Source organism: Phyllobates terribilis, unplaced genomic scaffold (genome assembly GCF_046119375.1).
Source record: "Phyllobates terribilis strain yellow unplaced genomic scaffold, ASM4611937v1 Scaffold_2__4_contigs__length_985480577, whole genome shotgun sequence".
NCBI lineage: Eukaryota > Metazoa > Chordata > Amphibia > Anura > Dendrobatidae > Phyllobates > Phyllobates terribilis.
The window spans coordinates 591114557-591186645 of record NW_027362762.1 but is presented as its reverse complement, the minus strand read 5'-3'; positions in this window follow the sequence as shown (position 1 = coordinate 591186645).

The following is a 72089-nucleotide window of genomic DNA, read 5'->3' as shown; positions in this document are numbered from 1 at the left end:
AAATTTTCAAAAATCCAGAAAATTGGCTGAAAACGACTAAATATCAAGGACTCATTGGGCGAATCGCTCTGGAACTGAAATCGGAACGCTCACTCAGATTTCCCTTATCTGAAAGTCTGATAAACGCCGGACAAATTACTAAGTCCAAAAAAAATTTTTTTTCAACTTTTTTCAATTTTACCCCCGTGGGATATATATTCTAACCACACACATTTGGAACTCTGATGGGGTACCCTCACACATATTATTCCCTCATTTAGTGGATATTTTCACAAAAAAGTGAAATTTTCAAAAATCCAGAAAATTAGCTGAAAACGACTAAATATCAAGGACTCATTGGGCGAATCGCTCTGGATCTGAAATCGGAATGCTCACTGACATTTCCCCTATCTGAAAGTCTGATAAACGCAGGAAAAATGACTAAGTCCAAAAAAAAAAAATTTTTCAACTTTTTTAAATTTTACCCCCGTGGGATATATATTCTACCCACACACATTTGGAACTCTCCTGGGGTACCCTCACACATATTATTCCCTCATTTAGTGGATATTTTCACAAAAAAGTGAAATTTTCAAAAATCCAGAAAATTGGCTGAAAACGACTAAATATCAAGGACTCATTGGGCGAATCGCTCTGGAACTGAAATCGAAACGCTCACTGATATTTCCCCTATCTGAAAGTCTGATAAACGCCGGAAAAATGACTAAGTCCAAAAAAAAATTTTTTTAAACTTTTTTCAATTTTATCCCCGTGGGATATATATTCTACCCACACACATTTGGAACTCTCCTGGGGTACCCTCACACATATTATTCCCTCATTTAGTGGATATTTTCACAATAAAGTGAAATTTTCAAAAATCCAGAAAATTGGCTGAAAACGACTAAATATCAAGGACTCATTGGGCGAATCGCTCTGGAACTGAAATCGGAACGCTCACTCAGATTTCCCTTATCTGAAAGTCTGATAAACGCTGGACAAATTACTAAGTCCAAAAAAAAATTTTTTTCAACTTTTTTCAATTTTACCCCCGTGGGATATATATTCTAACCACACACATTTGGAACTCTGATGGGGTACCCTCACACATATTATTCCCTCATTTAGTGGATATTTTCACAAAAAAGTGAAATTTTCAAAAATCCAGAAAATTAGCTGAAAACGACTAAATATCAAGGACTCATTGGGCGAATCGCTCTGGATCTGAAATCGGAATGCTCACTGACATTTCCCCTATCTGAAAGTCTGATGAACGCCGGAAAAATGACTAAGTCCAAAAAAAAATTTTTTTCAACTTTTTTCAATTTTATCCCCGTGGGATATATATTCTACCCACACACATTTGGAACTCTCCTGGGGTACCCTCACACATATTATTCCCTCATTTAGTGGATATTTTCACAAAAAAGTGAAATTTTCAAAAATCCAGAAAATTGGCTGAAAACGACTAAATATCAAGGACTCATTGGGCGAATCGCTCTGGAACTGAAATCTGAACGCTCACTGACATTTCCCCTATCTGAAAGTCTGATAAACGCCGGAAAAATGACTAAGTCCCAAAAAAATTTTTTTTCAATTTTACCCCCGTGGGATATATATTCTACCCACACACATTTGGAACTCTCCTGGGGTACCCTCACACATATTATTCCCTCATTTAGTGGATATTTTCACAAAAAAGAGAAATTTTCAAAAATCCTGAAAATTGGCTGAAGACGACTAAATATCAAGGACTCGTTGGGGGAATCGCTCTGGAACTGAAATCGGAATGCTCACTCACATTTCCCCTATCTGAAAGTCTGATAAACGCCGGACAAATGACTAAGTCCAAGAAAAAATTTTTTTCAATTTTTTTCAATTTTAGCCCCCGTGGGATATATATTCTACCCACACACATTTGGAACTCTCCTGGGGTACCCTCACACATATTATTCCCTCATTTAGTGGATATTTTCACAAAAAAGTGAAATTTTCAAAAATCCAGAAAATTGGCTGAAAACGACTAAATATCAAGGACTCATTGGGCGAATCGCTCTGGAACTGAAATCTGAACGCTCACTGACATTTCCCCTATCTGAAAGTCTGATAAACGCCGGAAAAATGACTAAGTCCCAAAAAAATTTTTTTTCAATTTTACCCCCGTGGGATATATATTCTACCCACACACATTTGGAACTCTCCTGGGGTACCCTCACACATATTATTCCCTCATTTAGTGGATATTTTCACAAAAAAGAGAAATTTTCAAAAATCCTGAAAATTGGCTGAAGACGACTAAATATCAAGGACTCATTGGGCGAATCGCTCTGGAACTGAAATCGGAATGCTCACTGACAATTTCCCTATCTAAAAGTCTGATGAACGCCGGAAAAATTACTAAGTCCAAAAAAAATTTTTTTCAACTTTATTCAATTTTATCCCCGTGGGATATATATTCTACCCACACACATTTGGAACTCTCCTGGGGTACCCTCACACATATTATTCCCTCATTTAGTGGATATTTTCACAATAAAGTGAAATTTTCAAAAATCCAGAAAATTGGCTGAAAACGACTAAATATCAAGGACTCATTGGGCGAATCGCTCTGGAACTGAAATCGGAACGCTCACTCAGATTTCCCTTATCTGAAAGTCTGATAAACGCCGGACAAATTACTAAGTCCAAAAAAAATTTTTTTTCAACTTTTTTCAATTTTACCCCCGTGGGATATATATTCTAACCACACACATTTGGAACTCTGATGGGGTACCCTCACACATATTATTCCCTCATTTAGTGGATATTTTCACAAAAAAGTGAAATTTTCAAAAATCCAGAAAATTAGCTGAAAACGACTAAATATCAAGGACTCATTGGGCGAATCGCTCTGGATCTGAAATCGGAATGCTCACTGACATTTCCCCTATCTGAAAGTCTGATAAACGCAGGAAAAATGACTAAGTCCAAAAAAAAAAAATTTTTCAACTTTTTTAAATTTTACCCCCGTGGGATATATATTCTACCCACACACATTTGGAACTCTCCTGGGGTACCCTCACACATATTATTCCCTCATTTAGTGGATATTTTCACAAAAAAGTGAAATTTTCAAAAATCCAGAAAATTGGCTGAAAACGACTAAATATCAAGGACTCATTGGGCGAATCGCTCTGGAACTGAAATCGAAACGCTCACTGATATTTCCCCTATCTGAAAGTCTGATAAACGCCGGAAAAATGACTAAGTCCAAAAAAAAATTTTTTTAAACTTTTTTCAATTTTATCCCCGTGGGATATATATTCTACCCACACACATTTGGAACTCTCCTGGGGTACCCTCACACATATTATTCCCTCATTTAGTGGATATTTTCACAATAAAGTGAAATTTTCAAAAATCCAGAAAATTGGCTGAAAACGACTAAATATCAAGGACTCATTGGGCGAATCGCTCTGGAACTGAAATCGGAACGCTCACTCAGATTTCCCTTATCTGAAAGTCTGATAAACGCTGGACAAATTACTAAGTCCAAAAAAAAATTTTTTTCAACTTTTTTCAATTTTACCCCCGTGGGATATATATTCTAACCACACACATTTGGAACTCTGATGGGGTACCCTCACACATATTATTCCCTCATTTAGTGGATATTTTCACAAAAAAGTGAAATTTTCAAAAATCCAGAAAATTAGCTGAAAACGACTAAATATCAAGGACTCATTGGGCGAATCGCTCTTGATCTGAAATCGGAATGCTCACTGACATTTCCCCTATCTGAAAGTCTGATGAACGCCGGAAAAATGACTAAGTCCAAAAAAAAATTTTTTTCAACTTTTTTCAATTTTATCCCCGTGGGATATATATTCTACCCACACACATTTGGAACTCTCCTGGGGTACCCTCACACATATTATTCCCTCATTTAGTGGATATTTTCACAAAAAAGAGAAATTTTCAAAAATCCTGAAAATTGGCTGAAGACGACTAAATATCAAGGACTCGTTGGGGGAATCGCTCTGGAACTGAAATCGGAACGCTCACTCACATTTCCCCTATCTGAAAGTCTGATAAACGCCGGACAAATGACTAAGTCCAAGAAAAAATTTTTTTCAATTTTTTTCAATTTTAGCCCCCGTGGGATATATATTCTACCCACACACATTTGGAACTCTCCTGGGGTACCCTCACACATATTATTCCCTCATTTAGTGGATATTTTCACAAAAAAGTGAAATTTTCAAAAATCCAGAAAATTGGCTGAAAACGACTAAATATCAAGGACTCATTGGGCGAATCGCTCTGGAACTGAAATCTGAACGCTCACTGACATTTCCCCTATCTGAAAGTCTGATAAACGCCGGAAAAATGACTAAGTCCCAAAAAAATTTTTTTTCAATTTTACCCCCGTGGGATATATATTCTACCCACACACATTTGGAACTCTCCTGGGGTACCCTCACACATATTATTCCCTCATTTAGTGGATATTTTCACAAAAAAGAGAAATTTTCAAAAATCCTGAAAATTGGCTGAAGACGACTAAATATCAAGGACTCGTTGGGGGAATCGCTCTGGAACTGAAATCGGAATGCTCACTCACATTTCCCCTATCTGAAAGTCTGATAAACGCCGGACAAATGACTAAGTCCAAGAAAAAATTTTTTTCAATTTTTTTCAATTTTAGCCCCCGTGGGATATATATTCTACCCACACACATTTGGAACTCTCCTGGGGTACCCTCACACATATTATTCCCTCATTTAGTGGATATTTTCACAAAAAAGTGAAATTTTCAAAAATCCAGAAAATTGGCTGAAAACGACTAAATATCAAGGACTCATTGGGCGAATCGCTCTGGAACTGAAATCTGAACGCTCACTGACATTTCCCCTATCTGAAAGTCTGATAAACGCCGGAAAAATGACTAAGTCCCAAAAAAATTTTTTTTCAATTTTACCCCCGTGGGATATATATTCTACCCACACACATTTGGAACTCTCCTGGGGTACCCTCACACATATTATTCCCTCATTTAGTGGATATTTTCACAAAAAAGAGAAATTTTCAAAAATCCTGAAAATTGGCTGAAGACGACTAAATATCAAGGACTCGTTGGGGGAATCGCTCTGGAACTGAAATCGGAATGCTCACTCACATTTCCCCTATCTGAAAGTCTGATAAACGCCGGACAAATGACTAAGTCCAAGAAAAAAATTTTTTCAATTTTTTTCAATTTTAGCCCCCGTGGGATATATATTCTACCCACACACTATGGAGCTCTCCTGGGGTACCCTCACACATATTATTCCCTCATTTAGTGGATATTTTCACAAAAAAGTGAAATTTTCAAAAATCCAGAAAATTAGCTGAAAAAGACTAAATAACAAGGACTCATTGGGCGAATCACTCTGGAACTGAAATCGGAACACTCACTGACATTTCCCCTATCTGAAAGTCTGATAAATGCCGGAAAAATAACTAAGTCCAAAAAAATTTTTTTTCAACTTTTTTTAATTTTACCCCCGCTGGATATATATTCTACCCACACAAATTTGGAACTCTCCTGGGGTACCTTCACACATATTATTCCCTCATTTAGTGGATATTTTCACAAAAAAGTGAAATTTTCAAAAATCCAGAAAATTGTCTGAAAACGACTAAATATCAAGTACTCATTGGGCGAATCACTCTGGAACTGAAATCAGAATGCTCACTGAGATTTCCCCTATCTGAAAGTCTGATAAACGCCGGAAAAATGACTAAGTCCAAAAAAAAATTTTTTACAACTTTTTTCAATTTTACCCCCGTGGTATAGATATTCTTCCCACACACATTTGGAACTCTCCTGGGGTACCCTCACACATATTATTCCCTCATTTAGTGGATATTTTCACAAAAAAAGTGAAATTTTCAAAAATCCAGAAAATTGTCTGAAAACGACTAAATATCAAGTACTCATTGGGCGAATCACTCTGGAACTGAAATCAGAATGCTCACTGACATTTCCCCTATCTGAAAGTCTGATAAACGCCGGAAAAATGACTAAGTCCCAAAAAAAATTTTTTACAACTTTTTTCAATTTTACCCCTGTGGTATAGATATTCTTCCCACACACATTTGGAACTCTCCTGGGGTACCCTCACACATATTATTCCCTCATTTAGTGGATATTTTCACAAAAAAAGTGAAATTTTCAAAAATCCAGAAAATTGTCTGAAAACGACTAAATATCAAGGACTCATTGGGCGAATCACTCTGGAACTGAAATCAGAATGCTCACTGACATTTCCCCTATCTGAAAGTCTGATAAACGCCGGAAAAATAACTAAGTCAAAAAAAAAATTTTTTCAACTTTTTTCAATTTTACCCCAGTGGGATAGATATTCTTCCCACACACATTTGGAACTCTCCTGGGCTACCCTCACACATATTATTCCCTCATTTAGTGGATATTTTCACAAAAAAGTGAATTTTTCAAAAATCCAGAAAATTGGCTGAAAACGACTAAATATAAAGGACTCACTGGGCGAATCACTCTGGAACTGAAATCGGAACGCTCACTGACATTTCCCCTATCTGAAAGTCTGATAAATGCCAGAAAAATAGTCCCCCAAAAATTTTTTTACAACTTTTTTCAATTTTACCCCCGTGGGATATATATTCTTCCCACACACATTTGGAACTCTCCTGGGGTACCTTCACACATATTATTCCCTCATTTAGTGGATATTTTCACAAAAAAGTGAAATTTTCAAAAATCCAGAAAATTAGCTAAAAAAGACTAAATAACAAGGACTCATTGGGCGAATCGCTCTGGAAGTGAAATCGGAACGCTCACTGACATTTCCCCTATCTGAAAGTCTGATAAACATCGGAAAAATGACTAAGTCCAAAAAAAAATTTTTTACAACTTTTTTCAATTTTACCCCCGTGGTATAGATATTCTTCCCACACACATTTGGAACTCTCCTGGGGTACCCTCACACATATTATTCCCTCATTTAGTGGATATTTTCACAAAAAGTGAAATTTTAAAAAATCCAGAAAATTAGCTGAAAAAGACTAAATAACAAGGACTCATTGGGCGAATCGCTCTGGAACTGAAATCAGAACGCTCACTGACATTTCCCCTCTCCGAAAGTCTGATAAATGCCAGAAAAATGACTTAGTCCAAAAAAAAAATTTTTTACAACTTTTTTCAATTTTACCCCCGTGGGATATATATTCTACCCACACACATTTGGAACTCTCCTGAGGTACCCTCACACATATTATTCCCTCATTTAGTGGATATTTTCACAAAAAAGTGAAATTTTCAAAAATCCAGAAAATTAGCTAAAAAAGACTAAATAACAAGGACTCATTGGGCGAATCACTCTGGAAGTGAAATCGGAACGCTCACTGACATTTCCCCTATCTGAAAGTCTGATAAACATCGGAAAAATGACTAAGTCCAAAAAAAATTTTTTTTCAACTTTTTTCAATTTTACCCCCGTGGGATATATATTCTACCCACACACATTTGGAACTCTCCTGGGGTACCCTCACACATATTATTCCCTCATTTAGTGGATATTTTCACAAAAAAGTGAAATTTTCAAAAATCCAGAAAATTGTCTGAAAACGACTAAATATCAAGTACTCAATGGGCGAATCACTCTGGAACTGAAATCAGAATGCTCACTGACATTTCCCCTATCTGAAAGTCTGACAAACGCCGGAAAAATAACTAAGTCAAAAAAAAATTTTTTACAACTTTTTTCAATTTTACCCCCGTGGGATAGATATTCTTCCCACACACATTTGGAACTCTCCTGGGGTACCCTCAAACATATTATTCCCTCATTTAGTGGATATTTTCACAAAAAAAAGTGAAATTTTCAAAAATCCAGAAAATTGTCTGAAAACGACTAAATATCAAGTACTCATTGGGCGAATCACTCTGGAACTGAAATCAGAATGCTCACTGACATTTCCCCTATCTGAAAGTCTGATAAACGCCGGAAAAATAACTAAGTCAAAAAAAAAATTTTTACAACTTTTTTCAATTTTACCCCAGTGGGATAGATATTCTTCCCACACACATTTGGAACTCTCCTGGGCTACCCTCACACATATTATTCCCTCATTTAGTGGATATTTTCACAAAAAAGTGAATTTTTCAAAAATCCAGAAAATTGGCTGAAAACGACTAAATATAAAGGACTCACTGGGCGAATCACTCTGGAACTGAAATCGGAACGCTCACTGACATTTCCCCTATCTGAAAGTCTGATAAATGCCAGAAAAATGACTAAGTCCCAAAAAAATTTTTTTACAACTTTTTTCAATTTTACCCCCGTGGGATATATATTCTTCCCACACAAATTTGGAACTCTCCTGGGGTACCCTCACACATATTATTCCCTCATTTAGTGGATATTTTCACAAAAAAGTGAAATTTTCAAAAATCCAGAAAATTAGCTAAAAAAGACTAAATAACAAGGACTCATTGGGCGAATCGCTCTGGAAGTGAAATCGGAACGCTCACTGACATTTCCCCTATCTGAAAGTCTGATAAACATCGGAAAAATGACTAAGTCCAAAAAAAATTTTTTTTCAACTTTTTTCAATTTTACCCCCGTGGGATATATATTCTACCCACACACATTTGGAACTCTCCTGGGGTACCCTCACACATATTATTCCCTCATTTAGTGGATATTTTCACAAAAAAGTGAAATTTTCAAAAATCCAGAAAATTGTCTGAAAACGACTAAATATCAAGTACTCATTGGGCGAATCACTCTGGAACTGAAATTGGAATGCTCACTGACATTTCCCCTATCTGAAAGTCTGATAAACGCCGGAAAAATAACTAAGTCAAAAAAAAAATTTTTTACAACTTTTTTCAATTTTACCCCCGTGGGATCTATATTCTACCCACACACATTTGGAACTCTCCTGAGGTACCCTCACACATATTATTCCCTCATTTAGTGGATATTTTCACAAAAAAGTGAAATTTTAAAAAATCCAGAAAATTAGCTGAAAAAGACTAAATAACAAGGACTCATTGGGCGAATCGCTCTGGAACTGAAATCGGAACGCTCACTGACATTTCCCCTATCTGAAAGTCTGATAAATGCCAGAAAAATGACTAAGTCCCCAAAAAATTTTTTTACAACTTTTTTCAATTTTACCCCCGTGGGATATATATTCTTCCCACACACATTTGGAACTCTCCTGGGGTACCCTCACACATATTATTCCCTCATTTAGTGGATATTTTCACAAAAAAGTGAAATTTTCAAAAATCCAGAAAATTGGCTGAAAACGACTAAATATAAAGGACTCACTGGGCGAATCCACTGGAACTGAAATCGGAACGCTCACTGACATTTCCCCTATCTGAAAGTCTGATAAATGCCAGAAAAATAGTCCCCAAAAAATTTTTTAAAACTTTTTTCAATTTTACCCCCGTGGGATATATATTCTACCCACACACATTTGGAACTCTCCTGGGGTACCCTCACACATATTATTCCCTCATTTAGTGGATATTTTCACAAAAAAGTGAAATTTTCAAAAATCCAGAAAATTGTCTGAAAACGACTAAATATCAAGTACTCATTGGGCGAATCACTCTGGAACTGAAATCAGAATGCTCACTGACATTTCCCCTATCTGAAAGTCTGATAAATGCCAGAAAAATAGTCCCCAAAAAATTTTTTTACAACTTTTTTCAATTTTACCCCCGTGGGATATATATTCTTCCCACACACATTTGGAACTCTCCTGGGGTACCCTCACACATATTATTCCCTCATTTAGTGGATATTTTCACAAAAAGTGAAATTTTCAAAAATCCAGAAAATTAGCTGAAAAAGACTAAATAACAAGGACTCATTGGGCGAATCGCTCTGGAACTGAAATCAGAATGCTCACTGTCATTTCCCCTCTCCGAAAGTCTGATAAATGCCAGAAAAATGACTTAGTCCAAAAAAAAAATTTTTTACAACTTTTTTCAATTTTACCCCCGTGGGATATATATTCTACCCACACACATTTGGAACTCTCCTGAGGTACCCTCACACATATTATCCCCTCATTTAGTGGATATTTTCACAAAAAAGTGAAATTTTCAAAAATCCAGAAAATTAGCTAAAAAAGACTAAATAACAAGGACTCATTGGGCGAATCACTCTGGAAGTGAAATCGGAACGCTCACTGACATTTCCCCTATCTGAAAGTCTGATAAACATCGGAAAAATGACTAAGTCCAAAAAAAATTTTTTTTCAACTTTTTTCAATTTTACCCCCGTGGGATATATATTCTACCCACACACATTTGGAACTCTCCTGGGGTACCCTCACACATATTATTCCCTCATTTAGTGGATATTTTCACAAAAAAGTGAAATTTTCAAAAATCCAGAAAATTGTCTGAAAACGACTAAATATCAAGTACTCAATGGGCGAATCACTCTGGAACTGAAATCAGAATGCTCACTGACATTTCCCCTATCTGAAAGTCTGATAAACGCCGGAAAAATAACTAAGTCAAAAAAAAATTTTTTACAACTTTTTTCAATTTTTCCCCCGTGGGATAGATATTCTTCCCACACACATTTGGAACTCTCCTGGGGTACCCTCAAACATATTATTCCCTCATTTAGTGGATATTTTCACAAAAAAAAGTGAAATTTTCAAAAATCCAGAAAATTGTCTGAAAACGACTAAATATCAAGTACTCAATGGGCGAATCACTCTGGAACTGAAATCAGAATGCTCACTGACATTTCCCCTATCTGAAAGTCTGATAAACGCCGGAAAAATAACTAAGTCAAAAAAAAAATTTTTTACAACTTTTTTCAATTTTACCCCAGTGGGATAGATATTCTTCCCACACACATTTGGAACTCTCCTGGGGTACCCTCACACATATTATTCCCTCATTTAGTGGATATTTTCACAAAAAAGTGAAATTTTCAAAAATCCAGAAAATTGGCTGAAAACGACTAAATATAAAGGACTCACTGGGCGAATCGCTCTGGAACTGAAATCGGAACGCTCACTGACATTTCCCCTATCTGAAAGTCTGATAAATGCCAGAAAAATGACTAAGTCCCAAAAAAATTTTTTTACAACTTTTTTCAATTTTACCCCCGTGGGATATATATTCTTCCCACACAAATTTGGAACTCTCCTGGGGTACCCTCACACATATTATTCCCTCATTTAGTGGATATTTTCACAAAAAAGTGAAATTTTCAAAAATCCAGAAAATTAGCTAAAAAAGACTAAATAACAAGGACTCATTGGGCGAATCGCTCTGGAAGTGAAATCGGAACGCTCACTGACATTTCCCCTATCTGAAAGTCTGATAAACATCGGAAAAATGACTAAGTCCAAAAAAAATTTTTTTTCAACTTTTTTCAATTTTACCCCCGTGGGATATATATTCTACCCACACACATTTGGAACTCTCCTGGGGTACCCTCACACATATTATTCCCTCATTTAGTGGATATTTTCACAAAAAAGTGAAATTTTCAAAAATCCAGAAAATTGTCTGAAAACGACTAAATATCAAGTACTCATTGGGCGAATCACTCTGGAACTGAAATTGGAATGCTCACTGACATTTCCCCTATCTGAAAGTCTGATAAACGCCGGAAAAATAAATAAGTCAAAAAAAAAATTTTTTACAACTTTTTTCAATTTTACCCCCGTGGGATAGATATTCTTCCCACACACATTTGGAACTCTCCTGAGGTACCCTCAAACATATTATTCCCTCATTTAGTGGATATTTTCACAAAAAAAGTGAAATTTTCAAAAATCCAGAAAATTGTCTGAAAACGACTAAATATCAAGTACTCATTGGGCGAATCACTCTGGAACTGAAATCAGAATGCTCACTGACATTTCCCCTATCTGAAAGTCTGATAAACGCCGGAAAAATAAGTCAAAAAAAAATTTTTTTACAACTTTTTTCAATTTTACCCCTGTGGGATCTATATTCTACCCACACACATTTGGAACTCTCCTGAGGTACCCTCACACATATTATTCCCTCATTTAGTGGATATTTTCACAAAAAAGTGAAATTTTCAAAAATCCAGAAAATTAGCTAAAAAAGACTAAATAACAAGGACTCATTGGGCGAATCACTCTGGAAGTTAAATCGGAACGCTCACTGACATTTCCCCTATCTGAAAGTCTGATAAACATCGGAAAAATGACTAAGTCCAAAAAAAATTTTTTTTCAACTGTTTTCAATTTTACCCCCGTGGGATATATATTCTACCCACACACATTTGGAACTCTCCTGGGGTACCCTCACACATATTATTCCCTCATTTAGTGGATATTTTCACAAAAAAGTGAAATTTTCAAAAATCCAGAAAATTGTCTGAAAACGACTAAATATCAAGTACTCATTGGGCGAATCACTCTGGAACTGAAATTAGAACGCTCACTGACATTTCCCCTATCTGAAAGTCTGATAAACGCCGGAAAAATAACTAAGTCAAAAAAAAAATTTTTTACAACTTTTTTCAATTTTACCCCCGTGGGATAGATATTCTTCCCACACACATTTGGAACTCTCCTGGGGTACCTTCACACATATTATTCCCTCATTTAGTGGATATTTTCACAAAAAAGTGAAATTTTCAAAAATCCAGAAAATTGGCTGAAAACGACTAAATATCAAGGACTCACTGGGCGAAACGCTCTGGAACTGAAATCGGAACGCTCACTGACATTTCCCCTATCTGAAAGTCTGATAAATGCCAGAAAAATGACTAAGTCCCCAAAAAATTTTTTTACAACTTTTTTCAATTTTACCCCCGTGGGATATATATTCTTCCCACACACATTTGGAACTCTCCTGGGGTACCCTCACACATATTATTCCCTCATTTAGTGGATATTTTCACAAAAAAGTGACATTTTCAAAAATCCAGAAAATTAGCTAAAAAAGACTAAATAACAAGGACTCATTGGGCGAATCGCTCTGGAAGTGAAATCGGAACGCTCACTGACATTTCCCCTATCTGAAAGTCTGATAAACATCGGAAAAATGACTAAGTCCAAAAAAAATATTTTTTCAACTTTTTTCAATTTTACCCCCGTGGGATATATATTCTACCCACACACATTTGGAACTCTCCTGGGGTACCCTCACACATATTATTCCCTCATTTAGTGGATATTTTCACAAAAAAGTGAAATTTTCAAAAATCCAGAAAATTGGCTGAAAACGACTAAATATCAAGTACTCATTGGGCGAATCGCTCTGGAACTGAAATCAGAATGCTCACTGACATTTCCCCTATCTGAAAGTCTGATAAACGCCGGAAAAATGACTAAGTCCAAAAAAAAATTTTTTTCAACTTTTTTCAATTTTACCCCCGTGGGATATATATTCTACCCACACACATTTGGAACTCTCCTGGGGTACCCTCACACATATTATTCCCTCATTTAGTGGATATTTTCACAAAAAAGTGAAATTTTCAAAAATCCAGAAAATTGGCTGAAAACGACTAAATATAAAGGACTCACTGGGCGAATCGCTCTGGAACTGAAATCGGAACGCTCACTGACATTTCCCCTATCTGAAAGTCTGATAAATGCCAGAAAAATAGTCCCCAAAAAATTTTTTTACAACTTTTTTCAATTTTACCCCCGTGGGATCTATATTCTACCCACACACATTTGGAACTCTCCTGAGGTACCCTCACACATATTATTCCCTCATTTAGTGGATATTTTCACAAAAAAGTGAAATTTTCAAAAATCCAGAAAATTGTCTGAAAACGACTAAATATCAAGTACTCATTGGGCGAATCACTCTGGAACTGAAATCAGAATGCTCACTGACATTTCCCCTATCTGAAAGTCTGATAAATGCCAGAAAAATAGTCCCCAAAAAATTTTTTTACAACTTTTTTCAATTTTACCCCCGTGGGATATATATTCTTCCCACACACATTTGGAACTCTCCTGGGGTACCCTCACACATATTATTCCCTCATTTAGTGGATATTTTCACAAAAAAGTGAAATTTTCAAAAATCCAGAAAATTGTCTGAAAACGACTAAATATCAAGTACTCATTGGGCGAATCACTCTGGAACTGAAATCAGAATGCTCACTGACATTTCCCCTATCTGAAAGTCTGATAAACGCCGGAAAAATGACTAAGTCCAAAAAAAAATTTTTTACAACTTTTTTCAATTTTACCCCCGTGGTATAGATATTCTTCCCACACACATTTGGAACTCTCCTGGGGTACCCTCACACATATTATTCCCTCATTTAGTGGATATTTTCACAAAAAGTGAAATTTTAAAAAATCCAGAAAATTAGCTGAAAAAGACTAAATAACAAGGACTCATTGGGCGAATCGCTCTGGAACTGAAATCAGAATGCTCACTGACATTTCCCCTCTCCGAAAGTCTGATAAATGCCAGAAAAATGACTTAGTCCAAAAAAAAAATTTTTTACAACTTTTTTCAATTTTACCCCCGTGGGATATATATTCTACCCACACACATTTGGAACTCTCCTGAGGTACCCTCACACATATTATCCCCTCATTTAGTGGATATTTTCACAAAAAAGTGAAATTTTCAAAAATCCAGAAAATTAGCTAAAAAAGACTAAATAACAAGGACTCATTGGGCGAATCACTCTGGAAGTGAAATCGGAACGCTCACTGACATTTCCCCTATCTGAAAGTCTGATAAACATCGGAAAAATGACTAAGTCCAAAAAAAATTTTTTTTCAACTTTTTTCAATTTTACCCCCGTGGGATATATATTCTACCCACACACATTTGGAACTCTCCTGGGGTACCCTCACACATATTATTCCCTCATTTAGTGGATATTTTCACAAAAAAGTGAAATTTTCAAAAATCCAGAAAATTGTCTGAAAACGACTAAATATCAAGTACTCAATGGGCGAATCACTCTGGAACTGAAATCAGAATGCTCACTGACATTTCCCCTATCTGAAAGTCTGATAAACGCCGGAAAAATAACTAAGTCAAAAAAAAATTTTTTACAACTTTTTTCAATTTTTCCCCCGTGGGATAGATATTCTTCCCACACACATTTGGAACTCTCCTGGGGTACCCTCAAACATATTATTCCCTCATTTAGTGGATATTTTCACAAAAAAAAGTGAAATTTTCAAAAATCCAGAAAATTGTCTGAAAACGACTAAATATCAAGTACTCATTGGGCGAATCACTCTGGAACTGAAATCAGAATGCTCACTGACATTTCCCCTATCTGAAAGTCTGATAAACGCCGGAAAAATAACTAAGTAAAAAAAAAAATTTTTTACAACTTTTTTCAATTTTACCCCAGTGGGATAGATATTCTTCCCACACACATTTGGAACTCTCCTGGGGTACCCTCACACATATTATTCCCTCATTTAGTGGATATTTTCACAAAAAAGTGAAATTTTCAAAAATCCAGAAAATTGGCTGAAAACGACTAAATATAAAGGACTCACTGGGCGAATCGCTCTGGAACTGAAATCGGAACGCTCACTGACATTTCCCCTATCTGAAAGTCTGATAAATGCCAGAAAAATGACTAAGTCCCAAAAAAATTTTTTTACAACTTTTTTCAATTTTACCCCCGTGGGATATATATTCTTCCCACACAAATTTGGAACTCTCCTGGGGTACCCTCACACATATTATTCCCTCATTTAGTGGATATTTTCACAAAAAAGTGAAATTTTCAAAAATCCAGAAAATTGTCTGAAAACGACTAAATATCAAGTACTCATTGGGCGAATCACTCTGGAACTGAAATCAGAATGCTCACTGACATTTCCCCTATCTGAAAGTCTGATAAACGCCGGAAAAATAACTAAGTCAAAAAAAAAATTTTTTACAACTTTTTTCAATTTTACCCCCGTGGGATAGATATTCTTCCCACACACATTTGGAACTCTCCTGGGGTACCCTCAAACATATTATTCCCTCATTTAGTGGATATTTTCACAAAAAAAGTGAAATTTTCAAAAATCCAAAAAATTGTCTGAAAACGAATAAATATCAAGTACTCATTGGGCGAATCACTCTGGAACTGAAATCAGAATGCTCACTGACATTTCCCCTATCTGAAAGTCTGATAAACGCCGGAAAAATAAGTCAAAAAAAAAATTTTTTACAACTTTTTTCAATTTTACCCCCGTGGGATCTATATTCTACCCACACACATTTGGAACTCTCCTGAGGTACCCTCACACATATTATTCCCTCATTTAGTGGATATTTTCACAAAAAAGTGAAATTTTCAAAAATCCAGAAAATTAGCTAAAAAAGACTAAATAACAAGGACTCATTGGGCGAATCACTCTGGAAGTGAAATCGGAACGCTCACTGACATTTCCCCTATCTGAAAGTCTGATAAACATCGGAAAAATGACTAAGTCCAAAAAAAATTTTTTTTCAACTGTTTTCAATTTTACCCCCGTGGGATAGATATTCTTCCCACACACATTTGGAACTCTCCTGGGGTACCCTCAAACATATTATTCCCTCATTTAGTGGATATTTTCACAAAAAAGTGAAATTTTTAAAAATCCAGAAAATTAGCTGAAAAAGACTAAATAACAAGGACTCATTGGGCGAATCGCTCTGGAACTGAAATCGGAACACTCACTGACATTTCCCCTATCTGAAAGTCTGATAAATGCCGGAAAAATGACTAAGTCCAAAAAAAATTTTTTTCAACTTTGTTTTATTTTACCCCCGCTGGATATATATTCTACCCACACACATTTGGAACTCTCCTGGGGTACCTTCACACATATTATTCCCTCATTTAGTGGATATTTTCACAAAAAAGTGAAATTTTCAAAAATCCAGAAAATTGGCTGAAAACGACTAAATATCAAGGACTCACTGGGCGAAACGCTCTGGAACTGAAATCGGAACGCTCACTGACATTTCCCCTATCTGAAAGTCTGATAAATGCCAGAAAAATGACTAAGTCCCCAAAAAATTTTTTTACAACTTTTTTCAATTTTACCCCCGTGGGATATATATTCTTCCCACACACATTTGGAACTCTCCTGGGGTACCCTCACACATATTATTCCCTCATTTAGTGGATATTTTCACAAAAAAGTGAAATTTTCAAAAATCCAGAAAATTAGCTAAAAAAGACTAAATAACAATGACTCATTGGGCGAATCGCTCTGGAAGTGAAATCGGAATGCTCACTGACATTTCCCCTATCTGAAAGTCTGATAAACATCGGAAAAATGACTAAGTCCAAAAAAAATATTTTTTCAACTTTTTTCAATTTTACCCCCGTGGGATATATATTCTACCCACACACATTTGGAACTCTCCTGGGGTACCCTCACACATATTATTCCCTCATTTAGTGGATATTTTCACAAAAATTGAAATTTTCAAAAATCCAGAAAATTGGCTGAAAACGACTAAATATCAAGTACTCATTGGGCGAATCGCTCTGGAACTGAAATCAGAATGCTCACTGACATTTCCCCTATCTGAAAGTCTGATAAACGCCGGAAAAATGACTAAGTCCAAAAAAAAATTTTTTTCAACTTTTTTCAATTTTACCCCCGTGGGATATATATTCTACCCACACACATTTGGAACTCTCCTGGGGTACCCTCACACATATTATTCCCTCATTTAGTGGATATTTTCACAAAAAAGTGAAATGTTCAAAAATCCAGAAAATTGGCTGAAAACGACTAAATATAAAGGACTCACTGGGCGAATCGCTCTGGAACTGAAATCGGAACGCTCACTGACATTTCCCCTATCTGAAAGTCTGATAAATGCCAGAAAAATGACTAAGTCCCAAAAAAATTTTTTTACAACTTTTTTCAATTTTACCCCCGTGGGATATATATTCTTCCCACACAAATTTGGAACTCTCCTGGGGTACCCTCACACATATTATTCCCTCATTTAGTGGATATTTTCACAAAAAAGTGAAATTTTCAAAAATCCAGAAAATTAGCTAAAAAAGACTAAATAACAAGGACTCATTGGGCGAATCGCTCTGGAAGTGAAATCGGAACGCTCACTGACATTTCCCCTATCTGAAAGTCTGATAAACATCGGAAAAATGACTAAGTCCAAAAAAAATTTTTTTTCAACTTTTTTCAATTTTACCCCCGTGGGATATATATTCTACCCACACACATTTGGAACTCTCCTGGGGTACCCTCACACATATTATTCCCTCATTTAGTGGATATTTTCACAAAAAAGTGAAATTTTCAAAAATCCAGAAAATTGTCTGAAAACGACTAAATATCAAGTACTCATTGGGCGAATCACTCTGGAACTGAAATTGGAATGCTCACTGACATTTCCCCTATCTGAAAGTCTGATAAACGCCGGAAAAATAACTAAGTCAAAAAAAAAATTTTTTACAACTTTTTTCAATTTTACCCCCGTGGGATAGATATTCTTCCCACACACATTTGGAACTCTCCTGGGGTACCCTCAAACATATTATTCCCTCATTTAGTGGATATTTTCACAAAAAAAGTGAAATTTTCAAAAATCCAGAAAATTGTCTGAAAACGACTAAATATCAAGTACTCATTGGGCGAATCACTCTGGAACTGAAATCAGAATGCTCACTGACATTTCCCCTATCTGAAAGTCTGATAAACGCCGGAAAAATAAGTCAAAAAAAAATTTTTTTACAACTTTTTTCAATTTTACCCCTGTGGGATCTATATTCTACCCACACACATTTGGAACTCTCCTGAGGTACCCTCACACATATTATTCCCTCATTTAGTGGATATTTTCACAAAAAAGTGAAATTTTCAAAAATCCAGAAAATTAGCTAAAAAAGACTAAATAACAAGGACTCATTGGGCGAATCACTCTGGAAGTTAAATCGGAACGCTCACTGACATTTCCCCTATCTGAAAGTCTGATAAACATCGGAAAAATGACTAAGTCCAAAAAAAATTTTTTTTCAACTGTTTTCAATTTTACCCCCGTGGGATATATATTCTACCCACACACATTTGGAACTCTCCTGGGGTACCCTCACACATATTATTCCCTCATTTAGTGGATATTTTCACAAAAAAGTGAAATTTTCAAAAATCCAGAAAATTGTCTGAAAACGACTAAATATCAAGTACTCATTGGGCGAATCACTCTGGAACTGAAATTGGAATGCTCACTGACATTTCCCCTATCTGAAAGTCTGATAAACGCCGGAAAAATAACTAAGTCAAAAAAAAAATTTTTTACAACTTTTTTCAATTTTACCCCCGTGGGATAGATATTCTTCCCACACACATTTGGAACTCTCCTGGGGTACCCTCAAACATATTATTCCCTCATTTAGTGGATATTTTCACAAAAAAAGTGAAATTTTCAAAAATCCAGAAAATTGTCTGAAAACGAATAAATATCAAGTACTCATTGGGCGAATCACTCTGGAACTGAAATCAGAATGCTCACTGACATTTCCCCTATCTGAAAGTCTGATAAACGCCGGAAAAATAAGTCAAAAAAAAAATTTTTTACAACTTTTTTCAATTTTACCCCCGTGGGATAGATATTCTTCCCACACACATTTGGAACTCTCCTGGGGTACCCTCAAACATATTATTCCCTCATTTAGTGGATATTTTCACAAAAAAGTGAAATTTTTAAAAATCCAGAAAATTAGCTGAAAAAGACTAAATAACAAGGACTCATTGGGCGAATCGCTCTGGAACTGAAATCGGAACACTCACTGACATTTCCCCTATCTGAAAGTCTGATAAATGCCGGAAAAATGACTAAGTCCAAAAAAAATTTTTTTCAACTTTTTTTTATTTTACCCCCGCTGGATATATATTCTACCCACACACATTTGGAACTCTCCTGGGGTACCTTCACACATATTATTCCCTCATTTAGTGGATATTTTCACAAAAAAGTGAAATTTTCAAAAATCCAGAAAATTGGCTGAAAACACTAAATATCAAGGACTCACTGGGCGAAACGCTCTGGAACTGAAATCGGAACGCTCACTGACATTTCCCCTATCTGAAAGTCTGATAAATGCCAGAAAAATGACTAAGTCCCCAAAAAATTTTTTTACAACTTTTTTCAATTTTACCCCCGTGGGATATATATTCTTCCCACACACATTTGGAACTCTCCTGGGGTACCCTCACACATATTATTCCCTCATTTAGTGGATATTTTCACAAAAAAGTGAAATTTTCAAAAATCCAGAAAATTAGCTAAAAAAGACTAAATAACAAGGACTCATTGGGCGAATCGCTCTGGAAGTGAAATCGGAACGCTCACTGACATTTCCCCTATCTGAAAGTCTGATAAACATCGGAAAAATGACTAAGTCCAAAAAAAATATTTTTTCAACTTTTTTCAATTTTACCCCCGTGGGATATATATTCTACCCACACACATTTGGAACTCTCCTGGGGTACCCTCACACATATTATTCCCTCATTTAGTGGATATTTTCACAAAAAAGTGAAATTTTCAAAAATCCAGAAAATTGGCTGAAAACGACTAAATATCAAGTACTCATTGGGCGAATCGCTCTGGAACTGAAATCAGAATGCTCACTGACATTTCCCCTATCTGAAAGTCTGATAAACGCCGGAAAAATGACTAAGTCCAAAAAAAAATTTTTTTCAACTTTTTTCAATTTTACCCCCGTGGGATATATATTCTACCCACACACATTTGGAACTCTCCTGGGGTACCCTCACACATATTATTCCCTCATTTAGTGGATATTTTCACAAAAAAGTGAAATTTTCAAAAATCCAGAAAATTAGCTAAAAAAGACTAAATAACAAGGACTCATTGGGCGAATCGCTCCGGAAGTGAAATCGGAACGCTCACTGACATTTCCCCTATCTGAAAGTCTGATAAACATCGGAAAAATGACTAAGTCCAAAAAAAATTTTTTTTCAACTTTTTTCAATTTTACCCCCGTGGGATATATATTCTACCCACACACATTTGGAACTCTCCTGGGGTACCCTCACACATATTATTCCCTCATTTAGTGGATATTTTCACAAAAAGTGAAATTTTAAAAAATCCAGAAAATTAGCTGAAAAAGACTAAATAACAAGGACTCATTGGGCGAATCGCTCTGGAACTGAAATCAGAACGCTCACTGACATTTCCCCTCTCCGAAAGTCTGATAAATGCCGGAAAAATGACTAAGTCCAAAAAAAAAATTTTTTTCAACTTTTTTCAATTTTACCCCCGTGGGATATATATTCTACCCACACACATTTGGAACTCTCCTGGGGTACCCTCACACATATTATTCCCTCATTTAGTGGATATTTTCACAAAAAAAGTGAAATTTTCAAAAATCCAGAAAATTGTCTGAAAACGACTAAATATCAAGTACTCATTGGGCGAATCACTCTGGAACTGAAATCAGAATGCTCACTGACATTTCCCCTATCTGAAAGTCTGATAAACGCCGGAAAAATAACTAAGTCAAAAAAAAAATTTTTTACAACTTTTTTCAATTTTACCCCCGTGGGATAGATATTCTTCCCACACACATTTGGAACTCTCCTGGGGTACCCTCACACATATTATTCCCTCATTTAGTGGATATTTTCACAAAAAAGTGAAATTTTCAAAAATCCAGAAAATTAGCTGAAAAAGACTAAATATCAAGTACTCATTGGGCGAATCACTCTGGAACTGAAATCAGAACGCTCACTGACATTTCCCCTCTCCGAAAGTCTGATAAATGCCAGAAAAATGACTTAGTCCAAAAAAAAAAATTTTTACAACTTTTTTCAATTTTACCCCCGTGGGATAGATATTCTTCCCACACACATTTGGAACTCTCCTGGGGTACCCTCACACATATTATTCCCTCATTTAGTGGATATTTTCACAAAAAAGTGAAATTTTCAAAAATCCAGAAAATTGTCTGAAAACGACTAAATATCAAGTATTCATTGGGCGAATCACTCTGGAACTGAAATTAGAATGCTCACTGACATTTCCCCTATCTGAAAGTCTGATAAACGCCAGAAAAATAACTAAGTCAAAAAAAATATTTTTTACAACTTTTTTCAATTTTACCCCCGTGGGATAGATATTCTTCCCACACACATTTGGAACTCTCCTGGGGTACCCTCAAACATATTATTCCCTCATTTAGTGGATATTTTCACAAAAAAGTGAAATTTTAAAAAATCCAGAAAATTAGCTGAAAAAGACTAAATAACAAGGACTCATTGGGCGAATCGCTCTGGAACTGAAATCGGAACACTCACTGACATTTCCCCTATCTGAAAGTCTGATAAATGCCGGAAAAATGACTAAGTCCAAAAAAAATTTTTTTCAACTTTTTTTTATTTTACCCCCGCTGGGTATATATTCTACCCACACACATTTGGAACTCTCCTGGGGTACCCTCACACATATTATTCCCTCATTTAGTGGATATTTTCACAAAAAAGTGAAATTTTCAAAAATCCAGAAAATTGGCTGAAAACGACTAAATATCAAGTACTCATTGGGCGAATCGCTCTGGAACTGAAATCAGAATGCTCACTGACATTTCCCCTATCTGAAAGTCTGATAAACGCCGGAAAAATGACTAAGTCCAAAAAAAAATTTTTTTCAACTTTTTTCAATTTTACCCCCGTGGGATATATATTCTACCCACACACATTTGGAACTCTCCTGGGGTACCCTCAAACATATTATTCCCTCATTTAGTGGATATTTTCACAAAAAATTGAAATTTTCAAAAATCCAGAAAATTAGCTAAAAAAGACTAAACAACAAGGACTCATTGGGCGAATCACTCTGGAAGTGAAATCGGAACGCTCACTGACATTTCCCCTATCTGAAAGTCTGATAAACATCGGAAAAATGACTAAGTCCAAAAAAAAATTTTTTTCAACTTTTTTCAATTTTACCCCCGTGGGATATATATTCTACCCACACACATTTGGAACTCTCCTGGGGTACTCTCACACATATTATTCCCTCATTTAGTGGATATTTTCACAAAAAAGTGAAATTTTCAAAAATCCAGAAAATTGGCTGAAAACGACTAAATATCAAGTACTCATTGGGCGAATCACTCTGGAACTGAAATCGGAATGCTCACTGACATTTCCCCTATCTGAAAGTCTGATAAACGCCGGAAAAATGACTAAGTCCAAAAAAAAAATTTTTTTCAACTTTTTTCAATTTTACCCCCGTGGGATATATATTCTACCCACACACATTTGGAACTCTCCTGGGGTACCCTCACACATATTATTCCCTCATTTAGTGGATATTTTCACAAAAAAAGTGAAATTTTCAAAAATCCAGAAAATTGTCTGAAAACGACTAAATATCAAGTACTCATTGGGCGAATCACTCTGGAACTGAAATCAGAATGCTCACTGACATTTCCCCTATCTGAAAGTCTGATAAACGCCGGAAAAATAACTAAGTCAAAAAAAAAATTTTTTTCAACTTTTTTCAATTTTACCCCCGTGGGATAGATATTCTTCCCACACACATTTGGAACTCTCCTGGGGTACCCTCACACATATTATTCCCTCATTTAGTGGATATTTTCACAAAAAAGTGAAATTTTAAAAAATCCAGAAAATTAGCTGAAAAAGACTAAATAACAAGGACTCATTGGGCGAATCGCTCTGGAACTGAAATCGGAACACTCACTGACATTTCCCCTATCTGAAAGTCTGATAAATGCCAGAAAAATGACTAAGTCCCAAAAAAATTTTTTACAACTTTTTTCAATTTTACCCCCGTGGGATATATATTCTACCCACACACATTTGGAACTCTCCTGGGGTACCCTCACACATATTATTCCCTCATTTAGTGGATATTTTCACAAAAAAGTGAAATTTTCAAAAATCCAGAAAATTGTCTGAAAACGACTAAATATCAAGTACTCATTGGGCGAATCACTCTGGAACTGAAATCAGAACGCTCACTGACATTTCCCCTCTCCGAAAGTCTGATAAATGCCAGAAAAATGACTTAGTCCAAAAAAAAAAATTTTTACAACTTTTTTCAATTTTACCCCCGTGGGATATATATTCTACCCACACACATTTGGAACTCTCCTGAGGTACCCTCACACATATTATTCCCTCATTTAGTGGATATTTTCACAAAAAAGTGAAATTTTCAAAAATCCAGAAAATTATCTAAAAAAGACTAAATAACAAGGACTCATTGGGCGAATCACTCTGGAAGTGAAATCGGAACGCTCACTGACATTTCCCCTATCTGAAAGTCTGATAAACATCGGAAAAATAACTAAGTCCAAAAAAAATTTTTTTTCAACTTTTTTCAATTTTACCCCCGTGGGATATATATTCTACCCACACACATTTGGAACTCTCCTGGGGTACTCTCACACATATTATTCCCTCATTTAGTGGATATTTTCACAAAAAAGTGAAATTTTCAAAAATCCAGAAAATTGTCTGAAAACGACTAAATATCAAGTACTCATTGGGCGAATCACTCTGGAACTGAAATCAGAATGCTCACTGACATTTCCCCTATCTGAAAGTCTGATAAACGCCGGAAAAATAACTAAGTCAAAAAAAAAATTTTTTACAACTTTTTTCAATTTTACCCCCGTGGGATAGATATTCTTCCCACACACATTTGGAACTCTCCTGGGGTACCCTCAAACATATTATTCCCTCATTTAGTGGATATTTTCACAAAAAAAGTGAAATTTTCAAAAATCCAGAAAATTGTCTGAAAACGACTAAATATCAAGTACTCATTGGGCGAATCACTCTGGAACTGAAATCAGAATGCTCACTGACATTTCCCCTACCTGAAAGTCTGATAAACGCCGGAAAAATAACTAAGTAAAAAAAAAAATTTTTTACAACTTTTTTCAATTTTACCCCAGTGGGATAGATTTTCTTCCCACAAACATTTGGAACTCTCCTGGGGTACCCTCACACATATTATTCCCTCATTTACTGGATATTTTCACAAAAGAGTGAAATTTATAAAAATCCAGAAAATTGGCTGAAAACGACTAAATATCAAGGACTCACTGGGCGAATCGCTCTGGAACTGAAATCGGAACGCTCACTGACATTTCCCCTATCTGAAAGTCTGATAAATGCCAGAAAAATGACTAAGTCCCAAAAAATTTTTTTACAACTTTTTTCAATTTTACCCCCGTGGGATATATATTCTACCCACACACATTTGGAACTCTCCTGGGGTACCCTCACACATATTATTCCCTCATTTAGTGGATATTTTCACAAAAAAGTGAAATTTTCAAAAATCCAGAAAATTGTCTGAAAACGACTAAATATCAAGTACTCATTGGGCGAATCACTCTGGAACTGAAATCAGAACGCTCACTGACATTTCCCCTCTCCGAAAGTCTGATAAATGCCAGAAAAATGACTTAGTCCAAAAAAAAAAATTTTTACAACTTTTTTCAATTTTACCCCCGTGGGATATATATTCTACCCACACACATTTGGAACTCTCCTGAGGTACCCTCACACATATTATTCCCTCATTTAGTGGATATTTTCACAAAAAAGTGAAATTTTCAAAAATCCAGAAAATTATCTAAAAAAGACTAAATAACAAGGACTCATTGGGCGAATCACTCTGGAAGTGAAATCGGAACGCTCACTGACATTTCCCCTATCTGAAAGTCTGATAAACATCGGAAAAATAACGAAGTCCAAAAAAAATTTTTTTTCAACTTTTTTCAATTTTACCCCCGTGGGATATATATTCTACCCACACACATTTGGAACTCTCCTGGGGTACTCTCACACATATTATTCCCTCATTTAGTGGATATTTTCACAAAAAAGTGAAATTTTCAAAAATCCAGAAAATTGTCTGAAAACGACTAAATATCAAGTACTCATTGGGCGAATCACTCTGGAACTGAAATCAGAATGCTCACTGACATTTCCCCTATCTGAAAGTCTGATAAACGCCGGAAAAATAACTAAGTCAAAAAAAAAATTTTTTACAACTTTTTTCAATTTTACCCCCGTGGGATAGATATTCTTCCCACACACATTTGGAACTCTCCTGGGGTACCCTCAAACATATTATTCCCTCATTTAGTGGATATTTTCACAAAAAAAGTGAAATTTTCAAAAATCCAGAAAATTGTCTGAAAACGACTAAATATCAAGTACTCATTGGGCGAATCACTCTGGAACTGAAATCAGAATGCTCACTGACATTTCCCCTATCTGAAAGTCTGATAAACGCCGGAAAAATAACTAAGTAAAAAAAAAAATTTTTTACAACTTTTTTCAATTTTACCCCAGTGGGATAGATATTCTTCCCACAAACATTTGGAACTCTCCTGGGGTACCCTCACACATATTATTCCCTCATTTACTGGATATTTTCACAAAAGAGTGAAATTTATAAAAATCCAGAAAATTGGCTGAAAACGACTAAATATCAAGGACTCACTGGGCGAATCGCTCTGGAACTGAAATCGGAACGCTCACTGACATTTCCCCTATCTGAAAGTCTGATAAATGCCAGAAAAATGACTAAGTCCCAAAAAATTTTTTTACAACTTTTTTCAATTTTACCCCCGTGGGATATATATTCTACCCACACACATTTGGAACTCTCCTGGGGTACCCTCACACATATTATTCCCTCATTTAGTGGATATTTTCACAAAAAAGTGAAATTTTCAAAAATCCAGAAAATTGTCTGAAAACGACTAAATATCAAGTACTCATTGGGCGAATCACTCTGGAACTGAAATCAGAACGCTCACTGACATTTCCCCTCTCCGAAAGTCTGATAAATGCCAGAAAAATGACTTAGTCCAAAAAAAAAAATTTTTACAACTTTTTTCAATTTTACCCCCGTGGGATATATATTCTACCCACACACATTTGGAACTCTCCTGAGGTACCCTCACACATATTATTCCCTCATTTAGTGGATATTTTCACAAAAAAGTGAAATTTTCAAAAATCCAGAAAATTATCTAAAAAAGACTAAATAACAAGGACTCATTGGGCGAATCACTCTGGAAGTGAAATCGGAACGCTCACTGACATTTCCCCTATCTGAAAGTCTGATAAACATCGGAAAAATAACTAAGTCCAAAAAAAATTTTTTTTCAACTTTTTTCAATTTTACCCCCGTGGGATATATATTCTACCCACACACATTTGGAACTCTCCTGGGGTACTCTCACACATATTATTCCCTCATTTAGTGGATATTTTCACAAAAAAGTGAAATTTTCAAAAATCCAGAAAATTGTCTGAAAACGACTAAATATCAAGTACTCATTGGGTGAATCACTCTGGAACTGAAATCAGAATGCTCACTGACATTTCCCCTATCTGAAAGTCTGATAAACGCCGGAAAAATAACTAAGTCAAAAAAAAAATTTTTTACAACTTTTTTCAATTTTACCCCCGTGGGATAGATATTCTTCCCACACACATTTGGAACTCTCCTGGGGTACCCTCAAACATATTATTCCCTCATTTAGTGGATATTTTCACAAAAAAAGTGAAATTTTCAAAAATCCAGAAAATTGTCTGAAAACGACTAAATATCAAGTACTCATTGGGCGAATCACTCTGGAACTGAAATCAGAATGCTCACTGACATTTCCCCTATCTGAAAGTCTGATAAACGCCGGAAAAATAACTAAGTAAAAAAAAAAATTTTTTACAACTTTTTTCAATTTTACCCCAGTGGGATAGATATTCTTCCCACAAACATTTGGAACTCTCCTGGGGTACCCTCACACATATTATTCCCTCATTTAGTGGATATTTTCACAAAAAAATGAAATTTTCAAAAATCCAGAAAATTGGCTGAAAACGACTAAATATAAAGGACTCACTGGGCGAATCGCTCTGGAACTGAAATCGGAACGCTCACTGACATTTCCCCTATCTGAAAGTCTGACAAATGCCAGAAAAATGACTAAGTCCCAAAAAAATTTTTTTACAACTTTTTTCAATTTTACCCCCGTGGGATATATATTCTTCCCACACACATTTGGAACTCTCCTGGGGTACCCTCACACATATTATTCCCTCATTTAGTGGATATTTTCACAAAAAAGTGAAATTTTCAAAAATCCAGAAAATTATCTAAAAAAGACTAAATAACAAGGACTCATTGGGCGAATCACTCTGGAAGTGAAATCGGAACGCTCACTGACATTTCCCCTATCTGAAAGTCTGATAAACATCGGAAAAATAACTAAGTCCAAAAAAAATTTTTTTTCAACTTTTTTCAATTTTACCCCCGTGGGATATATATTCTACCCACACACATTTGGAACTCTCCTGGGGTACTCTCACACATATTATTCCCTCATTTAGTGGATATTTTCACAAAAAAGTGAAATTTTCAAAAATCCAGAAAATTGTCTGAAAACGACTAAATATCAAGTACTCATTGGGCGAATCACTCTGGAACTGAAATCAGAATGCTCACTGACATTTCCCCTATCTGAAAGTCTGATAAACGCCGGAAAAATAACTAAGTCAAAAAAAAAATTTTTTACAACTTTTTTCAATTTTACCCCCGTGGGATAGATATTCTTCCCACACACATTTGGAACTCTCCTGGGGTACCCTCAAACATATTATTCCCTCATTTAGTGGATATTTTCACAAAAAAAGTGAAATTTTCAAAAATCCAGAAAATTGTCTGAAAACGACTAAATATCAAGTACTCATTGGGCGAATCACTCTGGAACTGAAATCAGAATGCTCACTGACATTTCCCCTATCTGAAAGTCTGATAAACGCCGGAAAAATAACTAAGTAAAAAAAAAAATTTTTTACAACTTTTTTCAATTTTACCCCAGTGGGATAGATATTCTTCCCACAAACATTTGGAACTCTCCTGGGGTACCCTCACACATATTATTCCCTCATTTACTGGATATTTTCACAAAAGAGTGAAATTTATAAAAATCCAGAAAATTGGCTGAAAACGACTAAATATCAAGGACTCACTGGGCGAATCGCTCTGGAACTGAAATCGGAACGCTCACTGACATTTCCCCTATCTGAAAGTCTGATAAATGCCAGAAAAATGACTAAGTCCCAAAAAATTTTTTTACAACTTTTTTCAATTTTACCCCCGTGGGATATATATTCTACCCACACACATTTGGAACTCTCCTGGGGTACCCTCACACATATTATTCCCTCATTTAGTGGATATTTTCACAAAAAAGTGAAATTTTCAAAAATCCAGAAAATTGTCTGAAAACGACTAAATATCAAGTACTCATTGGGCGAATCACTCTGGAACTGAAATCAGAACGCTCACTGACATTTCCCCTCTCCGAAAGTCTGATAAATGCCAGAAAAATGACTTAGTCCAAAAAAAAAAATTTTTACAACTTTTTTCAATTTTACCCCCGTGGGATATATATTCTACCCACACACATTTGGAACTCTCCTGAGGTACCCTCACACATATTATTCCCTCATTTAGTGGATATTTTCACAAAAAAGTGAAATTTTCAAAAATCCAGAAAATTATCTAAAAAAGACTAAATAACAAGGACTCATTGGGCGAATCACTCTGGAAGTGAAATCGGAACGCTCACTGACATTTCCCCTATCTGAAAGTCTGATAAACATCGGAAAAATAACTAAGTCCAAAAAAAATTTTTTTTCAACTTTTTTCAATTTTACCCCCGTGGGATATATATTCTACCCACACACATTTGGAACTCTCCTGGGGTACTCTCACACATATTATTCCCTCATTTAGTGGATATTTTCACAAAAAAGTGAAATTTTCAAAAATCCAGAAAATTGTCTGAAAACGACTAAATATCAAGTACTCATTGGGTGAATCACTCTGGAACTGAAATCAGAATGCTCACTGACATTTCCCCTATCTGAAAGTCTGATAAACGCCGGAAAAATAACTAAGTCAAAAAAAAAATTTTTTACAACTTTTTTCAATTTTACCCCCGTGGGATAGATATTCTTCCCACACACATTTGGAACTCTCCTGGGGTACCCTCAAACATATTATTCCCTCATTTAGTGGATATTTTCACAAAAAAAGTGAAATTTTCAAAAATCCAGAAAATTGTCTGAAAACGACTAAATATCAAGTACTCATTGGGCGAATCACTCTGGAACTGAAATCAGAATGCTCACTGACATTTCCCCTATCTGAAAGTCTGATAAACGCCGGAAAAATAACTAAGTAAAAAAAAAAATTTTTTACAACTTTTTTCAATTTTACCCCAGTGGGATAGATATTCTTCCCACAAACATTTGGAACTCTCCTGGGGTACCCTCACACATATTATTCCCTCATTTAGTGGATATTTTCACAAAAAAATGAAATTTTCAAAAATCCAGAAAATTGGCTGAAAACGACTAAATATAAAGGACTCACTGGGCGAATCGCTCTGGAACTGAAATCGGAACGCTCACTGACATTTCCCCTATCTGAAAGTCTGATAAATGCCAGAAAAATGACTAAGTCCCAAAAAAATTTTTTTACAACTTTTTTCAATTTTACCCCCGTGGGATATATATTCTTCCCACACACATTTGGAACTCTCCTGGGGTACCCTCACACATATTATTCCCTCATTTAGTGGATATTTTCACAAAAAAGTGAAATTTTCAAAAATCCAGAAAATTAGCTAAAAAAGACTAAATAACAAGGACTCATTGGGCGAATCGCTCTGGAAGTGAAATCGGAATGCTCACTGACATTTCCCCTATCTGAAAGTCTGATAAACATCGGAAAAATGACTAAGTCCAAAAAAAAAATTTTTTCAACTTTTTTCAATTTTACCCCCGTGGGATATATATTCTACCCACACACATTTGGAACTCTCCTGGGGTACCCTCACACATATTATTCCCTCATTTAGTGGATATTTTCACAAAAAAGTGAAATTTTCAAAAATCCAGAAAATTGTCTGAAAACGACTAAATATCAAGTACTCATTGGTCGAATCACTCTGGAACTGAAATCAGAATGCTCACTGACATTTCTATTATCTGAAAGTCTGATAAACGCCGGAAAAATAAGTAAGTCAAAAAAAAAATTTTTTACAACTTTTTTCAATTTTACCCCCGTGGGATAGATATTCTTCCCACACACATTTGTAATTCTCCTGGGGTACCCTCAAACATATTATTCCCTCATTTAGTGGATATTTTCACAAAAAAAGTGAAATTTTCAAAAATCCAGAAAATTGTCTGAAAACGACTAAATATCAAGTACTCATTGGGCGAATCACTCTGGAACTGAAATCAGAATGCTCACTGACATTTCCCCTATCTGAAAGTCTGATAAACGCCGGAAAAATAACTAAGTCCAAAAAAAATTTTTTTCAACTTTTTTAATTTTACCCCCGCTGGATATATATTCTACCCACACACATTTGGAACTCTCCTGGGGTACCCTCACACATATTATTCCCTCATTTAGTGGATATTTTCACAAAAAAGTGAAATTTTCAAAAATCCAGAAAATTGTCTGAAAACGACTAAATATCAAGTACTCATTGGGCGAATCACTCTGGAACTGAAATCAGAATGCTCACTGACATTTCCCTTATCTGAAAGTCTGATAAACGCCGGAAAAATAACTAAGTCAAAAAAAAAATTTTTTACAACTTTTTTCAATTTTACCCCCGTGGGATAGATATTCTTCCCACACACATTTGGAATTCTCCTGGGGTACCCTCAAACATATTATTCCCTCATTTAGTGGATATTTTCACAAAAAAAGTGAAATTTTCAAAAATCCAGAAAATTGTCTAAAAACTACTAAATATCAAGTACTCATTGGGCAAATCACTCTGGAACTGAAATCAGAATGCTCACTGACATTTCCCCTATCTGAAAGTCTGATAAATGCCGCAAAAATAACTAAGTCAAAAAAAAAAATTTTTACAACTTTTTTCAATTTTACCCCCGTGGGATATATATTCTTCCCACACACATTTGGAACTCTCCTGGGGTACCCTCACACATATTATTCCCTCATTTAGTGGATATTTTCACAAAAAAGTGAAATTTTCAAAAATCCAGAAAATTAGCTGAAAACGACTAAATAGCAAGGACTCATTGGGCGAATCGCTCTGGAACTGAAATCGGAACACTCACTGACATTTCCCCTATCTGAAAGTCTGATAAACATCGGAAAAATGACTAAGTCCAAAAAAAATTTTTTTTCAACTTTTTTCAATTTTACCCCCGTGGGATATATATTCTACCCACACACATTTGGAACTCTCCTGGGGTACCCTCATATTCCCTCATTTAGTGGATATTTTCACAAAAAAGTGAAATTTTCAAAAATCCAGAAAATTGGCTGAAAACGACTAAATATCAAGTACTCATTGGGCGAATCACTCTGGAACTGAAATCAGAATGCTCACTGACATTTCCCCTATCTGAAAGTCTGATAAACGCCGGAAAAGTAACTAAGTCAAAAAAAAAATTTTTTACAACTTTTTTCAATTTTACCCCCGTGGGATAGATATTCTTCCCACACACATTTGGAATTCTCCTGGGGTACCCTCAAACATATTATTCCCTCATTTAGTGGATATTTTCACAAAAAAAGTGAAATTTTCAAAAATCCAGAAAATTGTCTAAAAACGACTAAATATCAAGTACTCATTGGGCGAATCACTCTGGAACTGAAATCAGAATGCTCACTGACATTTCCCCTATCTGAAAGTCTGATAAATGCCGCAAAAATAACTAAGTCAAAAAAAAAAATTTTTACAACTTTTTTCAATTTTACCCCCGTGGGATATATATTCTTCCCACACACATTTGGAACTCTCCTGGGGTACCCTCACACATATTATTCCCTCATTTAGTGGATATTTTCACAAAAAAGTGAAATTTTCAAAAATCCAGAAAATTAGCTGAAAACGACTAAATAGCAAGGACTCATTGGGCGAATCGCTCTGGAACTGAAATCGGAACACTCACTGACATTTCCCCTATCTGAAAGTCTGATAAACATCGGAAAAATGACTAAGTCCAAAAAAAATTTTTTTTCAACTTTTTTCAATTTTACCCCCGTGGGATATATATTCTACCCACACACATTTGGAACTCTCCTGGGGTACCCTCACACATATTATTCCCTCATTTAGTGGATATTTTCACAAAAAAGTGAAATTTTCAAAAATCCAGAAAATTGGCTGAAAACGACTAAATATCAAGTACTCATTGGGCGAATCACTCTGGAATTGAAATCGGAATGCTCACTGACATTTCCCCTATCTGAAAGTCTGATAAACGCCGGAAAAATGACTAAGTCCAAAAAAAATTTTTTTCAACTTTTTTCAATTTTACCCCCGTGGTATATATATTCTACCCACACACATTTGGAATTCTCCTGGGGTACCCTCACATATATTATTCCCTCATTTAGTGGATATTTTCACAAAAAAGGGAAATTTTCAAAAATCCAGAAAATTGTCTGAAAACGACTAAATATCAAGTACTCATTGGGCGAATCACTCTGGAACTGAAATCAGAATGCTCACTGACATTTCCCCTATCTGAAAGTCTGATAAACGCCGGAAAAATAACTAAGTCAAAAAAAAAATTTTTTACAACTTTTTTCAATTTTACCCCAGTGGGATAGATATTCTTCCCACAAACATTTGGAACTCTCCTGGGGTACCCTCACACATATTATTCCCTCATTTAGTGGATATTTTCACAAAAAAGTGAAATTTTAAAAAATCCAGAAAATTAGCTGAAAAAGACTAAATAACAAGGACTCATTGGGCGAATCGCTCTGGAACTGAAATCGGAACACTCACTGACATTTCCCCTATCTGAAAGTCTGATAAATGCCGGAAAAATGACTAAGTCCAAAAAAAATTTTTTTCAACTTTTTTTTATTTTACCCCCGCTGGATATATATTCTACCCACACACATTTGGAACTCTCCTGGGGTACCTTCACACATATTATTCCCTCATTTACTGGATATTTTCACAAAAGAGTGAAATTTTCAAAAATCCAGAAAATTGTCTGAAAACGACTAAATATCAAGTACTCATTGGGCGAATCACTCTGGAACTGAAATCAGAACGCTCACTGACATTTCCCCTCTCCGAAAGTCTGATAAATGCCAGAAAAATGACTTAGTCCAAAAAAAAAAATTTTTACAACTTTTTTCAATTTTACCCCCGTGGGATATATATTCTACCCACACACATTTGGAACTCTCCTGAGGTACCCTCACACATATTATTCCCTCATTTAGTGGATATTTTCACAAAAAAGTGAAATTTTCAAAAATCCAGAAAATTATCTAAAAAAGACTAAATAACAAGGACTCATTGGGCGAATCACTCTGGAAGTGAAATCGGAACGCTCACTGACATTTCCCCTATCTGAAAGTCTGATAAACGTCGGAAAAATAACTAAGTCCAAAAAAAATTTTTTTTCAACTTTTTTCAATTTTACCCCCGTGGGATATATATTCTACCCACACACATTTGGAACTCTCCTGGGGTACTCTCACACATATTATTCCCTCATTTAGTGGATATTTTCACAAAAAAGTGAAATTTTCAAAAATCCAGAAAATTGTCTGAAAACGACTAAATATCAAGTACTCATTGGGCGAATCACTCTGGAACTGAAATCAGAATGCTCACTGACATTTCCCCTATCTGAAAGTCTGATAAACGCCGGAAAAATAACTAAGTCAAAAAAAAAATTTTTTACAACTTTTTTCAATTTTACCCCCGTGGGATAGATATTCTTCCCACACACATTTGGAACTCTCCTGGGGTACCCTCAAACATATTATTCCCTCATTTAGTGGATATTTTCACAAAAAAAGTGAAATTTTCAAAAATCCAGAAAATTGTCTGAAAACGACTAAATATCAAGTACTCATTGGGCGAATCACTCTGGAACTGAAATCAGAATGCTCACTGACATTTCCCCTATCTGAAAGTCTGATAAACGCCGGAAAAATAACTAAGTAAAAAAAAAAATTTTTTACAACTTTTTTCAATTTTACCCCAGTGGGATAGATATTCTTCCCACAAACATTTGGAACTCTCCTGGGGTACCCTCACACATATTATTCCCTCATTTAGTGGATATTTTCACAAAAAAATGAAATTTTCAAAAATCCAGAAAATTGGCTGAAAACGACTAAATATAAAGGACTCACTGGGCGAATCGCTCTGGAACTGAAATCGGAACGCTCACTGACATTTCCCCTATCTGAAAGTCTGATAAATGCCTGAAAAATGACTAAGTCCCAAAAAAATTTTTTTACAACTTTTTTCAATTTTACCCCCGTGGGATATATATTCTTCCCACACACATTTGGAACTCTCCTGGGGTACCCTCACACATATTATTCCCTCATTTAGTGGATATTTTCACAAAAAAGTGAAATTTTCAAAAATCCAGAAAATTAGCTAAAAAAGACTAAATAACAAGGACTCATTGGGCGATTCGCTCTGGAAGTGAAATCGGAATGCTCACTGACATTTCCCCTATCTGAAAGTCTGATAAACGCCGGAAAAATGACTAAGTCCAAAAAAAAATTTTTTTCAACTTTTTTCAATTTTACCCCCGTGGGATATATATTCTACCCACACACATTTGGAATTCTCCTGGGGTACCCTCACACATATTATTCCCTCATTTAGTGGATATTTTCACAAAAAAGTGAAATTTTCAAAAATCCAGAAAATTGTCTGAAAACGACTAAATATCAAGTACTCATTGGGCGAATCGCTCTGGAACTGAAATCAGAATGCTCACTGACATTTCCCCTCTCCGAAAGTCTGATAAATGCCAGAAAAATGACTTAGTCCAAAAAAAAATTTTTTTACAACTTTTTTCAATTTTACCCCCGTGGGATATATATTCTACCCACACACATTTGGAACTCTCCTGAGGTACCCTCACACATATTATTCCCTCATTTAGTGGATATTTTCACAAAAAAGTGAAATTTTCCAAAATCCAGAAAATTGTCTGAAAACGACTAAATATCAAGTACTCATTGGGCGAATCACTCTGGAACTGAAATCAGAATGCTCACTGACATTTCCCTTATCTGAAAGTCTGATAAACGCCGGAAAAATAACTAAGTCAAAAAAAAAAATTTTTACAACTTTTTTCAATTTTACCCCCGTGGGATAGATATTCTTCCCACACACATTTGGAATTCTCCTGGGGTACCCTCACACATATTATTCCCTCATTTAGTGGATATTTTCACAAAAAAGTGAAATTTTCAAAAATCCAGAAAATTGGCTGAAAACGACTAAATAGCAAGGACTCATTGGGCGAATCGCTCTGGAACTGAAATCGGAACACTCACTGACATTTCCCCTATCTGAAAGTCTGATAAATGCCAGAAAAATGAATAAGTCCCAAAAAATTTTTTTTACAACTTTTTTCAATTTAACCCCCGTGGGATATATATTCTTCCCACACACATTTGGAACTCTCCTGGGGTACCCTCACACATATTATTCCCTCATTTAGTGGATATTTTCACAAAAAAGTGAAATTTTCAAAAATCCAGAAAATTAGCTGAAAACGACTAAATAGCAAGGACTCATTGGGCGAATCGCTCTGGAACTGAAATCGGAACACTCACTGACATTTCCCCTATCTGAAAGTTTGATAAACATCGGAAAAATGACTAAGTCCAAAAAAAATTTTTTTTCAACTTTTTTCAATTTTACCCCCGTGGGATATATATTCTACCCACACACATTTGGAACTCTCCTGGGGTACCCTCACACATATTATTCCCTCATTTAGTGGATATTTTCACAAAAAAGTGAAATTTTCAAAAATCCAGAAAATTGGCTGAAAACGACTAAATATCAAGTACTCATTGGGCGAATCACTCTGGAACTGAAATCGGAATGCTCACTGACATTTCCCCTATCTGAAAGTCTGATAAACGCCGGAAAAATGACTAAGTCCAAAAAAAATTTTTTTTCAACTTTTTTCAATTTTACCCCCGTGGGATATGTATTCTACCCACACACATTTGGAATTCTCCTGGGGTACCCTCACACATATTATTCCCTCATTTAGTGGATATTTTCACAAAAAAGTGAAATTTTCAAAAATCCAGAAAATTGTCTGAAAACGACTAAATATCAAGTACTCATTGGGCGAATCGCTCTGGAACTGAAATCAGAACGCTCACTGACATTTCCCCTCTCCGAAAGTTTGATAAATGCCAGAAAAATGACTTAGTCCAAAAAAAAATTTTTTTACAACTTTTTTCAATTTTACCCCCGTGGGATATATATTCTACCCACACACATTTGGAACTCTCCTGAGGTACCCTCACACATATTATTCCCTCATTTAGTGGATATTTTCACAAAAAAGTGAAATTTTCAAAAATCCAGAAAATTGTCTGAAAACGACTAAATATCAAGTACTCATTGGGCGAATCACTCTGGAACTGAAATCAGAATGCTCACTGACATTTCCCCTATTTGAAAGTCTGATAAACGCCAGAAAAATAACTAAGTCAAAAAAAAAATTTTTACAACTTTTTTCAATTTTACCCGCGTGGGATAGATATTCTTCCCACACACATTTGGAACTCTCCTGGGGTACCCTCAAACATATTATTCCCTCATTTAGTGGATATTTTCACAAAAAAAGTGAAATTTTCAAAAATCCAGAAAATTGTCTGAAAACGACTAAATATCAAGTACTCATTGGGCGAATCACTCTGGAACTGAAATCAGAATGCTCACTGACATTTCCCCTATCTGAAAGTCTGATAAACGCCGGAAAAATGACTAAGTCCAAAAAAAATTTTTTTACAACTTTTTTCAATTTTACCCCCGTGGTATAGATATTCTTCCCACACACATTTGGAACTCTCCTGGGGTACCCTCACACATATTATTCCCTCATTTAGTGGATATTTTCACAAAAAAGTGAAATTTTCAAAAATCCAGAAAATTAGCTGAAAACGACTAAATAGCAAGGACTCATTGGGCGAATCGCTCTGGAACTGAAATCGGAACACTCACTGACATTTCCCCTATCTGAAAGTCTGATAAACATCGGAAAAATGACTAAGTCCAAAAAAAATTTTTTTTCAACTTTTTTCAATTTTACCCCCGTGGGATATATATTCTACCCACACACATTTGGAACTCTCCTGGGGTACCCTCACACATATTATTCCCTCATTTAGTGGATATTTTCACAAAAAAGTGAAATTTTCAAAAATCCAGAAAATTGGCTGAAAACGACTAAATATCAAGTACTCATTGGGCGAATCACTCTGGAACTGAAATCAGAATGCTCACTGACATTTCCCCTATCTGAAAGTCTGATAAACGCCAGAAAAATAACTAAGTCCAAAAAAAAATTTTTACAACTTTTTTCAATTTTACCCCCGTGGGATAGATATTCTTCCCACACACATTTGGAACTCTCCTGGGGTACCCTCACACATATTATTCCCTCATTTAGTGGATATTTTCACAAAAAAGTGAAATTTTCCAAAATCCAGAAAATTGTCTGAAAACGACTAAATATCAAGTACTCATTGGGCGAATCACTCTGGAACTGAAATCAGAATGCTCACTGACATTTCCCTTATCTGAAAGTCTGATAAACGCCGGAAAAATAACTAAGTCCAAAAAAAAAATTTTTACAACTTTTTTCAATTTTACCCCCGTGGGATAGATATTCTTCCCACACACATTTGGAATTCTCCTGGGGTACCCTCACACATATTATTCCCTCATTTAGTGGATATTTTCACAAAAAAGTGAAATTTTCAAAAATCCAGAAAATTGGCTGAAAACGACTAAATAGCAAGGACTCATTGGGCGAATCGCTCTGGAACTGAAATCGGAACACTCACTGACATTTCCCCTATCTGAAAGTCTGATAAATGCCAGAAAAATGAATAAGTCCCAAAAAATTTTTTTTACAACTTTTTTCAATTTAACCCCCGTGGGATATATATTCTTCCCACACACATTTGGAACTCTCCTGGGGTACCCTCACACATATTATTCCCTCATTTAGTGGATATTTTCACAAAAAAGTGAAATTTTCAAAAATCCAGAAAATTAGCTGAAAACGACTAAATAGCAAGGACTCATTGGGCGAATCGCTCTGGAACTGAAATCGGAACACTCACTGACATTTCCCCTATCTGAAAGTTTGATAAACATCGGAAAAATGACTAAGTCCAAAAAAAATTTTTTTTCAACTTTTTTCAATTTTACCCCCGTGGGATATATATTCTACCCACACACATTTGGAACTCTCCTGGGGTACCCTCACACATATTATTCCCTCATTTAGTGGATATTTTCACAAAAAAGTGAAATTTTCAAAAATCCAGAAAATTGGCTGAAAACGACTAAATATCAAGTACTCATTGGGCGAATCACTCTGGAACTGAAATCGGAATGCTCACTGACATTTCCCCTATCTGAAAGTCTGATAAACGCCGGAAAAATGACTAAGTCCAAAAAAAATTTTTTTTCAACTTTTTTCAATTTTACCCCCGTGGGATATGTATTCTACCCACACACATTTGGAATTCTCCTGGGGTACCCTCACACATATTATTCCCTCATTTAGTGGATATTTTCACAAAAAAGTGAAATTTTCAAAAATCCAGAAAATTGTCTGAAAACGACTAAATATCAAGTACTCATTGGGCGAATCGCTCTGGAACTGAAATCAGAACGCTCACTGACATTTCCCCTCTCCGAAAGTTTGATAAATGCCAGAAAAATGACTTAGTCCAAAAAAAAATTTTTTTACAACTTTTTTCAATTTTACCCCCGTGGGATATATATTCTACCCACACACATTTGGAACTCTCCTGAGGTACCCTCACACATATTATTCCCTCATTTAGTGGATATTTTCACAAAAAAGTGAAATTTTCAAAAATCCAGAAAATTGTCTGAAAACGACTAAATATCAAGTACTCATTGGGCGAATCACTCTGGAACTGAAATCAGAATGCTCACTGACATTTCCCCTATTTGAAAGTCTGATAAACGCCAGAAAAATAACTAAGTCAAAAAAAAAATTTTTACAACTTTTTTCAATTTTACCCGCGTGGGATAGATATTCTTCCCACACACATTTGGAACTCTCCTGGGGTACCCTCAAACATATTATTCCCTCATTTAGTGGATATTTTCACAAAAAAAGTGAAATTTTCAAAAATCCAGAAAATTGTCTGAAAACGACTAAATATCAAGTACTCATTGGGCGAATCACTCTGGAACTGAAATCAGAATGCTCACTGACATTTCCCCTATCTGAAAGTCTGATAAACGCCGGAAAAATGACTAAGTCCAAAAAAAATTTTTTTACAACTTTTTTCAATTTTACCCCCGTGGTATAGATATTCTTCCCACACACATTTGGAACTCTCCTGGGGTACCCTCACACATATTATTCCCTCATTTAGTGGATATTTTCACAAAAAAGTGAAATTTTCAAAAATCCAGAAAATTAGCTGAAAACGACTAAATAGCAAGGACTCATTGGGCGAATCGCTCTGGAACTGAAATCGGAACACTCACTGACATTTCCCCTATCTGAAAGTCTGATAAACATCGGAAAAATGACTAAGTCCAAAAAAAATTTTTTTTCAACTTTTTTCAATTTTACCCCCGTGGGATATATATTCTACCCACACACATTTGGAACTCTCCTGGGGTACCCTCACACATATTATTCCCTCATTTAGTGGATATTTTCACAAAAAAGTGAAATTTTCAAAAATCCAGAAAATTGGCTGAAAACGACTAAATATCAAGTACTCATTGGGCGAATCACTCTGGAACTGAAATCGGAATGCTCACTGACATTTCCCCTCTCCGAAAGTCTGATAAATGACAGAAAAATGACTTAGTCCAAAAAAAATTTTTTTACAACTTTTTTCAATTTTACCCCCGTGGGATACATATTCTTCCCACACACATTTGGAACTCTCCTGGGGTACCCTCACACATATTATTCCCTCATTTAGTGGATATTTTCACAAAAAAGTGAAATTTTAAAAAATCCTGAAAATTGGCTGAAAAAGACTAAATATCAAGTACTCATTGGGCGAATCACTCTGGAACTGAAATCAGAATGCTCACTGACATTTCCCCTATCTGAAAGTCTGATAAACGCCAGAAAAATAACTAAGTCAAAAAAAAAATTTTTACAACTTTTTTCAATTTTACCCCCGTGGGATATATATTCTACCCACACACATTTGGAACTCTCCTGAGGTACCCTCACACATATTATTCCCTCATTTAGTGGATATTTTCACAAAAAAGTGAAATTTTCAAAAATCCAGAAAATTGTCTGAAAACGACTAAATATCAAGTACTCATTGGGCGAATCACTCTGGAACTGAAATCAGAATGCTCACTGACATTTCCCCTATCTGAAAGTCTGATAAACGCCAGAAAAATAACTAAGTCAAAAAAAAAATTTTTACAATTTTTTTCAATTTTACCCCCGTGGGATAGATATTCTTCCCACACACATTTGGAACTCTCCTGGGGTACCCTCAAACATATTATTCCCTCATTTAGTGGATATTTTCACAAAAAAAGTGAAATTTTCAAAAATCCAGAAAATTGTCTGAAAACGACTAAATATCAAGTACTCATTGGGCGAATCACTCTGGAACTGAAATCAGAATGCTCACTGACATTTCCCCTATCTGAAAGTCTGATAAACGCCGGAAAAATGACTAAGTCTAAAAAAAATTTTTTTACAACTTTTTTCAATTTTACCCCCGTGGTATAGATATTCTTCCCACACACATTTGGAACTCTCCTGGGGTACCCTCACACATATTATTCCCTCATTTAGTGGATATTTTCACAAAAAGTGAAATTTTAAAAAATCCAGAAAATTAGCTGAAAAAGACTAAATAACAAGGACTCATTGGGCGAATCGCTCTGGAACTGAAATCAGAACGCTCACTGACATTTCCCCTCTCCGAAAGTCTGATAAATGCCAGAAAAATGACAGTCCAAAACAAAAATTTTTTACAACTTTTTTCAATTTTACCCCCGTGGGATATATATTCTACCCACACACCTTTGGAACTCTCCTGAGGTACCCTCACACATATTATTCCCTCATTTAGTGGATATTTTCACAAAAAAGTGAAATTTTCAAAAATCCAGAAAATTAGCTAAAAAAGACTAAATATCAAGTACTCATTGGGCGAATCACTCTGGAACTGAAATCAGAATGCTCACTGACATTTCCCTTATCTGAAAGTCTGATAAACGCCGGAAAAATAACTAAGTCAAAAAAAAAATTTTTTACAACTTTTTTCAATTTTACCCCCGTGGGATAGATATTCTTCCCACACACATTTGGAATTCTCCTGGAGTACCCTCAAACATATTATTCCCTCATTTAGTGGATATTTTCACCAAAAAAGTGAAATTTTCAAAAGTCCAGAAAATTGTCTGAAAACGACTAAATATCAAATACTCATTGGGCGAATCACTATGGAACTGAAATCAGAATGCTCACTGACATTTCCCCTATCTGAAAGTCTGATAAACGCCGGAAAAATAACTAAGTCAAAAAAAAAATTTTTTACAACTTTTTTCAATTTTACCCCCGTGGGATAGATATTCTTCCCACACACATTTGGAACTCTCCTGGGGTACCCTCACACATATTATTCCCTCATTTAGTGGATATTTTCACAAAAAAGTGAAATTTTCAAAAATCCAGAAAATTGGCTGAAAACGACTAAATAGCAAGGACTCATTGGGCGAATCGCTCTGGAACTGAAATCGGAACACTCACTGACATTTCCCCTATCTGAAAGTCTGATAAATGCCAGAAAAATGACTAAGTCCCAAAAAATTTTTTTTACAACTTTTTTCAATTTTACCCCCGTGGGATATATATTCTACCCACACACATTTGGAATTCTCCTGGGGTACCCTCACACATATTATTCCCTCATTTAGTGGATATTTTCACAAAAAAGTGAAATTTTCAAAAATCCAGAAAATTGTCTGAAAACGATTAAATATCAAGTACTCATTGGGCGAATCGCTCTGGAACTGAAATCAGAACGCTCACTGACATTTCCCCTCTCCGAAAGTCTGATAAATGCCAGAAAAATGACTTAGTCCAAAAAAAAATTTTTTTACAACTTTTTTCAATTTTACCCCCGTGGGATATATATTCTACCCACACACATTTGGAACTCTCCTGAGGTACCCTCACACATATTATTCCCTCATTTAGTGGATACTTTCACAAAAAAGTGAAATTTTCAAAAATCCAGAAAATTGTCTGAAAACGACTAAATATCAAGTACTCATTGGGCGAATCACTCTGGAACTGAAATCAGAATGCTCACTGACATTTCCCCTATCTGAAAGTCTGATAAACGCCAGAAAAATAACTCAGTCAAAAAAAAAATTTTTACAACTTTTTTCAATTTTACCCCCGTGGGATAGATATTCTTCCCACACACATTTGGAACTCTCCTGGGGTACCCTCACACATATTATTCCCTCATTTAGTGGATATTTTCACAAAAAAAGTGAAATTTTCAAAAATCCAGAAAATTAGCTGAAAACGACTAAATAACAAGGACTCATTGGGCGAATCGCTCTGGAACTGAAATCAGAATGCTCACTGACATTTCCCCGATCTGAAAGTCTGATAAACGCCGGAAAAATGACTAAGTCCAAAAAAAAATTTTTTTCAACTTTTTTTAATTTTACCCCCGCTGTATATACATTCTACCCACACACATTTGGAACTCTCCTGGGGTACCCTCACACATATTATTCCCTCATTTAGTGGATATTTTCACAAAAAACTGAAATTTTCAAAAATCCAGAAAATTGGCTGAAAACGACTAAATATCAAGGACTCATTGGGCGAATGGCTCTGGAACTGAAATCGGAATGCTCACTGACATTTCCCCTCTCCGAAAGTTTGATAAATGCCAGTAAAATGACTTAGTCCAAAAAAACATTTTTTTACAACTTTTTTCAATTTTACCCCCGTGGGATATATATTCTTCCCACACACATTTGGAACTCTCCTGGGGTACCCTCACACATATTATTCCCTCATTTAGTGGATATTTTCACAAAAAAGTGAAATTTTCAAAAATCCAGAAAATTAGCTGAAAACGACTAAAAGACAAGGACTCATTGGGCGAATAGCTCTGGAACTGAAATCGGAACACTCACTGACATTTCCCCTCTCTGAAAGTCTGATAAACGCCGGAAAAATGACTAAGTCCAAAAAAAAATTTTTTTCAACTATTTTCAATTTTACTCCCGTGGGATCTATATTCTACCCACACACATTTGGAACTCTCCTGGGGTACCCTCACACATATTATTCCCTCATTTAGTGGATATTTTCACAAAAAACTGAAATTTTCAAAAATCCAGAAAATTGGCTGAAAACGACTAAATATCAAGGACTCATTGGGCGAATTGCTCTGGAACTGAAATCGGAATGCTCACTGACATTTCCCCTCTCCGAAAGTCTGATAAATGCCAGAAAAATGACTAAGTCCAAAAAAAAATTTTTTTCAACTTTTTTCAATTTTACCCCCGTGGGATCTATATTCTACCCACACACATTTGGAACTCTCCTGGGGTACCCTCACACATATTATTCCCTCATTGAGTGGATATTTTCACAAAAAAAGTGAAATTTTCAAAAATCCAGAAAATTGGCTGAAAACGACTAAATATCAAGGACTCATTGGGCGAATGGCTCTGGAACTGAAATCGGAATGCTCACTGACATTTCCCCTCTCCGAAAGTCTGATAAATGCCAGAAAAATGACTAAGTCCAAAAAAATTTTTTTTTCAACTTTTTTCAATTTTACCCCCGTGGGATCTATATTCTACCCACACACATTTGGAACTCTCCTGGGGTACCCTCACACATATTATTCCCTCATTTAGTGGATATTTTCACAAAAAAGTGAAATTTTCAAAAATTCAGAAAATTAGCTGAAAACGACTAAATAACAAGGACTCATTGGGCGAATCGCTCTGGTACTGAAATCGGAACACTCACTGACATTTCCCCTATCTGAAAGTCTGATAAATGCCGGAAAAATGACTAAGTCCAAAAAAAAATTTTTTTCAACTTTTTTCAATTTTACCCCGGTGGGATCTATATTCTACCCACACACATTTGGAACTCTCCTGGGGTACCCTCACACATATTATTCCCTCATTTAGTGGATATTTTCACAAAAAAGTGAAATTTTCAAAAATCCAGAAAATTAGCTGAAAACGACTAAATAACAAGGACTCATTGGGCGAATCGCTCTGGAACTGAAATCGGAACACTCACTGACATTTACCCTATCTGAAAGTCTGATAAACGCCGGAAAAATGACAGTCCCAAAAAAAATTTTTTTCAACTTTTTTCAATTTTACCCCCGTGGGATATATATTCTACCCACACACATTTGGAACTCTCCTGGGGTACCCTCACACATATTATTCCCTCATTTAGTGGATATTTTCACAAAAAAGTGAAATTTTCAAAAATCCAGAAAATTGGCTGAAAACGACTAAATATCAAGTACTCATTGGGCGAATCACTCTGGAACTGAAATCAGAATGCTCACTGACATTTCCCCGATCTGAAAGTCTGATAAACGCCGGAAAAATGACTAAGTCCAAAAAAAAATTTTTTTCAACTTTTTTTAATTTTACCCCCGCTGTATATACATTCTACCCACACACATTTGGAACTCTCCTGGGGTACCCTCACACATATTATTCCCTCATTTAGTGGATATTTTCACAAAAAACTGAAATTTTCAAAAATCCAGAAAATTGGCTGAAAACGACTAAATATCAAGGACTCATTGGGCGAATGGCTCTGGAACTGAAATCGGAATGCTCACTGACATTTCCCCTCTCCGAAAGTCTGATAAATGCCAGAAAAATGACTAAGTCCAAAAAAAAATTTTTTTCAACTTTTTTCAATTTTACCCCCGTGGGATCTATATTCTACCCACACACATTTGGAACTCTCCTGGGGTACCCTCACACATATTATTCCCTCATTTAGTGGATATTTTCACAAAAAGTGAAATTTTCAAAAATCCAGAAAATTAGCTGAAAACGACTAAATAACAAGGACTCATTGGGCGAATCGCTCTGGTACTGAAATCGGAACACTCACTGACATTTCCCCTATCTGAAAGTCTGATAAATGCCGGAAAAATGACTAAGTCCAAAAAAAAATTTTTTTCAACTTTTTTCAATTTTACCCCGGTGGGATCTATATTCTACCCACACACATTTGGAACTCTCCTGGGGTACCCTCACACATATTATTCCCTCATTTAGTGGATATTTTCACAAAAAAGTGAAATTTTCAAAAATCCAGAAAATTAGCTGAAAACGACTAAATAACAAGGACTCATTGGGCAAATCGCTCTGGAACTGAAATCGGAACACTCACTGACATTTACCCTATCTGAAAGTCTGATAAACGCCGGAAAAATGACAGTCCAAAAAAAAATTTTTTTCAACTTTTTTCAATTTTACCCCCGTGAGATATATATTCTACCCACACACATTTGGAACTCTCCTTGGGTACCCTCACACATATTATTCCCTCATTTAGTGGATATTTTCACAAAAAAGTGAAATTTTCAAAAATCCAGAAAATTGGCTGAAAACGACTAAATATCAAGTACTCATTGGGCGAATCACTCTGGAACTGAAATCAGAATGCTCACTGACATTTCCCCGATCTGAAAGTCTGATAAACGCCGGAAAAATGACTAAGTCCAAAAAAAAATTTTTTACAACTTTTTTCAATTTTACCCCCGTGGGATAGATATTCTTCCCACACACATTTGGAACTCTCCTGGGGTACCCTCACACATATTATTTCCTCATTTAGTGGATATTTTCACAAAAAAGTGAAATTTTAAAAAATCCAGAAAATTAGCTGAAAACGACTAAAAAACAAGGACTCATTGGGTGAATCACTCTGGAACTGAAATCGGAACGCTCACTGACATTTCCCCTATCTGAAAGTCTGATAAATGCCGGAAAAATGACTAAATCCAAAAAAAAAATTTTTTCAACTTTTTTTAATTTTACCCCCGCTGGATATATATTCTACCCACACACATTTGGAACTCTCCTGGGTTACCCTCACACATATTATTCCCTCATTTAGTGGATATTTTCACAAAAAAGTGAAATTTTCAAAAATTCAGAAAATTGGCTGAAAACGACTAAATATCAAGTACTCATTGGGCGAATCACTCTGGAACTGAAATCAGAATGCTCACTGACATTTCCCCGATCTGAAAGTCTGATAAACGCCGGAAAAATGACTAAGTCCAAAAAAAAATTTTTAACAACTTTTTTCAATTTTACCCCCGTTGGATAGATATTCTTCCCACACACATTTGGAACTCTCCTGGGGTACCCTCACACATATTATTCCCTCATTTAGTGGATATTTTCACAAAAAAGTGAAATTTTCAAAAATCCAGAAAATTAGCTGAAAATGACTAAATAACAAGGACTCATTGGGCGAATCGCTCTGGAACTGAAATCGGAACACTCACTGACATTTCCCCTATCTGAAAGTCTGATAAACGCCGGAAAAATGACAGTCCAAAAAAAATTTTTTTTCAACTTTTTTCAATTTTACCCCCGTGGGATATATATTCTACCCACACACATTTGGAACTCTCCTGGGGTACCCTCACACATATTATTCCCTCATTTAGTGGATATTTTCACAAAAAAGTGAAATTTTCAAAAATCCAGAAAATTGGCTGAAAACGACTAAATATCAAGTACTCATTGGGCGAATCACTCTGGAACTGAAATCAGAATGCTCACTGACATTTCCCCGATCTGAAAGTCTGATAAACGCCGGAAAAATGACTAAGTCCAAAAAAAAATTTTTTTCAACTTTTTTTAATTTTACCCCCGCTGTATATACATTCTACCCACACACATTTGGAACTCTCCTGGGGTACCCTCACACATATTATTCCCTCATTTAGTGGATATTTTCACAAAAAACTGAAATTTTCAAAAATCCAGAAAATTGGCTGAAAACGACTAAATATCAAGGACTCATTGGGCGAATGGCTCTGGAACTGAAATCGGAATGCTCACTGACATTTCCCCTCTCCGAAAGTCTGATAAATGCCAGAAAAATGACTAAGTCCAAAAAAAAATTTTTTTCAACTTTTTTCAATTTTACCCCCGTGGGATCTATATTCTACCCACACACATTTGGAACTCTCCTGGGGTACCCTCACACATATTATTCCCTCATTTAGTGGATATTTTCACAAAAAAGTGAAATTTTCAAAAATCCAGAAAATTGGCTGAAAACGACTAAATATCAAGTACTCATTGGGCGAATCACTCTGGAACTGAAATCAGAATGCTCACTGACATTTCCCCGATCTGAAAGTCTGATAAACGCCGGAAAAATGACTAAGTCCAAAAAAAATTTTTTACAACTTTTTTCAATTTTACCCCCGTGGGATAGATATTCTTCCCACACACATTTGGAACTCTCCTGGGGTACCCTCACACATATTATTCCCTCATTTAGTGGATATTTTCACAAAAAAGTGAAATTTTAAAAAATCCAGAAAATTAGCTGACAAAAACTAAATAACAAGGACTCATTGGGCGAATCGCTCTGGAACTGAAATCGGAACGCTCACTGACATTTCCCCTATCTGAAAGTCTGATAAATGCCGGAAAAATGACTTAGTCCAAAAAAAATTTTTTTAAAACTTTTTTCAATTTTACCCCCGTGGGATATATATTCTTCCCACACACATTTGGAACTCTCCTGGGGTACCCTCACACATATTATTCCCTCATTTAGTGGATATTTTCACAAAAAAGTGAAATTTTCAAAAATCCAGAAAATTTGCTAAAAAAGACTAAATAACAAGGACTCATTGGGCGAATCGCTCTGGAAGTGAAATCGGAATGCTCACTGACATTTCCCCTATCTGAAAGTCTGATAAACATCGGAAAAATGACTAAGTCCAAAAAAATTTTTTTTTCAACTTTTTTCAATTTTACCCCCGTGGGATATATATTCTACCCACACACATTTGGAACTCTCCTGGGGTACCCTCACACATATTATTCCCTCATTTAGTGGATATTTTCACAAAAAAGTGAAATTTTCAAAAATCCAGAAAATTGGCTGAAAACGACTAAATATCAAGTACTCATTGGGCGAATCACTCTGGAACTGAAATCAGAATGCTCACTGACATTTCCCCGATCTGAAAGTCTGATAAACGCCGGAAAAATGACTAAGTCCAAAAAAAATTTTTTACAACTTTTTTCAATTTTACCCCCGTGGGATAGATATTCTTCCCACACACATTTGGAACTCTCCTGGGGTACCCTCACACATATTATTCCCTCATTTAGTGGATATTTTCACAAAAAAGTGAAATTTTAAAAAATCCAGAAAATTAGCTGACAAAAACTAAATAACAAGGACTCATTGGGCGAATCGCTCTGGAACTGAAATCGGAACGCTCACTGACATTTCCCCTATCTGAAAGTCTGATAAATGCCGGAAAAATGACTTAGTCCAAAAAAAATTTTTTTAAAACTTTTTTCAATTTTACCCCCGTGGGATATATATTCTTCCCACACACATTTGGAACTCTCCTGGGGTACCCTCACACATATTATTCCCTCATTTAGTGGATATTTTCACAAAAAAGTGAAATTTTCAAAAATCCAGAAAATTTGCTAAAAAAGACTAAATAACAAGGACTCATTGGGCGAATCGCTCTGGAAGTGAAATCGGAATGCTCACTGACATTTCCCCTATCTGAAAGTCTGATAAACATCGGAAAAATGACTAAGTCCAAAAAAATTTTTTTTTCAACTTTTTTCAATTTTACCCCCGTGGGATATATATTCTACCCACACACATTTGGAACTCTCCTGGGGTACCCTCACACATATTATTCCCTCATTTAGTGGATATTTTCACAAAAAAGTGAAATTTTCAAAAATCCAGAAAATTGGCTGAAAACGACTAAATATCAAGTAATCATTGGGCGAATCACTCTGGAACTGAAATCGGAATGCTCACTGACATTTCCCCTATCTGAAAGTCTGATAAACGCCGGAAAAATGACTAAGTGCAAAAAAAAAATTTTTTCAACTTTTTTCAATTTTACCCCCGTGGGATATATATTCTACCCACACACATTTGGAATTCTCCTGGGGTACCCTCACACATATTATTCCCTCATTTAGTGGATATTTTCACAAAAAAAGTGAAATTTTCAAAAATCCAGAAAATTGTCTGAAAACGAATAAATATCAAGTACTCATTGGGCGAATCGCTCTGGAACTGAAATCAGAATGCTCACTGACATTTCCCCTCTCCGAAAGTCTGATAAATGCCAGAAAAATGACAGTCCAAAAAAAAATTTTTTTTCAACTTTTTTCAATTTTACCCCCGTGGGATATATATTCTACCCACACACATTTGGAACTCTCCTGAGGTACCCTCACACATATTATTCCCTCATTTAGTGGATATTTTCACAAAAAAGTGGAATTTTCAAAAATCCAGAAAATTAGCTGAAAACGACTAAATAACAAGGACTCATTGGGCGAATCACTCTGGAACTGAAATCGGAACACTCACTGACATTTCCCCTATCTGAAAGTCTGATAAATGCCGGAAAAATGACTAAGTCCAAAAAAAAATTTTTTTCAACTTTTTTCAATTTTACCCCCGTGGGATCTATATTCTACCCACACACATTTGGAACTCTCCTGGGGTACCCTCACACATATTATTCCCTCATTTAGTGGATATTTTCACAAAAAAGTGAAATTTTAAAAAATCCAGAAAATTAGCTGAAAAACACTAAATAACAAGGACTCATTGGGCGAATCGCTCTGGAACTGAAATTGGAACACTCACTGACATTTCCCCTATCTGAAAGTCTGATAAATGCCGGAAAAATGACTAAGTCCAAAAAAAATTTTTTTCAACTTTTTTTTATTTTACCCCCGCTGGATATATATTCTACCCACACACATTTGCAACTCTCCTGGGGTACCTTCACACAAATTATTCCCTCATTTAGTGAATATTTTCACAAAAAAGTGAAATTTTCAAAAATCCAGAAAATTGGCTGAAAACGACTAAATATCAAGTACTCATTGGGCGAATCACTCTGGAACTGAAATCGGAATGCTCACTGACATTTCCCCTATCTGAAAGTCTGATAAACGCCGGAAAAATGACTAAGTGCAAAAAAAAAATTTTTTCAACTTTTTTCAATTTTACCCCCGTGGGATATATATTCTACCCACACACATTTGGAATTCTCCTGGGGTACCCTCACACATATTATTCCCTCATTTAGTGGATATTTTCACAAAAAAAGTGAAATTTTCAAAAATCCAGAAAATTGTCTGAAAACTAATAAATATCAAGTACTCATTGGGCGAATCGCTCTGGAACTGAAATCAGAACGCTCACTGACATTTCCCCTCTCCGAAAGTCTGATAAATGCCAGAAAAATGACAGTCCAAAAAAAAATTTTTTTACAACTTTTTTCAATTTTACCCCCGTGGGATATATATTCTACCAACACACATTTGGAACTCTCCTGAGGTACCCTCACACATATTATTCCCTCATTTAGTGGATATTTTCACAAAAAAGGGAAATTTTCAAAAATCCAGAAAATTAGCTAAAAAAGACTAAATAACAAGGACTCATTGGGCGAATCACTCTGGAAGTGAAATCGGAACGCTCACTGACATTTCCCCTATCTGAAAGTCTGATAAACATCGGAAAAATGACTAAGTCCAAAAAAAATTTTTTTTCAACTTTTTTCAATTTTACCCCCGTGGGATATATATTCTACCCACACACATTTGGAACTCTCCTGGGGTACCCTCACACATATTATTCCCTCATTTAGTGGATATTTTCACAAAAAAGTGAAATTTTCAAAAATCCAGAAAATTAGCTGAAAACGACTAAATAACAAGGACTCATTGGGCGAATCGCTCTGGAACTGAAATCGGAACACTCACTGACATTTCCCCTATCTGAAAGTCTGATAAATGCCGGAAAAATGACTAAGTCCAAAAAAAAATTTTTTTCAACTTTTTTCAATTTTACCCCCGTGGGATCTATATTCTACCCACACACATTTGGAACTCTCCTGGGGTACCCTCACACATATTATTCCCTCATTTAGTGGATATTTTCACAAAAAAGTGAAATTTTAAAAAATCCAGAAAATTAGCTGAAAAAGACTAAATAACAAGGACTCATTGGGCGAATCGCTCTGGAACTGAAATCGGAACACTCACTGACATTTCCCCTATCTGAAAGTCTGATAAATGCCGGAAAAATGACTAAGTCCAAAAAAAATTTTTTTCAACTTTTTTTTATTTTACCCCCGCTGGATATATATTCTACCCACACACATTTGCAACTCTCCTGGGGTACCTTCACACAAATTATTCCCTCATTTAGTGAATATTTTCACAAAAAAGTGAAATTTTCAAAAATCCAGAAAATTGGCTGAAAACGACTAAATATCAAGACTCACTGGGCGAATCGCTCTGGAACTGAAATCGGAACGCTCACTGACATTTCCCCTATCTGAAAGTCTGATAAATGCCAGAAAAATGACTTAGTCCCAAAAAAAAATTTTTTACAACTTTTTTCAATTTTACCCCCGTGGGATATATATTCTACCCACACACATTTGGAACTCTCCTGAGGTACCCTCACACATATTATTCCCTCATTTAGTGGATATTTTCACAAAAAAGTGAAATTTTCAAAAATCCAGAAAATTGGCTGAAAACGACTAAATATAAAGGACTCACTGGGCGAATCGCTCTGGAACTGAAATCGGAAAGCTCACTGACATTTCCCCTATCTGAAAGTCTGATAAATGCCAGAAAAATGACTAAGTCCCAAAAAAATTTTTTTACAACTTTTTTCAATTTTACCCCCGTGGGATATATATTCTTCCCACACACATTTGGAACTCTCCTGGGGTACCCTCACACATATTATTCCCTCATTTAGTGGATATTTTCACAAAAAAGTGAAATTTTCAAAAATCCAGAAAATTAGCTAAAAAAGACTAAATAACAAGGACTCATTGGGCGAATCGCTCTGGAAGTGAAATCGGAACGCTCACTGACATTTCCCCTATCTGAAAGTCTGATAAACATCGGAAAAATGACTAAGTCCCAAAAAAATTTTTTTTCAACTTTTTTCAATTTTACCCCCGTGGGATATATATTCTACCCACACACATTTGGAACTCTCCTGGGGTACCCTCACACATATTATTCCCTCATTTAGTGGATATTTTCACAAAAAAGTGAAATTTTCAAAAATCCAGAAAATTGGCTGAAAACGACTAAATATCAAGTACTCATTGGGAGAATCACTCTGGAACTGAAATCGGAATGCTCACTGACATTTCCCCTATCTCAAAGTCTGATAAACGCCGGAAAAATGACTAAGTGCAAAAAAAAATTTTTTTCAACTTTTTTCAATTTTACCCCCGTGGGATATATATTCTACCCACACACATTTGGAATTCTCCTGGGGTACCCTCACACATATTATTCCCTCATTTAGTGGATATTTTCACAAAAAAAGTGAAATTTTCAAAAATCCAGAAAATTGTCTGAAAACGACTAAATATCAAGTACTCATTGGGCGAATCACTCTGGAACTGAAATCAGAATGCTCACTGACATTTCCCCTATCTGAAAGTCTGATAAACGCCGGAAAAATAACTAAGTAAAAAAAAAAATTTTTTACAACTTTTTTCAATTTTACCCCCGTGGGATAGATATTCTTCCCACACACATTTGGAACTCTCCTGGGGTACACTCACACATATTATTCCTTCATTTAGTGGATATTTTCACAAAAAAGTGAAATTTTAAAAAATCCAGAAAATTAGCTGAAAAAGACTAAATAACAAGGACTCATTGGGCGAATCGCTCTGGAACTGAAATCGGAACACTCACTGACATTTCCCCTATCTGAAAGTCTGATAAACATCGGAAAAATGACTAAGTCCCAAAAAAATTTTTTTTCAACTTTTTTCAATTTTACCCCCGTGGGATATATATTCTACCCACACACATTTGGAACTCTCCTGGGGTACCCTCACACATATTATTCCCTCATTTAGTGGATATTTTCACAAAAAAGTGAAATTTTCAAAAATCCAGAAAATTGGCTGAAAACGACTAAATATCAAGTACTCATTGGGAGAATCACTCTGGAACTGAAATCGGAATGCTCACTGACATTTCCCCTATCTCAAAGTCTGATAAACGCCGGAAAAATGACTAAGTGCAAAAAAAAATTTTTTTCAACTTTTTTCAATTTTACCCCCGTGGGATATATATTCTACCCACACACATTTGGAATTCTCCTGGGGTACCCTCACACATATTATTCCCTCATTTAGTGGATATTTTCACAAAAAAAGTGAAATTTTCAAAAATCCAGAAAATTGTCTGAAAACGACTAAATATCAAGTACTCATTGGGCGAATCACTCTGGAACTGAAATCAGAATGCTCACTGACATTTCCCCTATCTGAAAGTCTGATAAACGCCGGAAAAATAACTAAGTAAAAAAAAAAATTTTTTACAACTTTTTTCAATTTTACCCCCGTGGGATAGATATTCTTCCCACACACATTTGGAACTCTCCTGGGGTACACTCACACATATTATTCCTTCATTTAGTGGATATTTTCACAAAAAAGTGAAATTTTAAAAAATCCAGAAAATTAGCTGAAAAAGACTAAATAACAAGGACTCATTGGGCGAATCGCTCTGGAACTGAAATCGGAACACTCACTGACATTTCCCCTATCTGAAAGTCTGATAAATGCCGGAAAAATAACTAAGTCCAAAAAAAATTTTTTTCAACTTTTTTTAATTTTACCCCCGCTGGATATATATTCTACCCACACACATTTGGAACTCTCCTGGGGTACCCTCACACATATTATTCCCTCATTTAGTGGATATTTTCACAAAAAAGTGAAATTTTCAAAAATCCAGAAAATTGTCTGAAAACGACTAAATATCAAGTACTCATTGGGTGAATCACTCTGGAACTGAAATCAGAATGCTCACTGACATTTCCCCTATCTGAAAGACTGATAAACGCCAGAAAAATAACTAAGTCAAAAAAAAAATTTTTACAACTTTTTTCAATTTTACCCCCGTGGGATAGATATTCTTCCCACACACATTTGGAACTCTCCTGGGGTACCCTCAAACATATTATTCCCTCATTTAGTGGATATTTTCACAAAAAAAGTGAAATTTTCAAAAATCCAGAAAATTGTCTGAAAACGACTAAATATCAAGTACTCATTGGGCGAATCACTCTGGAACTGAAATCAGAATGCTCACTGACATTTCCCCTATCTGAAAGTCTGATAAATGCCGGAAAAATGACTAAGTCCAAAAAAATTTTTTTTTTAACTTTTTTAATTTTACCCCCGCTGGATATATATTCTACCCACACACATTTGGAACTCTCCTGGGGTACCCTCACACATATTATTCCCTCATTTAGTGGATATTTTCACATACAACTGAAATTTTCAAAAATCCAGAAAATTAGCTGAAAACGACTAAATATCAAGGACTCATTGGGCGAATCACTCTGGAACTGAAATCAGAATGCTCACTGACATTTCCCCTATCTGAAAGTCTGATAAACGCCGGAAAAATGACTAAGTCCAAAAAAAATTTTTTTATAACTTTTTTCAATTTTACCCCCGTGGTATAGATATTCTTCCCACACACATTTGGAACTCTCCTGGTGTAACCTCACACATATTATTCCCTCATTTAGTGGATATTTTCACAAAAAGTGAAATTTTAAAAAATCCAGAAAATTAGCTGAAAAAGACTAAATAACAAGGACTCATTGGGCGAATCGCTCTGGAACTGAAATCAGAACGCTCACTGACATTTCCCCTCTCCGAAAGTCTGATAAATGCCAGAAAAATGACAGTCCAAAAAAAAAATTTTTTACAACTTTTTTCAATTTTACCCCCGTGGGATATATATTCTACCCACACATATTTGGAACTCTCCTGAGGTACCCTCATACATATTATTCCCACATTTAGTGGATATTTTCACAAAAAAGTGAAATTTTCAAAAATCCAGAAAATTGGCTGAAAACGACTAAATATCAAGGACTCACTGGGCGAATCGCTCTGGAACTGAAATCGGAACGCTCACTGACATTTCCCCTATCTGAAAGTCTGATAAATGCCAGAAAAATGACTAAGTCCCAAAAAATTTTTTTTACAACTTTTTTCAATTTTACCCCCGTGGGATATATATTCTACCCACACACATTTGGAACTCTCCTGGGGTACCCTCACACATATTATTCCCTCATTTAGTGGATATTTTCACAAAAAAGTGAAATTTTCAAAAATCCAGAAAATTGGCTGAAAACGACTAAATATCAAGTACTCATTGGGCGAATCGCTCTGGAACTGAAATCAGAACGCTCACTGACATTTCCCCTCTCCCAAAGTCTGATAAATGCCAGAGAAATGACTTAGTCCAAAAAAAAATATTTCTACATCTTTTTTCAATTTTACCCCCGTGGGATATATATTCTACCCACACACATTTGGAACTCTCCTGAGGTACCCTCACACATATTATTCCCTCATTTAGTGGATATTTTCACAAAAAAGTGAAATTTTCAAAAATCCAGAAAATTGTCTGAAAACGACTAAATATCAAGTACTCATTGGGCGAATCACTCTGGAACTGAAATCAGAATGCTCACTGACATTTCCCCTATCTGAAAGTCTGATAAACGCCAGAAAAATAACTAAGTCAAAAAAAAAATTTTTACAACTTTTTTCAATTTTACCCCCGCTGGATATATATTCTACCCACACACATTTGGAACTCTCCTGGGGTACCCTCACATATATTATTCCCTCATTTAGTGGATATTTTCACAAAAAAGTGAAATTTTCAAAAATCTAGAAAATTGGCTGAAAACGACTAAATATCAAGGACTCACTGGGCGAATCGCTCTGGAACTGAAATCGGAACGCTCACTGACATTTCCCCTATCTGAAAGTCTGATAAATGCCAGAAAAATGACTAAGTCCCAAAAAAATTTTTTTACAATTTTTTTCAATTTTACCCCCGTGGGATATATATTCTTCCCACACACATTTGGAACTCTCCTGGGGTACCCTCACACATATTATTCCCTCATTTAGTGGATATTTTCACAAAAAAGTGAAATTTTCAAAAATCCAGAAAATTAGCTGAAAACGACTAAATAACAAGGACTCATTGGGCGAATCGCTCTGGAACTGAAATCAGAACGCTCACTGACATTTCCCCTCTCCGAAAGTCTGATAAATGCCAGAAAAATGACAGTCCAAAACAAAAATTTTTTACAACTTTTTTCAATTTTACCCCCGTGGGATATATATTCTACCCACACACATTTGGAACTCTCCTGAGGTACCCTCACACATATTATTCCCTCATTTAGTGGATATTTTCACAAAAAAGTGAAATTTTCAAAAATCCAGAAAATTAGCTAAAAAAGACTAAATAACAAGGACTCATTGGGCGAATCACTCTGGAAGTGAAATCGGAACGCTCACTGACATTTCCCCTATCTGAAAGTCTGATAAACATCGGAAAAATGACTAAGTCCAAAAAAAATTTTTTTTCAACTTTTTTCAATTTTACCCCTGTGGGATATATATTCTACCCACACACATTTGGAACTCTCCTGGGGTACCCTCACACATATTATTCCCTCATTTAGTGGATATTTTCACAAAAAAGTGAAATTTTCAAAAATCCAGAAAATTGTCTGAAAATGACTAAATATCAAGTACTCATTGGGCGAATCACTATGGAACTGAAATCAGAATGCTCACTGACATTTCCCCTATCTGAAAGTCTGATAAACGCCGGAAAAATAACTAAGTCAAAAAAAAAATTTTTTACAACTTTTTTCAATTTTACCCCCGTGGGATAGATATTCTTCCCACACACATTTGGAACTCTCCTGGGGTACCCTCACACATATTATTCCCTCATTTAGTGGATATTTTCACAAAAAAGTGAAATTTTCAAAAATCCAGAAAATTGGCTGAAAACGACTAAATAGCAAGGACTCATTGGGCGAATCGCTCTGGAACTGAAATCGGAACACTCACTGACATTTCCCCTATCTGAAAGTCTGATAAATGCCAGAAAAATGACTAAGTCCCCAAAAATTTTTTTTACAACTTTTTTCAATTTTACCCCCGTGGGATATATATTCTACCCACACACATTTGGAACTCTCCTGGGGTACCCTCACACATATTATTCCCTCATTTAGTGGATATTTTCACAAAAAAGTGAAATTTTCAAAAATCCAGAAAATTGGCTGAAAACGACTAAATATCAAGTACTCATTGGGCGAATCACTCTGGAACTGAAATCGGAATGCTCACTGACATTTCCCCTATCTGAAAGTCTGATAAACGCCGGAAAAATGACTAAGTCCAAAAAAAAATTTTTTTCAACTTTTTTCAATTTTACCCCCGTGGGATATATATTCTACCCACACACATTTGGAATTCTCCTGGGGTACCCTCACACATATTATTCCCTCATTTAGTGGATATTTTCACAAAAAAGTGAAATTTTCAAAAATCCAGAAAATTGTCTGAAAACGACTAAATATCAAGAACTCATTGGGCGAATCGCTCTGGAACTGAAATCAGAACGCACACTGACATTTCCCCTCTCCGAAAGTCTGATAAATGCCAGAAAAATGACTTAGTCCAAAAAAAAATTTTTTTACAACTTTTTTCAATTTTACCCCCGTGGGATATATATTCTACCCACACACATTTGGAACTCTCCTGAGGTACCCTCACACATATTATTCCCTCATTTAGTGGATATTTTCACAAAAAAGTGAAATTTTCAAAAATCCAGAAAATTGTCTGAAAACGACTAAATATCAAGTACTCATTGGGCGAATCACTCTGGAACTGAAATCAGAATGCTCACTGACATTTCCCCTATCTGAAAGTCTGATAAACATCGGAAAAATGACTAAGTCCAAAAAAAATTTTTTTTCAACTTTTTTCAATTTTACCCCCGTGGGATATATATTCTACCCACACACATTTGGAACTCTCCTGGGGTACCCTCACACATATTATTCCCTCATTTAGTGGATATTTTCACAAAAAAGTGAAATTTTCAAAAATCCAGAAAATTGTCTGAAAACGACTAAATATCAAGTACTCATTGGGCGAATCACTATGGAACTGAAATCAGAATGCTCACTGACATTTCCCCTATCTGAAAGTCTGATAAACGCCGGAAAAATGACTAAGTCCAAAAAAAATTTTTTTTCAACTTTTTTTAATTTTACCCCCGCTGGATATATATTCTACCCACACACATTTGGAACTCTCCTGGGGTACCCTCACACATATTATTCCCTGATTTAGTGGATATTTTCACAAAAAAGTGAAATTTTCAAAAATCCAGAAAATTGTCTGAAAACGACTAAATATCAAGAACTCATTGGGCGAATCGCTCTGGAACTGAAATCAGAACGCTCACTGACATTTCCCCTCTCCGAAAGTCTGATAAATGCCAGAAAAATGACTTAGTCCAAAAAAAAATTTTTTTACAACTTTTTTCAATTTTACCCCCGTGGGATATATATTCTACCCACACACATTTGGAACTCTCCTGAGGTACCCTCACACATATTATTCCCTCATTTAGTGGATATTTTCACAAAAAAGTGAAATTTTCAAAAATCCAGAAAATTGTCTGAAAACGACTAAATATCAAGTACTCATTGGGCGAATCACTCTGGAACTGAAATCAGAATGCTCACTGACATTTCCCCTATCTGAAAGTCTGATAAACATCGGAAAAATGACTAAGTCCAAAAAAAATTTTTTTTCAACTTTTTTCAATTTTACCCCCGTGGGATATATATTCTACCCACACACATTTGGAACTCTCCTGGGGTACCCTCACACATATTATTCCCTCATTTAGTGGATATTTTCACAAAAAAGTGAAATTTTCAAAAATCCAGAAAATTGTCTGAAAACGACTAAATATCAAGTACTCATTGGGCGAATCACTATGGAACTGAAATCAGAATGCTCACTGACATTTCCCCTATCTGAAAGTCTGATAAACGCCGGAAAAATAACTAAGTCAAAAAAAAATTTTTTTACAACTTTTTTCAATTTTACCCCCGTGGGATAGATATTCTTCCCACACACATTTGGAACTCTCCTGGGGTACCCTCACACATATTATTCCCTCATTTAGTGGATATTTTCACAAAAAAGTGAAATTTTCAAAAATCCAGAAAATTGGCTGAAAACGACTAAATAGCAAGGACTCATTGGGCGAATCGCTCTGGAACTGAAATCGGAACACTCACTGACATTTCCCCTATCTGAAAGTCTGATAAATGCCGGAAAAATGACTAAGTCCAAAAAAAATTTTTTTTCAACTTTTTTTAATTTTACCCCCGCTGGATATATATTCTACCCACACACATTTGGAACTCTCCTGGGGTACCCTCACACATATTATTCCCTCATTTAGTGGATATTTTCACAAAAAACTGTAATTTTCAAAAATCCAGAAAATTGGCTGAAAAAGACTAAATATCAAGGACTCATTGGGCGAATTGCTCTGGAACTGAAATCGGAATGCTCACTGACATTTCCCCTCTCCGAAAGTCTGATAAATGCCAGAAAAATGACAGTCCAAAAAAAATTTTTTTACAACTTTTTTCAATTTTACCCCCGTGGGATATATATTCTTCCCACACACATTTGGAACTCTCCTGGGGTACCCTCACACATATTATTCCCTCATTTAGTGGATATTTTCACAAAAAAGTGAAATTTTCAAAAATCCAGAAAATTAGCTGAAAACGACTAAAAGACAAGGACTCATTGGGCGAATAGCTCTGGAACTGAAATCGGAACACTCACTGACATTTCCCCTCTCTGAAAGTCTGATAAACGCCGGAAAAATGACTAAGTCCAAAAAAAAATTTTTTTCAACTTTTTTCAATTTTACCCCCGTGGGATCTATATTCTACCCACACACATTTGAAACTCTCCTGGGGTACCCTCACACATATTATTCCCTCATTTAGTGGATATTTTCACAAAAAACTGAAATTTTCAAAAATCCAGTAAATTGGCTGAAAACGACTAAATATCAAGGACTCATTGGGCGAATGGCTCTGGAACTGAAATCGGAATGCTCACTGACATTTCCCCTCTCCGAAAGTTTGATAAATGCCAGTAAAATGACTTAGTCCAAAAAAACATTTTTTTACAACTTTTTTCAATTTTACCCCCGTGGGATATATATTCTTCCCACACACATTTGAAACTCTCCTGGGGTACCCTCACACATATTATTCCCTCATTTAGTGGATATTTTCACAAAAAAGTGAAATTTTCAAAAATCCAGAAAATTAGCTGAAAACGACTAAATAAAAAGGACTCATTGGGCGAATCGCTCTGGAACTGAAATCGGAATGCTCACTGACATTTCCCCTATCTGAAAGTCTGATAAATGCCGGAAAAATGACTAAGTCCAAAAAAAAAATGTTTCAACTTTTTTCAATTTTACCCCTGTGGGATATAAATTCTTCCCACACACATTTGGAACTCTCCTGGGGTACCCTCACACATATTGCTCCCTCATTTAGTGGATATTTTCACAAAAAAGTGAAATTTTAAAAAAAATCCAGAAAATTGGCTGAAAACGACTAAATATCAAGGACTCATTGGGTGAATCGCTCTGGAACTGAAATCGGAATGCTCACTGACATTTCCTCGATCTGAAAGTCTGATAAACGCCGGAAAAATGACTAAGTCCGAAAAAAAAATTTTTTCAACTTTTTTTAATTTTACCCCCGCTATATATATATTCTACCCACACACATTTGGAACTCTCCTGGGGTACCCTCACACATATTATTCCCTCATTTAGTGGATATTTTCACAAAAAAAGTGAAATTTTCAAAAATCCAGAAAATTAGCTGAAAACGACTAAATATCAAGGACTCATTGGGCGAATCGCTCTGGAACTGAAATCGGAATGCTCACTGACATTTCCTCGATCTGAAAGTCTGATAAACGCCGGAAAAATGACTAAGTCCAAAAAAAATTTTTTTCAACTTTTTTCAATTTTACCCCCGTGGGATATATATTATACCCACACACATTTGTAACTCTCCTGGGGTACCCTCACACATATTATTCCCTCATTTAGTGGATATTTTCCCAAAAAGTGAAATTTTCAAAAATCCAGAAAATTGGCTAAAAATGACTAAATATCAAGGACTCATTGGGCGAATCGCTCTGGAACTGAAATCGGAACGCTCACTGACATTTCCCCTATCTGAAAGTCTGATAAATGCAGGAAAAATGACTAAGTCCAAAAAAAATTTTATTTCAACTTTTTTTAATTTTACCCCCGCTGGATATATATTCTACCCACACACATTTGGAACTCTCCTGGGGTACCCTCACACATATTATTCCCTCATTTAGTGGATATTTTCACAAAAAAAGTGAAATTTTCAAAAATCCAGAAAATTGGCTGAAAACGACTAAATATCAAGGACTCATTGGGCGAATTGTTCTGGAACTGAAATCGGAATGCTCACTGACATTTCCCATCTCCGAAAGTCTGATAAATGCCAGAAAAATGACAGTCCAAAAAAAAAATTTTTTTACAACTTTTTTCAATTTTACCCCGTGGGATATATATTCTTCCCACACACATTTGGAACTCTCCTCGGGTACCCTCACACATATTATTCCCTCATTTAGTGGATATTTTCACAAAAAAGTGAAATTTTCAAAAATCCAGAAAATTGGCTGAAAACGACTAAATATCAAGTGCTCATTGAGCGAATCGCTCTGGAACTGAAATCGGAATGCTCACTGACATTTCCCTTATCTGAAAGTCTGATAAACGCCTTAAAAATGACTAAGTCCCCAAAAAAATTTTTTGCAACTTTTTTCAATTTTACCCCCGTGGGATATATATTCTTCCCACACACATTTGAAACTCTCCTGGGGTACCCTCACACATATTATTCCCTCATTTAGTGGATATTTTCACAAAAAAGTGAAATTTTCAAAAATCCAGAAAATTAGCTGAAAACGACTAAATAAAAAGGACTCATTGGGCGAATCGCTCTGGAACTGAAATCGGAATGCTCACTGACATTTCCCCTATCTGAAAGTCTGATAAATGCCGGAAAAATGACTAAGTCCAAAAAAAAAATGTTTCAACTTTTTTCAATTTTACCGCTGTGGGATATATATTCTTCCCACACACATTTGGAACTCTCCTGGGGTACCCTCACACATATTGCTCCCTCATTTAGTGGATATTTTCACAAAAAAGTGAAATTTTCAAAAATCCAGAAAATTAGCTGAAAACGACTAAATATCAAGGACTCATTGGGCGAATCGCTCTGGAACTGAAATCGGAATGCTCACTGACATTTCCTCGATCTGAAAGTCTGATAAACGCCGGAAAAATGACTAAGTCCAAAAAAAATTTTTTTCAACTTTTTTCAATTTTACCCCCGTGGGATATATATTATACCCACACACATTTGTAACTCTCCTGGGGTACCCTCACACATATTATTCCCTCATTTAGTGGATATTTTCCCAAAAAGTGAAATTTTCAAAAATCCAGAAAATTGGCTGAAAATGACTAAATATCAAGGACTCATTGGGCGAATCGCTCTGGAACTGAAATCAGAACGCTCACTGACATTTCCCCTATCTGAAAGTCTGATAAATGCCAGAAAAATGACAGTCCAAAACAAAAATTTTTTACAACTTTTTTCAATTTTACCCCCGTGGGATATATATTCTACCCACACACATTTGGAACTCTCCTGAGGTACCCTCACACATATTATTCCCTCATTTAGTGGATATTTTCACAAAAAAGTGAAATTTTCAAAAATCCAGAAAATTAGCTAAAAAAGACTAAATAACAAGGACTCATTGGGCGAATCACTCTGGAAGTGAAATCGGAACGCTCACTGACATTTCCCCTATCTGAAAGTCTGATAAACATCGGAAAAATGACTAAGTCCAAAAAAAATTTTTTTTCAACTTTTTTCAATTTTACCCCCGTGGGATATATATTCTACCCACACACATTTGGAACTCTCCTGGGGTACCCTCACACATATTATTCCCTCATTTAGTGGATATTTTCACAAAAAAGTGAAATTTTCAAAAATCCAGAAAATTGTCTGAAAATGACTAAATATCAAGTACTCATTGGGCGAATCACTATGGAACTGAAATCAGAATGCTCACTGACATTTCCCCTATCTGAAAGTCTGATAAACGCCGGAAAAATAACTAAGTCAAAAAAAAAATTTTTTACAACTTTTTTCAATTTTACCCCCGTGGGATAGATATTCTTCCCACACACATTTGGAACTCTCCTGGGGTACTCTCACACATATTATTCCCTCATTTAGTGGATATTTTCACAAAAAAGTGAAATTTTCAAAAATCCAGAAAATTGGCTGAAAACGACTAAATAGCAAGGACTCATTGGGCGAATCGCTCTGGAACTGAAATCGGAACACTCACTGACATTTCCCCTATCTGAAAGTCTGATAAATGCCAGAAAAATGACTAAGTCCCCAAAAATTTTTTTTACAACTTTTTTCAATTTTACCCCCGTGGGATATGTATTCTACCCACACACATTTGGAACTCTCCTGGGGTACCCTCACACATATTATTCCCTCATTTAGTGGATATTTTCACAAAAAAGTGAAATTTTCAAAAATCCAGAAAATTGGCTGAAAACGACTAAATATCAAGTACTCATTGGGCGAATCACTCTGGAACTGAAATCGGAATGCTCACTGACATTTCCCCTATCTGAAAGTCTGATAAACGCCGGAAAAATGACTAAGTCCAAAAAAAAATTTTTTTCAACTTTTTTCAATTTTACCCCCGTGGGATATATATTCTACCCACACACATTTGGAATTCTCCTGGGGTACCCTCACACATATTATTCCCTCATTTAGTGGATATTTTCACAAAAAAGTGAAATTTTCAAAAATCCAGAAAATTGTCTGAAAACGACTAAATATCAAGTACTCATTGGGCGAATCACTCTGGAACTGAAATCAGAATGCTCACTGACATTTCCCCTATCTGAAAGTCTGATAAACATCGGAAAAATGACTAAGTCCAAAAAAAATTTTTTTTCAACTTTTTTCAATTTTACCCCCGTGGGATATATATTCTACCCACACACATTTGGAACTCTCCTGGGGTACCCTCACACATATTATTCCCTCATTTAGTGGATATTTTCACAAAAAAGTGAAATTTTCAAAAATCCAGAAAATTGTCTGAAAACGACTAAATATCAAGTACTCATTGGGCGAATCACTATGGAACTGAAATCAGAATGCTCACTGACATTTCCCCTATCTGAAAGTCTGATAAACGCCGGAAAAATAACTAAGTCAAAAAAAAAATTTTTTACAACTTTTTTCAATTTTACCCCCGTGGGATAGATATTCTTCCCACACACATTTGGAACTCTCCTGGGGTACCCTCACACATATTATTCCCTCATTTAGTGGATATTTTCACAAAAAAGTGAAATTTTCAAAAATCCAGAAAATTGGCTGAAAACGACTAAATAGCAAGGACTCATTGGGCGAATCGCTCTGGAACTGAAATCGGAACACTCACTGACATTTCCCCTATCTGAAAGTCTGATAAATGCCGGAAAAATGACTAAGTCCCAAAAAAATTTTTTTTCAACTTTTTTTAATTTTACCCCCGCTGGATATATATTCTACCCACACACATTTGGAACTCTCCTGGGGTACCCTCACACATATTATTCCCTCATTTAGTGGATATTTTCACAAAAAACTGTAATTTTCAAAAATCCAGAAAATTGGCGGAAAAAGACTAAATATCAAGGACTCATTGGGCGAATTGCTCTGGAACTGAAATCGGAATGCTCACTGACATTTCCCCTCTCCGAAAGTCTGATAAATGCCAGAAAAATGACAGTCCAAAAAAAATTTTTTTACAACTTTTTTCAATTTTACCCCCGTGGGATATATATTCTTCCCACACACATTTGGAACTCTCCTGGGGTACCCTCACACATATTATTCCCTCATTTAGTGGATATTTTCACAAAAAAGTGAAATTTTCAAAAATCCAGAAAATTAGCTGAAAACGACTAAAAGACAAGGACTCATTGGGCGAATAGCTCTGGAACTGAAATCGGAACACTCACTGACATTTCCCCTCTCTGAAAGTCTGATAAACGCCGGAAAAATGACTAAGTCCAAAAAAAAATTTTTTTCAACTTTTTTCAATTTTACCCCCGTGGGATCTATATTCTACCCACACACATTTGGAACTCTCCTGGGGTACCCTCACACATATTATTCCCTCATTTAGTGGATATTTTCACAAAAAACTGAAATTTTCAAAAATCCAGAAAATTGGCTGAAAACGACTAAATATCAAGGACTCATTGAGCGAATTGCTCTGGAACTGAAATCGGAATGCTCACTGACATTTCCCCTCTCCGAAAGTCTGATAAATGCCAGAAAAATGACTAAGTCCAAAAAAAAAATTTTTTCAACTTTTTTCAATTTTACCCCCGTGGGATATATATTCTACCCACACACATTTGGAACTCTCCTGGGGTACCCTCACACATATTATTCCCTCATTTAGTGGATATTTTCACAAAAAAGTGAAATTTTCAAAAATCCAGAAAATTAGCTGAAAATGACTAAATAACAAGGACTCATTGGGCGAATCGCTCTGGAACTGAAATCGGAACACTCACTGACATTTCCCCTATCTGAAAGTCTGATAAATGCCGGAAAAATGACTAAGTCCAAAAAAAAATTTTTTTTCAACTTTTTTTAATTTTACCCCCGCTGGATATATATTCTACCCACACACATTTGAAACTCTCCTGGGGTACCCTCACACATATTATTCCCTCATTTAGTGGATATTTTCACAAAAAACTGAAATTTTCAAAAATCCAGTAAATTGGCTGAAAACGACTAAATATCAAGGACTCATTGGGCGAATGGCTCTGGAACTGAAATCGGAATGCTCACTGACATTTCCCCTCTCCGAAAGTTTGATAAATGCCAGTAAAATGACTTAGTCCAAAAAAACATTTTTTTACAACTTTTTTCAATTTTACCCCCGTGGGATATATATTCTTCCCACACACATTTGGAACTCTCCTGGGGTACCCTCACACATATTATTCCCTCATTTAGTGGATATTTTCACAAAAAAGTGAAATTTTCAAAAATCCAGAAAATTAGCTGAAAACGACTAAATATCAAGTACTCATTGGGCGAATCACTCTGGAACTGAAATCAGAATGCTCACTGACAATATCCCCGATCTGAAAGTCTGATAAACGCCGGAAAAATGACTAAGTCCCAAAAAAATTTTTTAACAACTTTTTTTCAATTTTACCGCCGTGGGATAGATATTCTTCCCACACACATTTGGAACTCTCCTGGGGTACCCTCACACATATTATTCCCTCATTTAGTGGATATTTTCACAAAAAAGTGAAATTTTAAAAAATCCAGAAAATTAGCTGATAAAAACTAAATAACAAGGACTCATTGGGCGAATCGCTCTGGAACTGAAATCGGAACGCTCACTGACATTTCCCCTATCTGAAAGTCTGATAAATGCAGGAAAAATGACTAAGTCCAAAAAAAATTTTATTTCAACTTTTTTTAATTTTACCCCCGCTGGATATATATTCTACCCACACACATTTGGAACTCTCCTGGGGTACCCTCACACATATTATTCCCTCATTTAGTGGATATTTTCACAAAAAAAGTGAAATTTTCAAAAATCCAGAAAATTGGCTGAAAACGACTAAATATCAAGGACTCATTGGGCGAATTGTTCTGGAACTGAAATCGGAATGCTCACTGACATTTCCCATCTCCGAAAGTCTGATAAATGCCAGAAAAATGACAGTCCAAAAAAAAAATTTTTTTACAACTTTTTTCAATTTTACCCCGTGGGATATATATTCTTCCCACACACATTTGGAACTCTCCTCGGGTACCCTCACACATATTATTCCCTCATTTAGTGGATATTTTCACAAAAAAGTGAAATTTTCAAAAATCCAGAAAATTGTCTGAAAACGACTAAATATCAAGTACTCATTGGGCGAATCACTATGGAACTGAAATCAGAATGCTCACTGACATTTCCCCTATCTGAAAGTCTGATAAACGCCGGAAAAATAACTAAGTCAAAAAAAAAATTTTTTACAACTTTTTTCAATTTTACCCCCGTGGGATAGATATTCTTCCCACATACATTTGGAACTCTCCTGGGGTACCCTCACACATATTATTCCCTCATTTAGTGGATATTTTCACAAAAAAGTGAAATTTTCAAAAATCCAGAAAATTGGCTGAAAACGACTAAATAGCAAGGACTCATTGGGCGAATCGCTCTGGAACTGAAATCGGAACACTCACTGACATTTCCCCTATCTGAAAGTCTGATAAATGCCGGAAAAATGACTAAGTCCCAAAAAAATTTTTTTTCAACTTTTTTTAATTTTACCCCCGCTGGATATATATTCTACCCACACACATTTGGAACTCTCCTGGGGTACCCTCACACATATTATTCCCTCATTTAGTGGATATTTTCACAAAAAACTGTAATTTTCAAAAATCCAGAAAATTGGCTGAAAAAGACTAAATATCAAGGACTCATTGGGCGAATTGCTCTGGAACTGAAATCGGAATGCTCACTGACATTTCCCCTCTCCGAAAGTCTGATAAATGCCAGAAAAATGACAGTCCAAAAAAAATTTTTTTACAACTTTTTTCAATTTTACCCCCTTGGGATATATATTCTTCCCACACACATTTGGAACTCTCCTGGGGTACCCTCACACATATTATTCCCTCATTTAGTGGACATTTTCACAAAAAAGTGAAATTTTCAAAAATCCAGAAAATTAGCTGAAAACGACTAAAAGACAAGGACTCATTGGGCGAATAGCTCTGGAACTGAAATCGGAACACTCACTGACATTTCCCCTCTCTGAAAGTCTGATAAACGCCGGAAAAATGACTAAGTCCAAAAAAAAATTTTTTTCAATTTTACCCCCGTGGGATCTATATTCTACCCACACACATTTGGAACTCTCCTGGGGTACCCTCACACATATTATTCCCTCATTTAGTGGATATTTTCACAAAAAACTGAAATTTTCAAAAATCCAGAAAATTGGCTGAAAACGACTAAATATCAAGGACTCATTGAGCGAATTGCTCTGGAACTGAAATCGGAATGCTCACTGACATTTCCCCTCTCCGAAAGTCTGATAAATGCCAGAAAAATGACTAAGTCCAAAAAAAAAATTTTTTCAACTTTTTTCAATTTTACCCCCGTGGGATATATATTCTACCCACACACATTTGGAACTCTCCTGGGGTACCCTCACACATATTATTCCCTCATTTAGTGGATATTTTCACAAAAAAGTGAAATTTTCAAAAATCCAGAAAATTAGCTGAAAACGACTAAATAACAAGGACTCATTGGGCGAATCGCTCTGGAACTGAAATCGGAACACTCACTGACATTTCCCCTATCTGAAAGTCTGATAAATGCCGGAAAAATGACTAAGTCCAAAAAAAAATTTTTTTTCAACTTTTTTTAATTTTACCCCCGCTGGATATATATTCTACCCACACACATTTGAAACTCTCCTGGGGTACCCTCACACATATTATTTCCTCATTTAGTGGATATTTTCACAAAAAACTGAAATTTTCAAAAATCCAGTAAATTGGCTGAAAACGACTAAATATCAAGGACTCATTGGGCGAATGGCTCTGGAACTGAAATCGGAATGCTCACTGACATTTCCCCTCTCCGAAAGTTTGATAAATGCCAGTAAAATGACTTAGTCCAAAAAAACATTTTTTTACAACTTTTTTCAATTTTACCCCCGTGGGATATATATTCTTCCCACACACATTTGGAACTCTCCTGGGGTACCCTCACACATATTATTCCCTCATTTAGTGGATATTTTCACAAAAAAGTGAAATTTTCAAAAATCCAGAAAATTAGCTGAAAACGACTAAAAAACAAGGACTCATTGGGTGAATCACTCTGGAACTGAAATCGGAACGCTCACTGACATTTCCCCTATCTGAAAGTCTGATAAATGCCGGAAAAATGACTAAGTCCAAAAAAAAATTTTTTTTCAACTTTTTTTAATTTTACCCCCGCTGGATATATATTCTACCCACACACATTTGAAACTCTCCTGGGGTACCCTCACACATATTATTCCCTCATTTAGTGGATATTTTCACAAAAAACTGAAATTTTCAAAAATCCAGTAAATTGGCTGAAAACGACTAAATATCAAGGACTTATTGGGCGAATGGCTCTGGAACTGAAATCGGAATGCTCACTGACATTTCCCCTCTCCGAAAGTTTGATAAATGCCAGTAAAATGACTTAGTCCAAAAAAACATTTTTTTACAACTTTTTTCAATTTTACCCCCGTGGGATATATATTCTTCCCACACACATTTGGAACTCTCCTGGGGTACCCTCACACATATTATTCCCTCATTTAGTGGATATTTTCACAAAAAAGTGAAATTTTCAAAAATCCAGAAAATTAGCTGAAAACGACTAAAAAACAAGGACTCATTGGGTGAATCACTCTGGAACTGAAATCGGAACACTCACTGACATTTCCCCTATCTGAAAGTCTGATAAATGCCGGAAAAATGACTAAATCCCAAAAAAAAATTTTTTAAACTTTTTTTAATTTTACCCCCGCTGGATATATATTCTACCCACACACATTTGGAACTCTCCTGGGTTACCCTCACACATATTATTCCCTCATTTAGTGGATATTTTCACAAAAAAGTGAAATTTTCAAAAATCCAGAAAATTGGCTGAAAACGACTAAATACCAAGTACTCATTGGGCGAATCACTCTGGAACTGAAATCAGAATGCTCACTGACATTTCCCCGATCTGAAAGTCTGATAAACGCCGGAAAAATGACTAAGTCCAAAAAAAATTTTTTAACAACTTTTTTTCAATTTTACCGCCGTGGGATAGATATTCTTCCCACACACATTTGGAACTCTCCTGGGGTACCCTCACACATATTATTCCCTCATTTAGTGGATATTTTCACAAAAAAGTGAAATTTTAAAAAATCCAGAAAATTAGCTGATAAAAACTAAATAACAAGGACTCATTGGGCGAATCGCTCTGGAACTGAAATCGGAACGCTCACTGACATTTCCCCTATCTGAAAGTCTGATAAATGCAGGAAAAATGACTAAGTCCAAAAAAAATTTTATTTCAACTTTTTTTAATTTTACCCCCGCTGGATATATATTCTACCCACACACATTTGGAACTCTCCTGGGGTACCCTCACACATATTATTCCCTCATTTAGTGGATATTTTCACAAAAAAAGTGAAATTTTCAAAAATCCAGAAAATTGGCTGAAAACGACTAAATATCAAGGACTCATTGGGCGAATTGTTCTGGAACTGAAATCGGAATGCTCACTGACATTTCCCATCTCCGAAAGTCTGATAAATGCCAGAAAAATGACAGTCCAAAAAAAAAATTTTTTTACAACTTTTTTCAATTTTACCCCGTGGGATATATATTCTTCCCACACACATTTGGAACTCTCCTCGGGTACCCTCACACATATTATTCCCTCATTTAGTGGATATTTTCAC